Consider the following 72,089-nt stretch of genomic DNA (forward strand, 5'->3'; position numbering starts at 1 on the left):
ATGTAATGACATAATGATTATGACATTTTTTTTTCATAGCAATGTTCTAATGAGAGAAAAATGAATGTGGGACAACATTTAAAATACAGCAAGAATTAAGCAGAGAAATTTGAATAACATCAAAAAAGAAAGATCACAATTAATTTTAAAACACTACTCCAGAAAAATTTCACTATGAGGTTTTCCTAAATATTACTCTATTATTGTCAGACATAAAAATTATAAAGTAATTCATATTGGTTTGAGCACAGCATACTTTTTAATTTCCTCATGAACTTACACATCTAAAAGAGGAGGAAAAATAAAAATAATGCAAACAAATAATTGTGCTTATGGTTAAACAAAAACACAAGCACCATTTTCTATAGTGTTATCAATGATAAGATAAAACTTAATTCCAATTCTGTTGCAGATGTTGATTAGTAGAGAATCTAGATAAAGGAACATGTTGAACTATATAATGTACATAGAATCAATAAAATCCAATATGTGAGAAGATTTAAAGGCCAAATAACAAATTTTTAATCTACATAAATTTTCTAGGAAATACAATAAATAGTACAATTTTTGTGGTTTAAAGAGCAGAAAATATATTATAATTTAAAGACTTAATCTAAGAAAAACTATGTTTAGTTAGGTTTTGATTCTGAATTACTAGATTAACCATTATCAGAAACCACAATAATATCAATGTAAACATCACTCAAATGCATAGTAAAATTTCTCCTTAAAAATAGAATGCATTTTAATAAAATTTTAGTATATCTCTGCTAAAAAATCTGAATTTTGCATTTTGTTTTATATATGTGGTTTTATAAATAAAAATGTGGTATATTTTAATATTATATGAACATTAGTTATAATGTTTCATATGATATTAATAATATTTGTTTATTTTAAACTTTGCTTACTACATAAATAATCATCTCACTGTAAAATTTCAAAAATAGGAACTACGGGCTAGAGAGATAGCACAGCGGGTAGGGAGTTTGTCTTGCATGCCACCGATCCGGGTTCGATTCCCAGCATCCCATATGGTCCCCTGAGCACCGCCAGGAGTAACTCCTGAGTTAAGAGTAACCCTGTGCATCGTCAGGTGTGACCCAAAAAGCAAAAAAACCAAAAATGGAACTACAAAGGCTTAATATTTTAATCTTACAAACTCATTTTTGTTTTGTTTTGTTTCGTAGCTACACAAGGTGATGTTTAGGGCATACTGCTGGCTCTGAGGTCAGGTATTACTCCTGGTGGGTTCAGTGACCATAGCAGGTGCTGGGGATTGAACCTGGGTCAGCCTTGTGTACCGGGTTAGTCCTGTGTAATCACTGTACCTGCTATACTAGGTATAGTATAGCAAACACAACTTTTGATGGTCTTAATTGTATAAATTATGTCATAATAATTATAAGCTTGATACATAACTAAAACTTCATGAAAAAGAAAACTTTTGATAACAGGTTAAGTAATTCTGAAACAGTGTTTCCTAAATCAGCTGTTAAATTAATTGTTCCCAGGCTTCTTGCACCAGATGCCCTGTATAAAGCTGAGAGTTTAATCTGAGTGCAAGGGGTTTTGTTTTGTTTTGTTTTATGTTTTTAAGTTTCCTGGGTAATTCCCATAGGTGGAAAATAATGGAAATCACTAGCTCAAAAAATATTTCTTTGCATTGTACATTTCTGTTATATTTATATTTCAGTTTTCATCATTATGTCCAGTCCACTATACATCTTAGGATATAATGTTTAATACAATTTTAGTAAACATGCATTTATTCTTTATTCATGAAGTATCAGAGTTAATAGCTTTTATTATTTTAAATATACTGATTACATGTTTTTCATTATTCTATTTTTTTCACACTTTTGATGAACACATAGATTTTCTGAACAGCATTTAAAATTTTAACCCATATCATTAGTATTTGTATTGCAACTGAAATTCTTTCAGTGATTTGAAAATCATGTATCCTAGTTTAGTCTCTTTATTTCATTATTTGGTTTGTAGCTAAGCATGCTCGGTGCACCATACATTACCAGGTCTTCCACATGTGGGGCCAGAGAAATAGTACAGGAGATAAAGCACCAATGTTGCAACAGGCCTTCCTAGTGCCCCATACCCCCAGAGCCCACAAGAAGTGATCTCCAAGTGGAGAGCAAGAAGTCCTAAGCACAGGTGGGTATGCCTCCACCCCAACCCCAAGAAAACAGGCTTCCTACAGGCAAAACATGTTCTCATATTTTTAAGCTACTTCCTAATATTTTTTTTAAATTTCACTAGAAACTAGACATAATGATATTTTTATCTACTTTAAATTTAATAAATAAACCTTCCTGTAGCCTGGTAGTCACACCCATGACCTACCATGATCCAGAGACCCACAAGTAAATCTTCAGAAAATAGCAACACATGTAACATGCCACAGAGATGCCTCTGGACCCCAGGGTCATCATCCAGTTGAAAAAAATATTTAATTAACCTCAGCTTTTTCACTGTATTTAAAATTTTAGAATTCCTGGAGTATGTAGCATGTGACATGTCACACTCTATATCACTGATATATCACGACAAGATTTAACAGGGTTAAATACAACAGTCTTCACACATTTTCCTCTAAGAAAATTTTTTTGGATCAATCTTAGCAGAATATTCATAACAAGCAATACAAAATAAATTATTTAGTTCAGGCCTTGGGGTAGGCTTTGGGGGTCGGGGTAGAAACATTTGAAATATAGTGGTGAAAGTTGTAATGGTGGTGGGATTAATATTGGAGTATTAAATTTAATGAATTATTGTCCACAAGTTTGTAAAAATAAAATTCTATTAAAAAGAAAAACAAGAAATGTAATGAATAAAATTGTATGTTGCAGTGTTTTGCAGTTGGAGTAAGAGATTAAGAAGTCAATGTACATGAGTATTTTATAAAGTGTTTATAAGTGGACCATTGAAAATGGGAAAAAAAAGTCACTACTCCAAAATTAAGTGCTGCAAATAAAATACACAAACTTGAATAAGAAAAATTAACACTGGTCATATAAAAATTCATTAATAGTATTTAAATACATCGATTTGCTCGAGAAGGCCCAGTAACGTCTCCATTGGAGACTTTGTTGTTACTGTGTCTGGCATATCAAATACTCTCGGTAGCTTGCCGGGCTCTCTGAGAGGGGCGGAGGAATCAAACTCGGGTTGGCCATGTTGGCTGTGTGCAAGGCAAACGCCCTACTCGCTGTGCTAAATGCATACATTTTAATATAATATTGTTGTGCAATTGTAAATTCTTACACCATATTTTCTACTTAAAATGTAAGTGGGAGGGTTTAGAATGATACTACAGTGTATAGGACACTTGCCTTGCATACAGCAGAGGTGGGTTTGATCCCCAGCACCATATGTCCTCCCTTGAACTCACCAAGAGTGACCTCTGAACGCAGACCCAAGAATAATCCCTGAGCAACACCAGATGTGGCCCAATTACTTTCTCTCCCCCTCCAAAAAAGGGAAATATTTTTTAACAACAGAACATGATACAGAAAATATATTCCCAAGTGAAGTTGGTATAACAAATTTTGTACCTAAAAATTAAGTAAAGGGTCATGTGAAAATATAATTTTTAATATAAGTAAGGGAAAAGGAGAAAAAAACTTAACAAGAGCTTATATAAAGCATGGTGAGAAGTCAAGATAAAAACAATAGTATAACTATCCCCAAATATATGCTTTCAAATGTATTTGGAAGAGATAATCAATAATCTCAGTTTATATAAGAATTCATTAATTATATTGCATTATAATATAATATGATATAGTATTTCATTAGTATTTTAATACCAACTTTTGATATAACAATTTTAATGTTTTCTCACTTCTTACAAATGATAATTCTGAATTTCCCAGTGAATAAAATTAATTTTTGATCTATATCATATATATGTTTATGGCATATGATTTTTATAATGGTGAATAATCTCTGGTTGTAAAGACAAGATTATTAAAGTTTGATTGATTTGTGCTTGAAACCCACATTTATTGCATAAGAATAATTTTCTCATAGCTGGAGCAACAGCACAGCTAGTAGGGCATTTGCCTTGAATGTGGCCAAGCCAGTTTCATTACCTGCATACCATATGGTCCCCGGAGCACCACCTGAAGTAATTACTGAGTACAGGGCAGGTGTAACCTCTGTGCATCACTGGGTGTGACCAAAAAAAAAAAAAGAAGAATTTGTTCAATACAGCTTAGCCTCAAATTCTAGGTTGCTTCACTTATAAACATCTAAGATAAAAATTACCTACAATTTTTAAATCTAAATCAGGTCTGAGATATGTAGGTAAAGGTAAAGGCCCTCCCGTTGATCGTCGATTTGCTCGAGCGGGCCCAGTAACGTCTCCGTTGGAGACTTTGTTGTTACTGTGTCTGGCATATCGAATACTCTCGGTAGCTTACTGGGCTCTCCGAGAGGGGCGGAGGAATCGAACTCGGGTCGGCCATGTTGGCCGCTTGTAAGGCGAACGCCCTACCCGCTGTGCTATCGCTCCAGCTCCTGTGCTATCGCTCCAGCTCCCGTGCTATCGCTCCAGCTCCCAGATGTGTAGTACATCTTTTTATTATTCTTAATATCATAAGCAAATTACTTGGCACCACTTTTATGTACTAGGTGTTTAATAAGTAAGTTTATAAGCACTGTAATTTAAAAAAATTCACTATTTAGGTGTTATTAATACTCATTAGTACTACCACTATCACTGAGTAACTAGCCTCCTATGATGATATGAATATAGTTTTCAAGAAATTATGCGACCAAAAAATAAGAAAAGAGGTCAATGCTATGAGTAATTAAAAAACTGTATTATGAATAGAATATCTAATAATATATTATGCAAAAAATAGGCATAGAAGCGGTAGGGTGTTTGCCTTGCACGCAGCCAACATGGCCGACCCGGATTCATTTCCTCCCCCCCTCTAGGAGAGCCCGGCAAGCTACCGAGAGTATCTCGCCCGCACAGTAGAGCCTGGCAAGCTCCCCGTGACGTATTCGATATGCCAAACACAGTGACAACAAAGTCTCCAATGGAGACGTTACTGGGTCCGCTCGAGCAAGTAAATTATGACCATGATGAGTAATCACTAGACTATATCCTAGGTATTTGAACGTGAAAGGAATTTAATACCCCAGTGGAGTTTCACAACTCTGTAGGCACAATGCTGATTTTCTCCTGCAAATAACCTCTTTTAGAACTCAGGCATAAATGATGCTTCAGACACAGAGCAAGATAGTATCTATATAGAAGACTGTGTTATATTCCACACCATATCTCACCCCATAAGCACCAAGACTAGTTGTGGAGAGCCTGGAGGGGAAGCCTTAGAACAGCAAAAATAATGTAACCTTCATAACATTTGGCATCAGCATTTTTTCAAAGAAAATCACATTCTTTAGACTTAATACCTTGTGTAGAGAATGGTCCCTTATGAAATTCATATAAACATATATTAAGTGTATACATATAAATTTATTTATTTTGAAGTTGCATAACAACCTGATACTCAGTTGTTCCTTTATGTAGAATGCATTTAATGAACTCCTAGTGACTCTTTTTTCTCTATAAGTAATCATACATAGTTTTTTCAAGATTGCAATAATTTCTTTTTTAGTAGAAATCTAATGTGCTTTTGCTAAATCTTATTAGCAACTCTAGCAATTTACTGGACTCAGTAAATCTTAAACTCTATTTCACAATTTTTTTTTTGTAAGCAGAATCATGAGTGGTAGTTTTCTGTCTTTGCAATATTATCCTAGAGTTCTATTTTATCGAGTATTGAAATGAAAATTACTCTAAGATAATTTTCACAAATACTTCATATCTATTTAGTTTCTTTTTCACAAATACATTTCTAGGGAAAGTCTTGCAGATAAAGGCATTTATGAGGAAAGTATATGTGATCATATCTTTTCTTTTTCTTATTTTTCCCCCCGAGAATCATTTGTGGAATACCCACTTGATGGGGAAAAAAGGCTTTCTGTATGCTGTATTATCCAGTATCTTTGGCCAGAATTTTTTAGAGAGAAAAAGAAATTCAGCTCTTATATTTGAATAGAAATTCTAGATCACATTGTAATGAAAGAAATAAAAAGTATGAGCTATTGTGTCACTTTAAATAGCAAGAATGAAATTATGATGAGGATAGTAAAGTTCACAGCAGAGGGTCCACTGTTTTGCATACCACTTTGCATTTCTTATGTATTCCAGGATATTTTTTACATCATAAAAAGTAACAAAAATAAACAATTTAAAGAAAAGACATACCCTAACTGGAGATCTCAGTGAAACTTTCCAATAGTAGATCAAATACTCTTTGGACACTAAATGATCAAATTGTTTTAAAACATGAAGATAATCTGAAAATGCTCTTTCAGTGACATAATATGCAAAGTTCAAACACATGGATTTATACTCGAGAGAACAGCATACAATGATTGAAAAATATAATTTTCTACAAAGACAACTATCTTGACCATTTCAGCGATATCTCTTGGTTAGTTGGATTGAACAATAACAAGTTTGTGTAAATCTATAGAACTAAATTTTATTTTACCTCTAGAAATTGAAGTGACTGTTGTACTAGAGAAAACATTGAGGTTCATTTAAATTAGGAATCTTCACATGACCCCTAGGCCAAAGTTGAGTTCTACGTCGGGTCTTAAGAAAATGAGTATTTAGGAATCAGTAAAGAAAATTTTCAGGCTTTGCTACGAAATTCATGGCAACAAAATTCATTTATTGTGGATTTTCTTTATTGGCCTTAAATTTCTTTTAGGCCAATAAAGAAAATAAATTTTCTTTATTTTCTTTTTCAACCCTTGGTACTCCTTTGGTGATGTGTATCTCACCCATACCCGCTTGGGTTGTGTTCTGTCCTTTTCCAATCTGGATTAGCTTCTGTTCTCTCTTGAGTGCATACTGCTTTCTTTCCTATTACACTACTCTAAATAAATATATTTTGAATAACTAGTTTTATTTAAAAGCAAAAAAACTGTTGACGCTTAATTGATGAGTCTGTCACCATACAAGTTTTGCTGTCTTATAAGCTCACATCTTAGCAGATCTTTTACCTTGCAGAATCTGCCAACTATAATGCCCTGAACACTTTCCTTGGTAAGTGACCAAGGTCTGTAAAAATGTAAACTCTATTTCCCCTTCTTGAGACTGCCTCCTCTCTCTTCTCAACCTCATCTATGCCATCCATATCAACACTTGCATCTCTATGATGAAACCCACTTGACTTTGGTATAGGATCCTTTAAACGTAAGAGAGAAAAATTCAGCTCTTATATTTGAATATAAGATATTTTGGATGCACCGCTGTAAGATTTTGTTGTTGCTCTGTGTTCTGTGATATAGGGCTACAATTTCCTTTTCCCTTCCCCTTCTTCTTTCCCTTCCTCTCCTTACCTTTTTTCTTCTTCCTCCTTCCTTCTTCTTTTATGTGTATACGTGATATGTATTTGTGCGCATGTGTGTGTGTGTGTGTGTGTGTGTGTGTGCATGTGTTCGTGATGTCTATGCTTTTTGTCTCAGAGTAATATTGGACTCACAGAAACTATTGGATAAGAGTTTATTAATTGATTTTTGAGCCTGGAACCTTGTGTGGCTATGCAAATGGCAAGCACCTTACCCACTGTAGTTTCTCTCCAGCCACATCAAACTTAAAATATTTATTTAAAGTTTTGGGTTCGTTGGATGTGGGAAATTGCCCTGCCAAACGAATCCTAGGATTTGGATGGTGTCAATGGCAAAACAAATTCAGTAAGGGAATTGAAAAGTGCATATGTGCTATAAACATGCAGAAAAGCAGAAAACATCCTGCTAGGAACATACAGGATTGGAAAGCTAGTTTAGCAAAAAACATGTAAAATGCAAAAATGCTTCAGAACTGCAAAGCATAAAAAGGCATACAAGAAATGTCCGGCTAGGGATATGTAAGTTTAAGCAGGTTTACAAAAACTGTAAATTATGTGACCAAGCAGACATTCCGCTTGAAAAATAAGAAAGATAAATCCTTTAGGATTATATATTGTGTGTGAGGGAAGTTGATGGCTTGTCTGTGTCATATCCATAGGCCCTAGCAATGTAAATCATTAGTTTGGTAAGAGATAAATACTAATTAACGGAGAATGATGGTGTATGTAACTGTAATAAGGAGAAACAAAAGGATTTATTTAAACACACACAAACACACAAACAGCAACAACAACAACAAAAAACAAACATCAGGTGTCCTCTTTCTCAGGGTTGTTGTAGGCAGCCTATATGCCTGGACAAGCCACTGTGTCAGTTTTATTTTTGCCACAACTCTGCAGGACAGAGCCTGTCTGACGGGCTCTGTGATGGTGATCTGCCACAGTTGGATATTTAGGAAGCAGGAAGCGTTGTTGTTGATTTTCTCAGAAAAAAGGAGTCATAGAGAACAATTTTAACAGACAGAATTAAATGTATGTATTGTTAAACTAAAATAAGGAATTAAAATAAAAATTTTGTGTAAAGCATTCTAGATAAATCTAAAGGACATAAAAATAAATGCAGGTATAAAAAAATAGATATGCCTGAGGACTAATATCTATTTCTTGGCTACTTCCATGGCTCACCCAACGAAGGTCTTTGTTATTCCCAAGAGTGAGATATTGACCTTGTCAGAAAAACTAAGATCATGTTTTACTCATTCATATAGATGTTTCCATGCTGCTGCCCTGGGTATTTTGGGAGTCATATCCTTCATCTGCCAGAGAATTGATGTAACTCTGTCTTCTGGAATTGGTTAGAAATTCCTTCTCTGTTCTATTAGAGAAAGCTATCCATCAAGAAGGTGAAATGTCTCACCATAGATATTTCACTTACTATGCAAGGGGAGATGCCAGGTTACCTGCTAAGTAGTAAGTACAATGGAGGTTGTGTGTGCCATAAGAGAATATTTGGTCTCAATCTTCACCCAAAAACGTGTACTTGGCTTTTTGTCATGAAAAAGAGTTCCCCAAGAAAACAGTGAAGTTAAAAAGTAAAGTTAAAACAGTAAAGTTAAAGTTTTACTTAGGAATATGGAGTGGGGGAGAGAGAGAGAGAGAGAGAGAGAGAGAGAGAGAGAGAGAGAGAGAGAGAGAGAGAGAGAGAGAGAGAGAAACAGAGACAAAGGCAGACGCAGAGACAGAGGCAGAGACAGAAACAGAAACAGACAGACAAAAGCTTAAGGAATAAAAAAGTAACTTGTACATCCCAACTCAAAATATAGACAATTCCAGAATTGGAAATGCACAGTACTGCTTGCTTTCACAAGTCTGATTTTGTAATGCTTTTCAACTACTCCAAATTGAGAAGTTTTCTATAAATATTAGTTCATTGCAAGGACACTGTCAAGGGAAACATATTTTAGGTGATTTACTTTCTGGTTTATTAGGATCTCTCGTTCCTGCTGAAGTTTTTCCTCTCCTGAGAAGGTCCACAATTATCTGCACTAACAACAGTATCATGCAAAGTCTAAACATAATACATCCCTTGTGTATTCAAATCAGGTCCAGTCTCCATCTGCTGGGGCTGCCATACAGTGCTGGACACACACTGCATCTCTTATTTAGATTGTATCTTGGATTCTTTACTTTTTGAAACTAGTTGCTAGAAACCTACTTGCCTCTCTTTTGACTGTTGTGAACTGTGGCCCTGGAAGTTTAAAACATTGTGAGCATGACACTGGTTCTGATGCAGGTAGAAAGACCACATTGGTGTTGGCCAGGTGAACATTTGCAAGACAGGATGCAAAACTGCCTATCCTCCCTGCAGTGCTTGTTTGAGTTTCTTACATATTAAAGTATAATTTTAGGCTAGCTGTCAGATATGGCTATTGAAAAGATTTGGTTCCATTTTGATAGATGATATTGAGTTTAAAGGTAGGAAAATAAAAATGGCCAAATGGGATTCAACTTGTAAGAATTTTGTTAGGGCCAAAGACTAACACATTAGGGATATGATGCCCCAAGAGATGCAGGATTGTTCTTTCCAAGACATGTCCTCAAGGGTTGTGTTTTTTTTTTAATTCAGATTAATCCATGCAGTAAAACCTGGAAATAAACTCTCTACCAACAACTCTATTCAACAACTCTCTACCAAAAAATTAATTTGTGATATATTATAGAAAAGTATAATTATCTTCAGAAATATATTTTCTCACAGAAAAATTATATATACATATATAAAACTATATATAAAGGTAAAAGGTAAAGGCCCTCCCGTTGATCGTCAATTTGCTCGAGCGGGCCCAGTAACGTCTCCATTGGAGACTTTGTTGTTACTGTGTCTGGCATATCGAATACTCTCAGTAGCTTGCCGGGCTCTCCGAGAGGGGCGGAGGAATCGAACTCGGGTCGGCCATGTTGGCCGCTTGTAAGGCGAACGCCCTACCTGCTGTGCTATCGCTCTAGCCAAAACTATATATACATATATAAATATATGCATATTTATATACATATTATAAACTATATATACATATTATAAACTATATATACATATGTAAATATACATATATGTATATATATAGTTTTTCTGTGAGAAAATATATTCTGTGAGAAAATACATATATATATATATTTCACAGGATACTAGTATAGAATGTAGACTATCTAACTAGATTTTTTGTCAACTGTGTCCCCTATTTCTTTCTAAGATGCCCTAGATTCCCATGCCAATAATTGGGTCTGGAAAAAAACTATCATCCCTCCACACACTCCCCCACATTTATTTATTAAAATACCTTTTGAAATATTATCACAGTGTAGGATTATATTAGTTTCAGGTGTGAATTGTGATTGTTCCTACATATGTAACTAAATATTAATCTATTTGATTTGATTTGATTTCTTAACTTGATTGAGAAGATCCCAGATGGGTACAATATATTATCTTGACCTAGAAATATTGTAGGGAGAGAAAATCCACTATTCGCAAAGAAACTCAATACATCAGAAAAGACTGACTGTCAGTAAAGGAGATAAGGAGATCTTTGTTTACAGTATGCTAGAATGACACAGGAAAATTCAGGAAATCCTTTGGCATAAATAGGCCATCAGAGAATAATAGTAATACAGGTTTAATCCCATTGCTGCATGAGGGTGGATTGGTTGAGAATTAGTGTAAGAGGTCAAGAAAGAGACCAATCACAGGCACAAAGGTTGGAAGATGATGAATCCATATCCTCAAAGTGACCATCTTATCTTTATAGTTACAAGAATAATATTTTTAGATCAAAGAATGAGGAAGAAAGGGTGGTCTGTAGAGTTGTTAGAGGAAACTGAAATGAAGAATAAAATCTTACAGGTTATTCTCCTAAGGTATACATCATTTATCTGCAAATTTAATCAAGGTAAGGTTTAGGCTTTGGGAAGATAAATTAAGGTAAAACGTTATTATATTCTGTAGCACTGTCCTTTTGTTGTTCGTCTATTTGTTCAAGCAGGCCCAGGAACGTCCCCATTGTGAAACTTGTTACTGTGTTTGGCATATCGAAAACATCACGGGTAGCTTGCCAGGCTTTCCATGCGGGCAAGATACTCTCATTAGCTTTCCAGACTCTCCAAGAGGGGTGGAGGAATCGAACCCGTGTCACCTGGGTAGGCCATGTACAAAGCAAATGCCCTAATTGCTGTGCTGCTTGCATGTGGCCAACCCAGTTTCGATTCCTCTGCCCCTCTTGGAGAGCTCGTCAAGCTACTGAGAGTATCTTGCCCGCACGGCAAAGCCTGGCAAGCTATCTGTGACATATTCGATATGCCAAAAATAGTAACAACAAGTCTCATAGTTTATTGTGGGATGTTACTGGTATTTGCTCAAGCAAATATATGAACAACGGGAGGACAGTGCTATAGTGCTACAGTTATTATATTGAGGTTTTAGGAAGGGTAAATTGAGGACAAATTGCCTTTACTTTTAAGCTTTGTCAGATAATTATATTTGGTCCGGTCTCTAGAGAAGTATAAAGCCATCCAGAAATAGATCTAATTTAGTAACTGCACTAGCCCTGCCATGCTTTTGTATAATATATCACAAATTAATTTTTTGGTAAAGAGTTGGTAATATAGTAAGAGTTTATTTCCAGGCTTTCCTGCGTGGATTAATCTGAATTTAAAATAAACCACAACCCCTGAGGACATGTTTTGGAAAGAACAATCCTGCATCTCTTGGGGCATCATATCACTAATGTGTTAGTTTTGGCCCTAACAAAATTCTTACAAGTTGAATCCCATTCGATTATTTGCTTTTGGTCACACCAGTTAGTGCTTAGGGCTTGGCTCTATGCTCTTATTTCTTGACTCTGTGACTCTGTGCTCTGGGATCATTCCTGGAGGTGCTTATCAGATCATGATGCTAGGGTCAAACGTAGGTTAGCCACATGCAAAGTAAACACCCTAACCCCTGTAATATCACTTTGGAGCATGATGGAATCTTTGGGTGAGAGTATGGGTAAACATAATGAGAAATATATTTCATATTCAAGTAATTTGAGTCTTCAGTTTATTACATTCCCTAAATATTGATTGTTAAGTTACATTAACATATAGTAACATTAAATATTGCAAAATAAATATAATCTCTGAACAACTATTCATTAAAATTATGCTTTAGATTGATTTTTCTTAACACAAAAAAAAGTGTGGAAGTTGAAGTTCAAAATGGAAGAATTTTTGTTGTTATTGAGTATATTATTTTAGAGGGGGTTCAAACTGGATGCTATTCTGGATGTTATTCAGGTGATCCGTCAATGCTCAGGGATCACCTCTAGCAGGAATCAAGGGACCATATATGGCTCCCAGAAGTGAATCCAAGGAGCTGTGTGCAAGGCAGGATCCCTACCCCCTGTAAACCCTCGCCCAGATAAAGCTTTCTTAAGATTAAAGTGTGGAGACAGAAATAAGAGAAAGATGCATAAATTGAATAGAAAATTAAATATGAAAGTTAGAAACAGAAAGATTGAAATTCATAAAGTATGGAAGTATGACTTCTTTTGACAAAAGGTGTGTAGGAGGTTATAAAATTATTTTCAGAGTCATGTCCCAATTTGGGAGGAAAACTTAGGAAAATGAGATATTTTAGGGAATATATTTAGTTTTCACTCATTCCTTTAGAAATGAGATTACAGGGTGTATTTTTGTAAGAAATAAAATAATATTTGAATATTTATAGGATTATTTTATAAATGATAGAATACTGTCTCACAATCATTTCATCTTTTTTTCCTTCACACCAAAATCTGTCATGATAGTCACTAGAAAAGGAGAAAAAATCAAATAATTCTACTACAGAGAGCATGTATACATGTGTTGTGTATAAAGCTGATTATTCACTACAATATATATATGGACATAAAAAAAACCTTGGAATGTTGACATCTGGAAATGCAAGAAAAATTTACTGACTTTCTAGATATTCTAATATAATAAATATCTTTGATTATTTCAAAATATGATTAAATTTGGACATGGGAGTTTCCCAGTGGACAGTTCCACAATGAAATTGACTGTATTATATTCCATCGATGGTTTGGCCTGACTGATGTCACTGTTGCCCCAAAATTCCAAATGGGATCGAACCACTGTCTTCTTCATGAAAAATTCTACTTCACAAGCCGGGAGAAAGGGCTTCAAAGTTTAAGAAGAGAATTCCAACACACAGTTTCACAGACAAACAACAGCTTAGGAACATCATAGACTCAAAACCGTGGTTACAAGAAAAACTAAATGGGCTACTTTAGGGCAGGAAAGGCCCCTCAAATACACCAAATTTCAACAGAACAATGGGACAAAATCCCATAACAATAATCTCTCTCAATGTCAATGGGCTAAACACACCAAAAAAAGACATAGAGTGGCAGGATGGATTAGAAAATTGAACCCAACATTCTGCTGCCTGCAAGAAACACATCTCAATAGTCAAAGCAAACACAGACTCAGAGTCAAAGGCTGCAAAACAATCCTACAGGCAAACAGCTCCCATAAAAAAGCTGGGGTAGCCATCCTAATATCAGACCACATCGATTTCAGAGTGAGGAAGGTCATAAGAGACAGTGAAGGCCATTTCTTATTGATCAAAGGATCTGTACAACAGGAAGAACTTACAATAATAAATGTATATGCACCTAATGAGAGACCAGCAAAGTACTTAAAACAACTACTCATAGATTTGGAAAAAGACATCAATAGCAACACAATACTAGTGGGAGACTTCAACACCGCTTTGACACCTCTTGATAGATCAACCAGACTCAAGCTTAGCAAGGACATAGTTCATCTGAGGGCAACAATGGAAGAAAGGGACTTAGTAGATATATACAGGACACTTCATCCACAAAAAGCTGAATACACATTCTTCTCAAGCGTACATGGAACATTCTCCAAGATAGAGCACATGCTGAGCCACAAAACATGCCTCCATAAAATTAAGAAGATAGAGATTGTATCAACAATCTTCTCAGACCATAATGCGCTGAAATTAGAAGTAAATCACACACAAAAACAGAAAACAAAATCAAACACCTGGAAATTAAACAGTGCTCTATTGAACAATGAGGGGCTTAGACAGGAAATCAAAGAGGAAATCAAAATATTCCTAGAAACGAATAAAAATGAGAACACGAGTTACCAAAACTTATGGGACACAGCAAAAGCTGTGTTAAGAGGAAAGTTTATAGCTCTACAAGCATTCCTCAGGAAGGAGGAGCGAGCACACATAAGTAACCTAACCTCACAGCTTAAGAGCTTGGAGAAGGACCAAAAAAAGGAGCAGAACCCGAACAGGAGAAAGGAAATAATAAAACTCAGAGCAGAGATTAACGAGATAGAAACCCAAAAAACAATCCGAAAGATCAATGAAACCAAGAGTTGGTTCTTCGAGAAAATTAACAATATTGATAAGCCTCTAGCAAAACTCACAAAGAAAGGGAGAGAGAAAACCCTAATAAACCGAATCAGAAATGAAAATGGGGTCATTACAACAGAAACTACAGAAATTCAAAGGATACTCAGGGAGTACTTTGAGAAACTTTATGCCACAGAACATCAAAACCTCGAGGAAATGGATAAATTCCTAGACTCCTACAGACTCCCAAGGCTGAACCAAGAAGACCTTGAGTACCTGAACAGACCTATCACCATCAAGGAAATTGAAATGGTAATAAAAAGTCTCCCCAAGCACAAAAGTCCCGGCCCAGATGGATTCACTAGTGAATTCTTCCAAATCTTTAAAGAGGACATACTCCCAATCCTCTTTAAGCTTTTCCACGAAACTGAAATATCAAAAACACTTCCGAACAGTTTCTACAAAGCAAATATCACACTGATACCAAAAGCAGACAGAGATACCACAAAGAAAGAGAATTACAGACCGATATCCCTGATGAACACAGATGCAAAGATCCTCAACAAACTACTAGCAAATAGAATCCAACTACTCATCAAAAACATCATACACCATGACCAAGTAGGATTTATCCCAGGGATACAAGGATGGTTCAACATTAGGAAATCAATCAACATAATCCATCATATCAACAAAAGAAAAGATAAAAAGCATATGATTATATCAATAGATGCAGAGAAAGCATTTGACAAGATCCAGCACCCCTTTATGATGAAAACCCTAGCCAAAATGGGTATTGAGGGGACCTTGCTCAACATAATTAAAGCCATCTACCACAAGCCTACAGCAAGCATCAACCTCAATGGGGAAAAACTGAGAGCCTTCCCTCTAAGATCAGGGACGATACAAGGATGCCTACTATCTCCACTGCTGTTCAATATAGTACTGGAAGTACTTGCAATAGCGATTAGGCAAGAAAAAGATATTAAGGGCATTCAGGTAGGAAAGGAAGAAATCAAGCTCTCACTATTCGCAGATGATATGATACTATACTTAGAGAACCCAATAACCTCCACCAAAAAACTCCTAGGAACAATAGACTCATATAGTAAAGTTGCAGGCTATAAAATCAATACCCAAAAGTCCATGGCTTTCCTATATGCAAACAGTGAGAGAGAAGAAAGCAACATGAAAAAAAACAATCCCGTTCACAATTGTGACCCAGAAAATCAAATACCTAGGAATCAGCTTAACTAAGGAAGTAAAGGACCTGTATAAAGAAAACTACAAAACGCTACTTCAGGATATAAAAGAGGACATGCCGAAATGGAAAGATATCCCCTGCTCATGGGTCAGGAGACTTAACATTGTCAAAATGGCAATAATACAGAAAGCATTCTATAAATTCAATGCAATCCCTATAAGGATACCCACGACATTCTTCAAAGAAATGGAGCAAACACTCCTGAAATTTATATGAATCAATAAGCCCCCACGAATAGCAAAAGCAATTCTTGGGAAAAAGAAAATGGGAGGAATCAACCTCCCGAACTTCAAACTGTACTACAAAGCAGTAATAATTAAAACAGCATGGTACTGGAACAAAGGCAGAACTGCAGACCAATGGAACAGGGTTGAATACACTGACATCTCCCCTCAATCATATGATCATCTAATCTTTGAAAAAGGTGCAAGTAATGTGAAGTGGAGTAAGGAAAGCCTCTTTAACAAATTGTGCTGGCATCACTGGACGGCTACATGCAAAAAAATGGGCTCAGAACTCTGCCTAACACCATGTACAAAAGTAAGATCAAAATGGATTAAAGACCTCAACATCAGACCAGAAACCATAAGGTACATTGAAGAAAAAGTTGGCAAAACCCTCCATGACATTGAAGCTAATGGTATCTTCAAAGATGCCACACCACTGACTGAGCAAGTGAAAACAGAGATAGATAAATGGGACTATCTTAACTAAGAAGCTTCTGCACCTCCAAAGAAACAGTGAGCAAAATACAAAGACAGTCTACAGATTGGGAAAGGATATTCGCCAAATACAAAATACTGGTTAAACTCCACAAGAAGAAAACATCCAACCCCATCCAAAAATGGGGCAATGAAATGAACAGAAACTTTCTCAAAGAAGAAATCCGAATGGCAAAAAAGCACATGAGAAAATGCTCTACATCATTAATCATCAGGGAGATGCAGATCAAAACCACAATGAGATACCATCTCACACCTCAGAGACTGGCCCACATTCAAAAGAACAAAAGCAACCGATGCTGGCGCGGATGTGGCAAGAAAGGGACACTCCTTCACTGTTGGTGGGAATGTCGACTGGTTCAGCCCTTCTGGAAAACAGTATGGACGATTCTCAAAAAATTAGAAATTGAGCTCCCATTTGACCCACCAATACCACTCTTTGGAATATATCCCAGAGAAGCAAAAATGCATAGTCGATGTGACATCTGCACTTGTTTGTTCATTGCAGCACTCTTTACAATAGCCAGAAACTGGAAGAAACCTGAATGCCCAAGAACATATGACTGGTTAAAGAAACTTTGGTACATCCACACAATGGAGTACTATGTAGCTGTTAGAAAAGATGAAGTCACGAAATTTACATACAAGTGATACAACATGGAAAGTATCATGCTAAGCGAAATGAGTCAGAAAGAGAGGGATAGACATAGAAAGATTGCATTCATCTGGGGGATATAAAGTAACAAAATATGAGATTAATACCCAAGAATAGCTGAGATCAGCACCAGGAGGATTACTCCATAGCTTATTGGCCAGTCGAGCATTCTAGAGGAAAGGGCAGCTCAGATAGAGAAGGGAACACCAAATAAAGGTTGTTTGGAGGATCCTCCCAGGAGAGGAGATGCATGTCAAAAGTAGACTATGGCCTGAACATGTTTGCCACTCAATGCCTCTTTTGCAGACCACAACACCCAAAAGGAGAGAGAGAACACAGGGGATTGCCCTGCCACAGAGGCAGGGGGGGATGGGGAGATGGGGGTGGGGGGGATATTATCCATGGTGGTGGAAAATGGGCACTGGTGGTGGGATGGGTATCTGATAATTGTATAATCAAACCCAAGCACAAAAAATTGTAAATCTACAACTGTACCTCATGCTGTTTCACTAATAAAAAAAAAGATCCAAAAAAAAAAAAAAAGAGAACTCCTAGAACAACCACCAACTGGGAGTTCTTTGGTACTATTGCGGCAACATGGGAAGATGCAATGGTTGACGACATAGAAGAGGAATACAATCAACTGATTCAGCACCTCCATGATTGCTTGAGGAATGCCAAGAGTGGGAAAGCCACAGACACCTTTTTTAGGAAACTCTCGAGCTCATTTGCCAATTTGGTTTTGCAACAGCCTCAGGCAATCGCAAGCTAATGTTTGAGCTCACAAAGCTGTGCAGAGAAGTGATAAAGGAAGACCTTAAAGAGAAGAGAGAGGAGCAGCAGTGTTGGTCGATGCGGCAAAAGCTAGGGAATGTATTTGCAATGCTCACCCATCCATTGCCAGCTACAAGACCAAGATAACTGCTCTCCGATGTCCTGATGGATCTATCACATCTCCCAGCAGGGCAGCCATGCCCACCTGCCCACATACCAAATTCCCCAGGATGGATATGTCGTTCCCAACATTCTCCCCTCCAAAATCCGGCATGTGATTTCATCAGTAAAGAAGAGTACAGCACCCTTCACAGACAAGGTCAGATCCTAACACCTGAAGAATCTCCCGCCAGTACTTGTCAATACAAAGACTCAGCTCTTCACACAATACCTGTCTGAATGCAAAATTCTGTCTCAATGGAAAACCAGAAGGACTGTTCTGTTGTTCAAGAAGGGAGACATCTAGGACATCAGCAACTATCACCCAATCTACCTGCTGTCCATCATCTACAAGTTGTTCACTCGAGTCATCCTGAATAGAATAGGCAGAACACTAGACAAAGGACAACATTGTGAACCCAGCTTGAGAGTTCCAAAAAGGATTCAGCACGATCGACCATATCTACATGGTAACCAAGCTCATTGAGGTTTCTTGGGAGTTCAAGATGCCCCTCTGTCTACCTTTCATTGATTTAAAGAAGGCCTTTGATTCTGCTGAGACCGAAGTGGTCATCGAAGTCCTAGCCAAACAGGCTGTTTAAACGCAATACATCAGGATCCTCCATGAGCTGTATTATGTATTCACCACCGAGATCTCACCAGTATACAAGAAAGTGAACATTGACGTCAAGAGAGGGGTTCAGCAGGGTGATATCATTTCACTGAAACTTTTCAGTGCCACCCTCGAGAATGTCATGCGACGATTGGAATAGGAAGGAATGGGAGTGAAGATAGACGGCCAGCAACTACACCCCCTCCACTTCGCTTATGACATCATTCTAATAACACTAAACATTAGTCAACCAGAACAAATGAGGGCTGACTTTGACTATGAGTGTGGAAAGATTGGACCACAGCTGAATCTCACCAAGACAAAGTTCATGAAAAATGAACTAGTCCCTGACATTCCATTTGCTGTCATCAGAATGAACATGTCCGAATGAAACAGTTATGTGTACCTGGGTCAAGAAGTCAACATGAAGAATGACTTGGCTCCAGAACTGCACAGGAGGAAGAGAGTTCATGGACCACCTTCAAGACGGTTAAAGAAGTTGTTAAGAGAACAAAGAACCTCCAGCTCTGGCACCTCTCTTTGACTCCACCATTCTTCTTGCACTAACATATGCCTCGGAGATCTGGGCCCTATGAAAACAGGATGAGAATTCTATTTGGGTATACCAAAGATGAATTGAAAGAGCTATGCTTGGTGTGTCATGCTTCACTCAAGCGAGAGAAAGAATTCGGAGTTACAAACTCCATCGACAATCGAAGATAAGGGATGCTGCTTCGTTAGCCAATTTGTTGAAAATCAAATGGCTCACCATAATGTGATTTGGAGATGACCACTAGACTAGAGCCTTTACCGACTTGATTCCATGGAACATCAAAAGAACAACTGGCCACCCACCTACGATATGGTCAGGTTTCTTCGTCAAGACTCTGAACAAATGAATTGATGCTCTTCATGTTCCTGGAGTGAGCAGATGCCATTGAGCTATATTAGCATGCAACAGGGTTGAATAGAGACATCACTGGTGCCCACTAGAGCAAATCAGGGAACAACTGGATGACAAGTGATTACAAGTGAGTAAATTTGATCAAATTTTAAGAAAAATATTATATATTTATTTGCATCTGTGTCTCTATCCCTTTCTCCCAACAACAATTGGGAGATTAACAATATAAACATGTTGTTTGAACATGGTGATTTTAAGTGAAGAGAAAATGATGAATGGTACCATCAATAATAACTCCCTTTCAATTGAGGAATATAGTTTTGTCTCTTTCCTTCTATGAAATTTCTTTTAAATGTGTGAATATATCTTCCAGCTACTTGTATAATAAAACATTACATGTAAATGAAATTCAAAATAAGATTGCCTAAAGGAATGCTCTCATTTTCTTTGACCATGTAACCTCCTGACTTTTCTTTTCGGCTAAGGCATTTCCAAATGACAAGTGATTATGAAAGAAATGGTCACAGAAAAATAAATAACATTTCAAAAAATAATGTAGTTTGAAAGTCAAGAAAGAACATTTACAGATATAAAAATGCTCAAGAATTCTACTCAAATGAAGGCAACATGCTCCTCCCAACCAAATATACTTAATGAGGTTTTGTAAGCTCTCAGAAATATTGACTTAATTCAGGCTTACTGAACTACATAATGATATCTTAATGTTGTATTTCCTATGCTAGCTTTATTAAAGCAGAGCATGCGAATAGATACTCAAAGACACTATTTTATTTTTTCTATTTCGTGTTATGTGAGTTTATACCTTTGTGAATATGGAATACCATAGTAAGATTAGAGTCAAATAATAAAATATTAATGAATATAAGTGTACAAGTCTTTTTCCTAAATAAGAGAAAAATTAAAAATTGATAGATAAGACTATTTTTTATGAATTTTCCTTTGTTTAAAACATTTGATTTGGAGGGCTGGTGCAATAGTACTGCAGGTCTGGCAAACAGCCTACCAGACTTTATCCCAACCCTCCATATGGTTCTCCAAGCCCTCCCAGAAGTGATCCTTGTAGGAAAAACTGAGGACTAATAGGTAGGCCCAATACCCAAATAAATAGAAAGATAAATAAAAGTTGCATTTTTATCTGATGGACCTAATTCTGATTATATTTAAAGGATCATCTCAAAATATTTATTTTCTCAAAATAAAATATTCCCTCCAAGTCTATTTTATCCCCAAACCCTCCAAATATGTCTCCACACCTTCTCAAACTAACCCATTAAGTAGTTATTGCTTTGTCTTATGTGCACAACTCATTGAGATATCTTTCCAATTCTCAGTACTTGTTAACTTGAAGATTCTCTATTTCACAGGTACATTTATTTATCTTTTGTATGACAGAGGCTTACAGATGAAAGGCACATATAGTCCCTGTTATATGCTGTCCAGGCAGAATTGGATTTCTCCCTGGTGGGTTCTGAAAGATTAACATACACAACTCCAAATGTTTGTGAAGTTTGAGCTTGCTGGACAGCTAAAGTATGTGGGTCTAGGTCCCTCCTTGTTATTCATTTCTCTCTCTCTCTCTCTCTCTCTCTCTTTCTTTCTCTCTCTCTCTCTCTCTCCCCATAAGCACAATGCCATAGCTCCTGTCTCTTCACTATCTTCAGTCCAGTGTATGAAGGCCTGGTCCTATTCCCTTACTGTCTGCTTGACTCCAGTGAAAAAGACCTGATTTTTGTCCCATGCATTTTGTCCACTGTTTTTCACAGTCAAATTTTGCTACTGAAAGATACTTACTGGCAAGGTAGGAACTAAAGACTCATGCACTCAAGCTTTCTGCAAAAAAAAATATTCTCCATGAAGGGTTCATTTAAAAGAGTTTGTTGTAACATAAGTTACAAAGTTATTCATGATCTAGTTTCAGGCATATAATTTAAAAACACCAATCCCTTAACCAGAGTTCACCTCCCTCCACCAATGTCCTGTTTCCCTCCTTCTCTCTGTCAGTATCTATGATGGGCCCCTTTTGTGTCCATACAGAAGCTCTCTCCCCCAGAGTGACCCACGCCCTTTCACATTGTCCTAGTCCCTCCCCAGACATCTCCCCCTCTTCCCCAGTGGCAAGCTTTCTACTGAGAGCCATTTCCCCTCTAGTTTCTGTTGCCATTCATTTTTTTTCTCCTCCACTATGCTTCTTTATCTGCCCAAATGAGAGAGATCATTTTGTCTGTCACTCTCCCTCTGACTAATACCAGTGAGCATGATATTATCCACATACATCTAGGGAGAAGAGCAAGATCCGTTAAGGAAAACTCCATTAGGATATAGCTCCCCAGGAATATGCTAAAGCATTATTTTTGTTTTGTTCTCTTTTTTGGAGGGGGGAGGGGGAAGGGTGAGTCATAGCAGGTATGCTCAGGGCTTCCAGCTGGATCTGAGCTCAGGAATCGCAACTAAGAGGGCTTGGGGTAAATCAGAATGGGGTTCCTGGAACAAACCTTCAAATAAGGCAAAACCCAACCTGGCCTCTAGCATTCTGAAGCATTTTCAACTAAAACAAGCTCTTTGAGGGAGAGAAAGAGTTAACAAAGGAGCTTTTTTTTTTCAGAGTCAAGAGGGAGAACAACCTCCAGGAACAGTGCTCAAAGAATTTGGTCCACTGTGCTGCTCTCCTGAGCTAAAATTATCTACAGCTATAGAAGGCATATGAGATCACGATAATTGTTCCATAAAAAACTGTTTTCCTTATCAGTGCACATCTGATAATGGCCCAACAGTGTGAGATAAAGATTAGCGGTGAGTACAATGTATACATTTAGGGTACCATGAGCTTTATAGTCAGATGCGATCTCTGTGTGAGAAATGGAAGAAGGGGATCAAAGTACCTTTCAAGAATTGCCTTTGTAAACTGGTTCTGGCTACAAATCACATGGCAGCATTGGCAGCGATAGAGTTGTTATGGAATAACGATGCTTACTGGGATTCAGGAAGTCCTACAAGGAATCTTCAAGAACAAATAGCTGTTTGGGCTGTTCCTGGCCTCTGTAGTCATTTTTACTATGGCCAATACTGCTGATTTTAGCTTATTTTTTCCCCACAGCATCAACGGAAACATTAAAAGGAAAAAAATTATCAAGGACACCATTTTTATGGAATAAAGTTATATAAGTCCCCAGATTCTTAAAAGTTCTGTCTGGAGAGGAAACTCATGATTAAAAATAGTTGAACTCGTTCAAAGTATCTTGACTCATTCCATCAGTGTAAGGTGTTCGACATCTGACTTGTTTGGTAAAGAAGTAACCAGTTGAGTAGGGGACATTTCAGCAATGACTTTCAGAAAGCTATTAAAAAGAAGAAGCATTTGGGAATTCTTTCCTATCCAGCTTCAGACTGAGGGTGCAAACTAAAAGCCTAAGCCAGAAATGCGTCAAGGGACCTTTCAGCAGAAATAAAAGCCATAATAAGATTATGAATGGAGAAACCTAAGGCACTGTCTTTTCTCCTTGAGAGCACAAGAACAGCAGATTATTATCTGTACAGAAAGTTAAACTAAAAGAGCTCTGTAAAGGTCTGAAAATCAGTTTTTCAGAAACAATACTTGGGAACTGCACTTTTGGATGGACTCACGCACCAATTTAAGATCTTGAGAACAAGAAAATGCTATTCCAGCTTAAAGCGCAGTCACTGAGAGACACAATAACAGGTCAAGACAGAATTATGTTGGTAGCATGCTAGCAGGTAGGTAAGATGGCAGGCACTTGCCCTCAAAGCAATCATCTTGTCTGCATGATCAGAAGAGATTTTGATAACACATTTCTAGGAAGCACACTTCTAGGAAGGCTTGGTTACATGCTGGTGGCTATCCGAGTGCTCAGTACATTTACTCAGGGGCTGATCTCCCAAGGGACAGTTCTGACGTGACTGCAAATAAAGATTTTTGATTAAGCTTCTGTCCTTTAATCCACTGGCAAAAGGTAAGGGAACTTGCTCTACATACTAAAAAATCAATCCCTAAGAAGACAGTAACTTGTGTCAAATCAGAAATTTCTTTTGGTGATGGGCCAGAATAATAGTACAGCAGGCAGGGCCCTTACCTTGCTCACACTTGACCTAGGTTAGATCTTTGACACCCAATGAGGTCCCCTGAGCTCTCCAGGAATGATTGCTGAATACAGAGGCAGGAATAAGCCCTGAGAACTGCTGAGTATGGTCTCCAAACAAACAAAACAAATTTCTTTTTGAAGAACAAAGTTCTTCAGGGAACTTCTATTTCCCTTGTGATCAACTAAAATTGATGTAATATATAATCAGTAATCTATACTGTCAAAATTATGTCACAATTTAGAAGAATGATAGATATATTTTGAAGAGTTGTATTTAACAAATCTGTGGTTATTCCTACTTAAGTCATGTACATTCCTAAATTAGTGTGTTTGTGTGTAAGATGCATGCTGCATATGATTTTTATTTCTTAGATTTCACACTGATGATATTGTTTCCTGATACCTTTCTTGTACTCAGGTGAACTTCAAAAGTTGCAGATGTAGCATAAGGCCATAAGGGAGGAACTGATTCCTTGCCTTCTCCCTGAGCCTTTTCCCAGATGGTCTCCCATGGCCTCTACTCAAGTCTTTTCCCAGTACATATTGTAACCTTTCCTGAGATTATGTGTCTAGAAATTTAAAGGGTGGATATCCATGTCCATGTGTGAAAAATATAGGAATTTCAAAACAATTTTCTTTCTTTTGAGAGATAATATATTCAAAGATCAATGAAATTTCCTGTTAATTCATTTAAGTATAATCAGTAAATGTTCTTTGAAACGTAACAAAATAGTGGAACATTTACATAAGCATAATAATACTATAATGATCATCACACATTTACTGACAATATAACTCATATAAAATATTAAATTCAGGCCTGGGAGCAGGTATTGTGATGCCATACAAAATTCCAAGCACAGAATATAGCCACTGATCTTAATTTTTTCACCAAGATGCAAGAAAATTCTATAAATAATAACAGTGTCTCATATTTTGCACACCGCCATCTCAGATGAAATATTTGTAAGGAATAATTTGCTTTATCCATGAGGAAGGTATGTGGAGAAAAAGGAAAATATTTCTTCTTTAGTGTCTGGGAATGATAGCACAGCAGTAGGGCGATAGCACAGTGGTAGGGTATTTGCCTTATGTGCAGCCAGCCTGGCCGAGCCGGGTTCGATTCCTCCGCCCCTCTCAGAGAGCCCGGCAAGCTACCAAAAGTATCTCGACCCCACGGCAAAGCCTGGCAAGCTACCCGTGGTGTCTTCAATATGCCAAACACAGTAACAACAAGTCTCAAAATGGAAACTTTACTGGGCCTGCTCGTGCAAATAAATGAACAACGGGATGACAGTGCTACAGTGCTACATAGTTCTATGAACAATATACAAGTATAGTGCATGGCAAAATATTACATTAAAGCTTTGGAAAAGGCCCTGTGCTACATGAATTCATCAATCTATGGAAACATCTTGTTAAGATTTTAGATATAGGGCCAGGAATTAGAGCTCTTGCCCTGCATGTGATGATTGGCACATGAAGGGATCCATCACTAGCATCCCATATGATTCCCCAGCACCACCAGGAGTGATTCCTGAGGGTAGAGCCAGGAGTAAGCCCTGAATACCAACGAGTATTCATTTTATTTATACAAAATAAAACAAAACAACAAAAAAATGTAGAAATAGTGGTGTTTCACATATTCTAAAGATACATGTTTAGTTCTTAACAGGATTTTGTTTCCGTAGGGGGTTGAGTGTGAAAGCATATATTTTTACTGTAGCACTATAGCACTGTCCTCCCATTGTTCATCGATTTGCTCAAGCGGGCAGCAGTAACGTCTCCATTGTGAGACTTGTTGTTACTGTTTTTGGCATATCAAATACGCCACGGGGAGCTTGCCAGGCTCTGCCACGCGGGAGGTATACTCTCGGTAGCTTGCTGGGCTCTCTGAGAGGGACGGAGGAACCTGGCTCGACCATCAGCAAATATATGACTAAAACCTCCAAGGTCTGTGTAATATTGTTTTACAAAAATTTATGTTTCATTTCTACGTTAGAATCAAAATATTCTTTAAAGGATAGTAGCTGAGGATACACCATACTGCATTACATTACACACATACAAACACACACAGCTTCCTTTACCATTTGTTCTGTGACTATGTGGAAGAGATACTTGCAAATTTTGTACTTTAATGAATTAAAGAAAAAGGGAGAATGGTGTAATAGAAAAGAGAGAAATTAACAACAACTTTTCAAGAGAACATACATTTATTGATCAACAAAATTAAAATCTGCAAAAGAATATGAATAAAGAGAAGGCAATGAAATAAACAAGCATAAAGCATAAATTCAGAGGTGCTGGGCAAGGGAAAGAAATTTAAGAGCAAAATTGTATAATTATAGGAGAACTGCAAATATCAAAATTGAAAAGTAGTACTGAGCTTTAAGAATCAGATTGCCCTAAATACTTATTAAAAAATTAAAGCCTTGAAAAATATGTAATTATCATTTTTGCCATTTTGTAGAAAAAAGTTATTAAAACTTGTTTCATTATGTGCAGATTTACACTGATACAGTGCTATGGGAATCTTCATATTTAATAATGAGACCTGAATCAAAACTCAATAAAGATGAAACATAAAATCTGTAAAGTTTATGGTATAGTGCTTTAATTGTGAAAGAAGAGACTAGTAAAAGCAACATGATTGATGAAGTCACTTAGTATATTCACTTGTCAACTTAAACAAAAAAAACAAAAGATATTGATAGAAATAAATTTTTTAAATTTATGTTTTTATAGTGTTTTAAGCAGTGACTTTCATAAAGAAATAGAAAGATGTTGCTCACATATTTCCATTTTGAATATTATGATGACCTTTGGGGATCATCCGTTTAAGCAATATCCATACATATCTATTTTCACATCCACATAAAGAATAATCTTTAAGATATTTATTAAACTACAAACTACTGCTTAGAAATCAGAATTTTCTGCAAGCAAATTGCAGGGAAGTTATAACAATTTTTTCATATAATTTCTTGAGCAAGTTTAATAAATCTAGTATAAGTTCAGACGTAGTAATATTTTTTGATTGTCTGCAAAAAATTCACTATTTTTATGAAGTCTAGCAGGAAATAATCAACTTGCAAGAAATCACATTAAATAAAATATATTATTATCAAAAGCATTTATGAAATAGTACTGTTCTTAGAATTTTTATCATCTAGGAAACTTTATGAGATTTTTTTATAATGAAACTGTTTTGAGAGGTGAAGATTTTTGTTTTATTTTGCTTTTTAATATCAAAATCTGCTTATTGACAAAGTTACACTCTAATTGGGAAATCTCATATATTTTTTAAATATAGCACTGTAGAACTGTCCTCCTGTTGTTCGTTGATTTGCTTGAGCAGGTACCAGTAACATCTCCATTGTGAGTCTTGTTGTTATTGTGTTTGGCATATTTAATACATCACGGGGAGCTTGCTAGGCTTTGCCGGGGGCGGGGAACGGGGGGGGCGGGGGGGGGGGGCAGGATACTCTTGATAGCTTGCCAGGCTCTCTGAGAGGGGCGGAGGAATCAAACATGGGTTGGCTGTGTGCAAGGCAAATGCCCTACCTACTGTGCTATTACTTCTGCCTGAACTAAAAATAAGAGAAAAAAAATATTCTGGTTAGGAAATCTGGGGCTGGAGTGATAATACCATAGGATGTTGGCCTTGCATGAGGCTGATCTGGGTTCTATCACCAGCATCCCATATGGTTCCCTGAGCACCGCCAGGAGTGAACCCTGATAGCAGAGCCAGTAGTCAGCCCTGGGCATCGCCAGGTATGGCCCAAAAACAAATTAGAAAAAAAAACACAAAATAAAAAATAAATGAATAGTGCTGGAGCGATACCAAGGCTGGGAGGGCGTTTGCCTTGCAGGCGGCCCACCCAGGTTTGATTCCCAGCATCACATATAGTCCACCATGCACCACCAGGAGTAATTCCTGAGGGCAGATCCTGGACTCAGCCCTGAGCATCGCCTGATATGACCCCAAAAAGAAAAAAAAAAAGAATTCCAAAGTGCCCTGTACGTTCACGCCAGATGCAAAAGGTCAATCAGCAGTGACTTGTGTGCAGTACGACTATGAGTAACAGAGTGAATCCCAACAACTGTTTACTTGGCTGAGACTTCCTAGGCCCTTGGCAGTGTCCTGGTGTCTGGCAGCCAGAAATAGGTCACTGGAATGAAACTCATTTATTAGCGGGACTCCAGTAAAAGTGGTTTTCTACTATAGGGCTTCACCCCAAGTTCTGGTTTCCAAGGACTGTCCCTGAGGTCCAGCACGGGCTGCAAGCACACTCTGACGCAGGCTTGCTCGCCTCCAACCGAGATCTAAACAGGAGGTCCCTAGGGAGGAAAGGACAGTGCAGAGAGACCAGGTACACCAATACCGAGCTGCCCCAACACCCCCCGACCGCCTTCTCCGCCCATGCAGGCTCCAGGCTGGTATAGAGTTCTGGTACCCACAGCTGTTGGCAACAGTGCAAGGAAGAGGGGGAAGAAACTTCTGTGCATGCAGGGATCCTCTTTATCTCCCCAACAGGGATAACAGGGACAAAATCTGGTCAGAAAGGAGCCGGAACAATAGCACAGCGGGGAGGGCGTTTGCCTTGTATGCAGCCAACCTGGGTTAGATCCTCACCATCTCATAGCATCACCCAAGCACCGCCACGAGTTTTAAATATATTTTTAAATATATTTTTAAATATATATAAATACATTTTTAAAATATATTTTTAAATTTTTTTTTAAATGACAGAGTCTCCTGCCTCCGCTCCTGATTATTTTAACCAGGGCCCCTTGGAGGGTGGCCGGTTGAGCTTCCCTCCCCACCAAGAGCAGAGCCCCAGCAACTGAAGACCTCTGGAACCAGCCACAGCCATGCCTAAGGCCACTCTCCACATGTTCAAACGAGACTCATGCATGAAGGAACTGGCAGAGGAACCCAGGCATGCAGGACAGGAGCTGAGATCTTCTACTCGGATCGGGACTGGGCCTCTTCCACCCAGATCCCCCATCATCCAGTAGGTAGGCGTTACACCTACCAACTGCCCCCAGTGCCATGTTATTTCATGAACGGCCAAGACCCAGAGACATTTGAGGCTGCTCAACATCTTATTATCTAGTTCTTACTCTAGGAGAACCCGGCAGGCAATTGAGAGTATCCTGCCCACATGGCAGTCTGACAAACTCCCTGTGTCATATTCGATATGCAAAAACCCAGTATCAGTGATGGGTCTCATTCCTCTGACTCGGAAAGAGACTCGAATGTGGCACTTTCTAAAAGCTCAGGGCGAGGACAAAGGAGACGTTACCGGTGCCTGCTCGAGGAAATCGATGAGCAACAGGATGACAGTGACACAGTGTGATTTTTAAAATATATTCCACATATTAAGAAATGAAAAGAATCTTTAAATATCAGTTTAACATAATGTGAAAATTGGGTTTAATATAGAGAGCAAAATTAAAGTGAAAATATATGCTTCATAAAATATAAAACATGCTTAAGCAAATGAATGTATAGTCATATCTAATTGCTTAATATTTCTTGGCACAATTTTATTTACCTATTTTATTTTTTAAAAAATTTTAAGTGAAATCGTTGCATTATAACATTATAAAGTTGTTGATTTTGCTGTGAAAGATTGCACCTGGAGGTACTCAGGGTTTACTCCAGGCTCTGTGCTCAGGGATTACTCCTGACAGTGCTCAGGGTACCATTAGTAGTTCTGCGATTCTAACAAACTAGAGTCAGTGACAAGTAAGATATATGCCACTGCTCCAGTCCCAGATGTTTATTTTTCATATTCTAAGCCAAAAGGCATCTAACAGTGCTCAGAGGCAATTCAAGGCTCAATGCTCAGGGTTTGCTCTGATGGTACTTTGGAACAATTGTTGTACAGTATTGAACCCCAGCCTCCTGCATGCAAAACACGCAGGTTAGCCCTTTAAGCTCTCTCACCAACTACTATATAGATTTTTTTCATTATGTTTTCAGTACTCTGGCAAGTGATTGATACTCTCTAAGATCCTGAAATGCTCTATTAGTGTGACAACAATAGACAATCACTTAAGAAAAGATGACATGCACTTTAAAAAACTGTACTTAATTTAGATAAGAATACATTAGTAACAGTGCTCATCATTTAAAATAATTTTTTTAATTATGAAAATTATATTTCAAGTAGGAAAAAACCATGAGATGTTGCTAATAGTACTGTGAACAGAGGATGCAAAAGGACAAGGAAGAATCATGGGGCATTGGTACAGCATTATTGATAGATTGGTGGATAGGTGGTAAAGTAGCATCACAAGAATAAAGTTGTAGCATAATAGTCATAAATTACCTCAACTAAAATACTGAAAAATGTGAACAATTACTACTGATCCATATTCTCTTAATCCACATTGCTTTAAGAATGAAATCACTTGATATCCCATTACTCATCAATTTGTTTGAGCTGGCGCCAGTAACATCTCCATTCATCCTTGTTGCGTGCTATCATAGCCCAGTGGCATCTGCTTGTTCTAGGAACATGAAGAGCCTCAAACTGATCATTCAGGGTCTTGATGAAGAAGTCTAACCATCTCGTAGGTGGGCGTCCACATGATCTTTTGACGTCCCGTTGAATCCAGTCGGTAATGGCTCTAGTCCAGCGGTCGTCTCTAAATCTCATTACATGTCCAGCCCATCTGATTTTCCATGTCTTGGCAAATGAAACAGCATCCCTGATTCTTGAGTGTTGACGGAGGTCAAAACTCCGGATTCTTTCTCTCATTAAGAATAAAATAATGATGAAAGTATATTATTATAATTCTGCTTTCAATTGCTTTCAGTTATTTTGTCTTTCACCTATTTTTATGGCATGCCTATTCTGTAGGTCATTTATGGAGGTACAGGGCTGGTGGAACAGACCTGATTATGTAGTGCTCACAGTGCTCAGAACACGTGGTGCTGAAAACCACGAGGATCATTCCATTGGTGCTCTGATGCCATAAGACATTATGCCTAGCAGGCATGTCCTTCAATCCTTTGAATCATATTTCTAGTGCTTACACTTATTTTTGATATAATCAGTCAAACTTCGCTTTGGGTTAGTAGAAAGATTCAAATCACCCAGCTATACAGGATGGGAAGGGGGGAAGGGGAGGTGGGAGGAATACTGGTATCTGTGGTGGTGGAAAATGAGCACTGGTGGAGGGATGGGTACTTGATAATTGTATAATTGAAACCCAAGCACGAAAAAATGTAAGTCTACAACTGTACCTAGGGGTGTTTCACTAATAAAAATTAAAAAACAAACAAACAAACAAAAATAGCAACTGGGTCAGAGAGATAATACAGTGGAAAGAGTGCTTGCTTTAAACACAGTTGACCCAAATTCAATCCCAGACACCCTATATGGCCCTCTGAGCACAGTGCCAAGAATAATCCCTGATGATGGCCCAACCATCCCAACTCCCCCACTTTCCCAAAGAAAAGAAGAAGTGCAGCAAAGAAAGAAATGGATTTTTTATTTTTCTGTTTGTTTTGTTTTGCTTTGGGGCCACAACTGGTGGTTCTGAGAGTTTACACCCAGATTTGAGTTCAGGGATCATGCTGGTGGAGTTTTGGGGGAAGAGGCAATATATGAGGTGCTGGAAAATTGCACCCTGATCAATCACTTGAGCAAGACAATCATTTTAATATCTTATTGGCCCAAAAGAAGTGCGAATTGTTTGTTTGTTTGTTGTTTGTTTGAGGCCACACCTGGCTGCTCAGGGATTATTCCTGGCTCTGCACTCAGAGGTCACTCCTGGTAGGGCTCTGGGGACCATATTGGGAGCCATGGATCAAACTAAACCCAGGTCAGATGTTCAGGTTAAGGCAAGCACTCTATGCTCTGTACTGTTACTTCAACACTGGGGATGAAATTCTAAAGAGAATAAGAAGTAATAAAAAATTATTTCGGAAGGTTTGACCAAGTTAATAAGTGAGCACTTACATTTTTTTAATTAAACTTCCAACTCTCAGGAATTTGAGTAAATGTAAAAATGATCCCCGATCTTATTTTAGTAAATTTATTAATCTAATCATTATGAATGACATTGTCTGGTAGAAGAATCCTAAATCCATACTATTTTACAGAGTTATCCCATTTTAAAAAGAAATTAGATATAATTTCTTTACTCTATAAAGATAGTAGCTATAAAACTCAATATGTTTTTCTGGATTTCTTTTGTCATTCTTCATATTCTTTTTCTCTGATTCCATCAATCTTTATCTTGTTTTTATCATTTCCATTCTTGGTCTTCTCATTTCACTTTTCCAGATAAGTGCTAGCATTTATGATTATCGGTTGCATGATTTTAAAAGAGATGATTTTAACTACAATCCATATTGCATTTTTCTCTTCTTGCCCTAATTAAGCCATACATTATATTTATAGTATGGGCACACTTTCCTTTTATCTGTCTCATGTCTTCACTGTGCAAAATCAAGCAAAATATTTTCTAGTTCATAGCCTAGGTGGGGAGTTGGATTTGGGATACCGGGTAGACCAAATTTGTTTGCTACTTCTCAGATACTCGACTTAAATAAACTAAAATTCTCTAAACTCTAAAATGATATAACTTCTCTACTTATCGTGTAAATTCTTGGTTAATAAGGCTCATTACTTACATTCTTTAAGAATAAAGCTCCAATATTATAAATGTTTTATCAACTATTTGTTTACTCATATAAGATAGCACTAAAACTCATCACCCTCTCATCCTTTATTTTCTGTAGTTTTTTCTCTCATGACATACTTAATATGCTTGTATTTTAGATTATTTTAGTTTATAACTTTCCAAAATCAAATATTTCACTCTTTTGCTATCAGACTTATACCTAGAACCACTAAAGTTGTTTTAGCTTAACAGACAGTTTTAGATGAAAGGTGAAACAATTATATCTAAATTAAAAATCAAAAGAGAAATTAGACTTATATTTGAGGCCATACCATGAGAACACTAAACCAAAATATGGAGAGATAATATTCTGATAATTTCACTTAAGTGAACTAATGTACTGTGTGTGTGTGTGTGTGTGTGTGTGTGTAATTCTATTTAGGATTTATTAAATCCATTAATAAAATACTTTAAGACATTTCATAAACATTTGGTTTATTCATTTAACATTCTTTTGGTTTTTTTTGAGGTCCTAAGGAATTCTATCCAGGACATTGACACATGTAAGGTAAATGCTCTAAAAACAAGCCCCATCCCCAGCCCTATATTTTAAAACTCTTAGAGTTTTCCTTTAGAGGTCAAAGTAAGTCTGAATTGGATTTTTGGATTGAATAGAACAGAGTCAAGGAAAAAACTTGTGCTTTTCCTTTAAAGACAAATGTGAATAAAAGTGCATTGAAAACATAGTTCCAAAAATGGCTATCACTGGAGATAAATATTGAGTACAACTTTCCGTCTAGTAAATAATTTTTAAATATGGAAATAAAAATAAGATCATGACCTATTATAAAATTATTGTTTTTATTCCATGGTAAAAGTGACATATATGTGCCTTATTCTTATTGTCTAATATTATGGCAAACAGTAAAAGTTGTTACATGCAAAAATTAAAATTGTTTATAAAGCAAACATAGGAGCTGTTAAAGTCGTATGGGGGTTAAGATGCTTGGTCCGTCCTTGACACCTCCTGGTCTCCTGAAAATCACTGTATATAGTCTGGGATGCTTCAAGTAGTATTGATCATCTGGGAGAAAATCATTTAAAAAAAGGTCAGTTGGACCTCCTGATCTCTGCTTGAGAATAGTATGAAAAACATGAACAAAATAAAAACAAGCAAATAAAAACGTGACACATCTTAAAATCTATAAAAGGAAAAGGAAAATATCATATGAAGTAAATATGCATCCCTTACCGACTAATTATTTCATTCAAGAAATGACTACCTTTATTTTCCAAAAATATATTTGAAAAACACTGTGTAGTTTGGAATATGGTGAGTTAAATTTTATACATGTTCAGAAGCACACAGCTGTAGTTTCTACAAAATTTTATAATATTAAAAGCCAGTCAATGGTAAATCAAACAATTTTGTTTAAAAAAAGGGAATACTAATCTCTATAAAAATTTAAATAGTATATTTTGCTAATTAAAGGAATATAGACTGATAAAACGTCAAAGAAAGTTCATCTAAAAATTTAAGATCATAAAAGACCCAGAAGTAAGCCTTTATATTTCTGCTTGCAAAATGATATAACAAAATATGATGTCATAGTAAAATATTGGGTAAAATCATAGTATACAAAAAGTGGTGCAGGATTGTATCTTGATTTGAGGATGGGGAGCAGAGAAAAAAGAAACACTTGAATGACTGCTGAAAAGTCACAGGTCACTTAAAGGGCAACAAATTTAGCACCTTGTCATAACCAGAAACCCCAAGACATTTTAGGAACTTCAAAATGGAGTGAATTAACCCCCCAAATGCAGGCATTTCATCTAGATTCTAATGATAAACAACTTTTTTATTATATAAAATTCTGAGTCTATTATATCAAATAGCCTTTGCTTTCAGTTCATCAAGGGCCTGGATGAGTCCAGGGCAGACACCCATATCACCTTACTTTTGACAAGGGGTAACTTTAGGGCCCCGACTTTAATTTGTCTATAGTTTCTAAGAATGCTAGCCTATGAAAAGAAAAATAAACTACCCAAATTTCTCCTAAAATGAGAAAGGTAAATCAATTGTCTTTACTACTCCAGTTTAGAAAGATCCTGCAGTTAAAATATCTGTTGACTTATAATATGACTGTTATAGTCATATATATATATATATATATATATATAGCAGTCATACTATAACAGTCAACTATGACTGTAGCATGACTGTTGTGTGAAGAACAGTTTTCCATAGAAGAAGCCACATTATGGTAACTATACTTTGTTGGTCACTGTAATTATAGTGATCAACCCGTAGTTACTGTAGACCATGATGAAGATAACATTCTGATAGAACAAAAACCCTACAGTGCTGGTTACTAGAGATTAGCAAAATAAAGACACCATGAAGAGTTCAACCTAGACATCCTCAATGAAAAAGTTAATCAAAGAAAAGGAAAATAACTTACATGAGTTTATGCACTCTTACTGTGATTATGGGATATAACTGGCCTGGTTTATTAGAGCTACACTTAAGTTGCTACAGTGTTTCCTTGGGTAAGGAACGAAAAACAAATAAAAAACTGAGTTTCCATTGCATGCCTTTTTGGGAAATAAGATTCCAGTTTTTTAACTTGCTTTTATATTGAAGTTACTGCCTTTACTTATAAAGTGCATCTACTGCCTTTACTTATAAAAGGAATTCTGATTTTTCTAATATCAGACTATGATTTTAACACTAACATTTCAAGTTTTCCCCTTTTGATTTGCATTCTTCAAGAACTGAGAATGTCCTTTGCTAAAGAGCACCCAGGCTGGAAATGTAGCTCTAACTTCAGAAATATCACCATACTGATTTACTTGGACAAAACTTGTGCTGCTTTCATGAATTTGAGGACACTAGAACCAGGAAATCTGTTATTTGAAATTTTTCTCATTGATATTTAGAAATAATTCTCCATAGAAAGATTTTAGAACCCCACAAATATAGTTAACAGCAATATTAGTCATTTCTCCTTTGCCTCTCTAGCATGTTCTCATTTTCTCCATCAAGGCTCTGATTAGAAATGGGAGAATGATTTATGAAATATTTGGAAATATAAAGTGAGGTATTCAATTTCTCAATGAAGTGCAAAATGAATGTAAAGAAGCAAACATTGCTATCACCAAATAAGTCTTGAGTAAAAATTTACTTTCATATGGGGAACTCTAAAGGTAAAAATGGAAATAACATTTGAAGAGAATGGAATGATAGCAAGTGGATAGGGCATTTGCCTTGCATATGGCCAACCCAGATTCCATTCCTCCATCCCTCTTGGAGAGCCAGGCAAATTACTGAGTATCCCCTCCTCACTGAAGAGCCTGGAAAGCTCCCCATGGCGTATTCGATTTTCCAAAAGCAGTTACAATAAGTCTCACAATGGAGACGTTACTGGTACCCACTCGAGCAAATGGATGAATAACGAGAGGACAGTGCTACAGTGCTACATTTGAAGAAAACTTTTCCTATAAGGTCATCTTGTCCCAAATTACACAGCTCTCCTCCATTATACAAATGACTCTAGTTAGTAGAAAATAGCCATATCTATGTCAGCATCTGCTTCTACAAAGTTATAAAAATGAATGGCAGTGAGGACTAAATCTAACATTGAAAGAAATATTTTAAATTAATAGCAAACTTCCCTGCATACAAACTGTGAAATAAGCATATAACACCTGATGCAACAAAATACAGTTTTAAGCGAATTCATGAATTTATTTTTTTAAATAACAGGCAATGTAGTCAATATTAGAAGGTTTCCTGATACTAAGAGTAGCCTATTTACATGCACAAGAGAAAGGATAGGAAGGGTTAGAAAATATGAAGGAATAAATGACCCCCTGGTTTTGGTATACCTATGAAAAGGACTAAGAGCTATTTTTCAAAGCACAACCTATCCCATTTTAAATTCCCATTATGCTCTTATTCAGCAGGAAGCAGCCAGGCTAAATTTGATGCTCCATTTTTCACAGAAATGGAATGAGATATTGACAGTGGGGCGTTATAAGTGAATAGACTTTAAAGACCCTATCCTACACCTCACAAACATATTTGTTATAAACTCTCTCTAATCCTTGATCTTTTCCCTGCTTTCCAATATTTAAAAATAATCACCTGCATTCTGCATTTTATATCAAATGAGGCTCAGCTCCAGAAGGAAAGGAAATAGTAAACAGTCAAGTACTAAGAAGACTCCTGATGCTTCTCAAACCCTAAAATCCTGTTGTCCTCAGAGGAGAGCAAATAATAGGAAAGATTTCTGAGGCTGAATAAGATTCATTCCTCACTCTCACCTACTCCCCCCGCAAGGGTTTTTTTTTAAACTTACTTTTCCAAAGTTCTGCATAGACCACTAGTCCCACTCTGAAGCAAGATGAACTTTGTAGTGTTTCCTCAAAGAAATAATAAAGTGTCCATCTTCTCAGGATTCTCGCACCTCAATATAGTTTTGCTCTGCCCCACTTTTTATTAATTATTTTTATTTTGAATAGTCTTGTTAAGTCAGCGATCACTTAGACTTGGTTTTATTTAGGCAGAGGTGTGCTACATAGGCTGTTTTATTTTAATCTAGAGTATATTAACTAGGAATAAAATTCTGTTTTATTAGCATGTAAAGATATACAATGCCAGTTTAATTTTCTGATGGATGACAGAAATAATCAATAAAATGGATCTTATTATTCATGAGGAAGTGCAGAAATCAATTAAAGTTATCAAGGAAAAGAGTTGAGATTTCAGATTCATTTTATGCACATTATAGTTTGTAAAAAATAAAACAAAATTTCAGCTACAAAAATAAAGGGTACAAATCTTTCAAAAGGTAAAATATATATTGAGAATATATATTATATATATATTTATATATATATAAAATCCTTTGGTTATGCAAAATAGGAAATAATAGTTGTTACTCAAGCATAGTTGAAGTTAGCATTTCTTTTTCCTAGTGATACTCTTAATTCGTTAAAAGAGGAAGATTAAAAAAAGTTGAGTTAACCAGTTTTGAGGGTTTTTATAGTCTTCTATCCTAAAACGCTCTTACAAGAACTATAAGAGCATCTCAATGACAAGTTGTTCCTAAAGTTTTGCTTTCATGCAAGTGAAGTCAAGTTCAATTTTCCTCTAATGTCTTTCTATCTATCCCAATGGCAAACTTATCTGAAAGGATAATCATCAGGATGAAACTATGTTAGCAATTGCAAGTTATTAGACAACGCAGTGGTCTGAGTTCAGTTTTCTATTGTGTTGGTTGTATGTTATTTTCACTAAAGAAAATACTAATACCAATTAGATATTATGTTTGATAAAAACTAAAGTATTATACTTGGACTGAGAAAAGTAGCATAAGATTTAATTTATTAAATCAAAAGTTATCAAATGAATTTTTTCAACTTAAAATAGTATATATGGAGAGAGACAAGCTATTTTACTAGTTTAAATTAAACTATTTTAAATTTAAATTATTTTACTTAATAATAAAATGTGGAAACAATGTTGTGGAAGAAAGAAAACTGGAGATAAAAAGGGAGGCTGGAGAGGGATGCATAGAATGCTTCCCAGTTATCTCTCACTTAGGTTTCTGTGCACTTGGACATACCCTCTTACTCTATGCAAGGAGTCTGACACTGCATCTTTCATTCCAGTTATCTGTGTTTATAAAAATTTGGCTGAATATGAGAAATGAAGAATGATAACAGAGATTTGGAAAGTAAAGATTGACATTTTCTCCTATTAAAGATGTCTAATTTTCTTCCTGATTCCATCACGTGAGTTGACAAACCCTTATTATTCACTTTCAATTCTGAGTGGTGGATCACTGTGGATTCCAAAGGTACCCTATTATATGTCTTTGTGTCTTTCAGAAACAAAATGCTTGTACTTAATATTTTCATTTTCATGCTCATATATAATATATTAGAAATTTAACATCGAAAAAAACCTTTTGTAGGGGGCTGGAGAGATAGCACAGCAGGTAGGGCGTTTGCCTTGCACGCGGCCAACCCGGGTTCGATTCCCAGCATCCCATATGGTTCCATGAGCACCGCCAGGAGTAACTCCTAAGTACAGAGCCAGGAGTAACCCCTGTGCATCGCCAGGTGTGACCCAAAAAGCAAAAAAATAAAACTTTTGTAGTGACAATACAGTGTAGAGCTAGTATGTGATATTAGCATTAGTATATATATATACTATATTTTTGATACTTTTCTTGAAAATTCACTGTATATCTATATAGTAATAAAAAAGAGCAGAGAAAATATAAACATTGTTTTTATACTAAATGAAATCTGAATGGTATTATGGCACATTAAATTCTCCAATAAAAAGAAAATAAGAAAAATAACAAGAAATAATTGGCTTTTCCAACATAAAAAAGTTTTAATTCTCAAAAATTGTGTTTTTCTTTAAATGTTTTATGAACTTTTAATATTTTTCATAGAAGTTTTAAAACAATACTAATAGAGTATTAAAAGAATAGATGAACCTGCTTTTTACTAAGTACTTAAAAATTACTGTTAATTAATGTGTATTTTTTTTAACAAAACTTCATTTGATAAGTACAATGCAGTTGTTGCATATACATAGCTTTTTCCCATTAAGTAAATAACTTGGAGACAGAACTGCTATCTTTAGTTTAACTAACCTTAAACTTGCTGATATACATATGTGTCTTTTATGTTGGTATTTTTCTGTGTCTAATTTATATGAATGGCTTTACAAATAGTATTAATTGTATACAGATAGTGTTAATAACTTCAATTAGTTATGTTTCAGTTTTGACAAATGATTTAAAACTGTACCTTTTATAAAATTAAGAAAATTTGATATGAAATAAGAATTCATATGGATTACACATGTTCCTTTTTTTTTCCCACTTTATTCTCAGGAATGTTTATTGAGGCACTGTCACATCTATCAGCCCTGCAGTGTGACAAGTCCACGCATGGTGAAAGGACATCCAAGGAATGCTTCTTCTTCTTTTCTTCTTCTTTTTTTATATAAATTTATTTATTGAATCACCCTGAGAACAGTTGCAAAGCTTTTGAGTTTAAGTCTCGGTCTTACAATGATCAAACACCCATCCCTTCACCATTGCTCATTTTTTACCACCCAAACTCCCAGAATACCCCCCACACCACCCCTACCCCTACCCCTACCTGTGTTGCAGATAATTTCCACATTACTCTCTCTCTTTACTTTGATAACATTCAATATTTCGACACCAGTTCCACCATTATTATTTGGAATTTTCCCCAACACTCAGACCTGCCAAAAAGGTAACATTAAACAATTTTTTTTCTACTGCAGATTATGAATATCATATGTTGGCTGCGATCACAGCCATGCAATCTTGGAATCCTGAAATTTTAATAATTAAGTCTGGAGAGATTTCTGTCAAAAGCCGCTGGGTTCCGAGATTCGTTTGTGTGTCTCTGGGGTCATGACCGTTAAGGAGCTTAGTAAGTAGTTGGAGGGGCGTCCATTGGCAGCATCTTGGGATCTCATCGAGGTGGGGAGAAGGACTGGCTCCACTCCTATCTTGTGAGACTCTGTGTGTCTCGTCACTGCTGGCAAGTACCTGGATTGTCCAGTGGCTCCGGAAGATGGCAGCCATTGAGCTGCCAGAGGGGATAGGCAGAGGGACAAACCTTTTCTCACCTGGGTGGCCTGGTGCCAGTGGTCTAATGTAAAGTCCAGACTCGTTTCTGCCAAAAGCTGCTGGGTTCCGAGATTCGTTTGTGTGTCTCTGAAATCATGACAGTTAAGGACATATAAGTTCCTTTTATTTTTAATAAGCTATAGGACACATACTAATAAGTGCCTGGGACTGAGTAGTTTTTGAGGAGTTGTTTTTTAATGTGAAACTACCAATACAACATGTGATCAAAGATTAAAAGTTCCCATTACCCATTTTCCATTATATGACTCACCTTCTTAATTCTTCTTAGTTACTTCATTAGTTAGCTCACAGAAAATAACCAACAAATCAAGATCCTCCGTATCTGTACTACTGACTCTTTCTAAAACAAGCTTCTTTCTACATATTCTTTGAACTCTTGAAGTATCCTATATTTCAGTGGTATATAGTGGTGAGAAGCATAACACAGATTTTTTTAAATAAAACATATTCTATTGAAGGGCAGTATAATTGAGTATCAAGTAATTACCCAAGAATGTTAGACATACACTTTAGCTTCATCAGTATAAAAAGGGAAAATATTCTGTGAATCCCTAGATAGTCATTTTTGTTGTGGTCTTCTCCCACTATTTTGAATTAACTGCTAATCATCACCTTGACTTTCTTTATCCCCTTTCCTTGACACATAAATAACTGTAGAATGAAAATAAAATTAACTGGTTTGATGCTAGATTATTTATTTCCTCTTATTATTAAAGATTTATTCATGATGATATACGGTGCCTTTTGTTTTTTCATTGTGATATAGTACTGTGTGTTGTGGATACTGCAGAGAGTATTTATCTATTCAAAGAACGTTGTGTTAGGTCACATTTTTATTATTAACAACAAAGCTGAGTAAATATTTTTGTATTACTCAGAACATACACATGTAAGGGGTTTTCAAGTTTATATAGTGGCAAAATTATGTTATCACACATGAATATATTGATTTTTAAATATTATGTTTCTAGACCATGTGCTACCCACAGGGGTAATCATTCCTGTTTCTCAAACTCTTACATTGGTAGACTGTTTTTCAATATAGTGGATGTAAAGTTTTATTTGTTTTATTTGCACATCCAATGAACATTTAATGAGTCTCTATTAATGCATGAAACAATGAAGTTTGAGTTGAGTAAGTGAACAAACAGACCAAGAACTTTGTTCTAAGGAGTTTTTATAAGTAGCTAAGAGAAAGGCAATAAACCCAAATAAAATGAGCAATTTCTCTAGGAAAAAAAGCAGAGAACAAATGATAGTCAGAATGCTAAAAAATATGGAGTTTGATTTTCAATGGTTAATGAAGAACAGAGGGTAGGTGACACTGTATATTTTAAAAGGTGTAGAATTTAACAATAAGAATATTTTGGAAAAAAATCTTTCCTTGTATGTTTTCTTAATTTTCTAAGAATAGGTCAAATTTTTATATCTATTCAAAGTGTTTAATGCTTGTATATTCAAATACAATTTAATATATAATATATATAATATATAATATAATATATATAAAATATATTGTCAATAAATAAGTATGTTTACTAAATCCACTCATGTTGCTGATAGTCTGAAAAGTTAGTTTTTAAGGAATAAAAATATGTTATTTAGACATTTTCCCCAACATTTTCATTCTTTATTCTTTCCTCTTTTTAAATTGTTTATTTTCTTTTTTGTTTGGTCAAAATTACATTTGACCTGTTCTATGAGGAGTTGTGCAGAAAAATCCATACGTATATGAGAAAAAATAAAGGGAAAAACTTCTCTGTTGCCAATAGGAAAGATGATGAAAGGTCAAAAAAATGACAACAAAGATTTACTGATGTAATCTTAGCAGAGTTTAAATACCCTAATATTTCGGTTTATTTTATGGATAGCTAACCTACTCTCTCTGAATATTCACAACTGGTAGAGTTTGATGTCTCAAATATAAAAAAAAAACCTTAAAATTATTTTACTATTTTTATCATTGTACTTTTTATATAAAAGATTATCATCTCTATTTTTAGGCATATAATTTCACTCAAAATTATACCTGGCAGAGCAGCTCTGTGAGAGTAATATCTTTCAGATTCCTGTATTTAAATCCTCCACTTGATTATCTAATTAATTCTTTGTTTAATTTTAATTGACACATTCTATTTCAGTAGGTTTAGCCATCTGAGTCATAATGTATTTTCTTTTTACATAAAGTTGCTTTGATGTATTAATAGTATATACTTTAGTAGGCTCTAAAACTTTATTAGTAAGTGGTTTCTATATAACATCTTTGTCAAGTTTTGTTATCAGAATTAAGCTGGCCTTATAAACATAGTGGAAAGTGTTTTTTTTATTTTCACTGGTGGATTTTGATGAAGATTTAATATTCTTTTCTTATTAAGTTATAGGAAAACTTGATCATAAAAGTGACTTTCTTTCTTTCTTTCTTTCTTTCTTTCTTTCTTTCTTTCTTTCTTTCTTTCATCACACCAGGCTGTGCTAAAGGCTTACTCCTGGTTCTGTGCTCAGGGATCACTCCTGGCAGTTTGAGGGACTATGTTAGGTGCAGGGAGCAAATCCTTCTCAGATACGTGTAACGCAAACAACATAACTGCTTTTGATTCCTATGTCTTCATGACCCATGTATCAGTTCCATCATGTAAAATTTTAAATTATTTATTTTTAAAGTGAATCTAAAAGACAGATTTTCTATTTCCTCTCTCAGTTTTAAGATGTGTTACAAAGAGATTTTCAATTTATTGTAATGAATTTTAAGTTTATTAACATTTTCTCTATTCTGTTTGGATTTCCTTTTAATTTATTTCTCTTTTCATTTGATTCTTTTGAAAGAATCTATTTTACTAATAATAAATTTTTGTTTTACCAATTTGTTACTGAAAATATGGCCTATATTTCAATTACTTTATAATTGATCTTGATTCATTTATATTTATATCTGTCACTGTCACTGTTCATTGATTTGCTCGAGCGGGCCCAGTAACATTGTGAGACTTGTTACTGTGTTTGGCATATCAAATACGTCACCGGGAGATTACCTGTCTTTGCTGTGCGGGTGAGATACTCTTGATAGCTTGCCGGGCTCTCCTAGAGGGGCAGAGGAATCGAACTCAGGTTGGCCATGTTGGATGCGAGCAAGGCAAATGCCATACCCACTGTGCTATTGCTCCAGCCCATGTTATATCTATGTATTATAATGTATATGTACTAACTTATAATGTTTGTGGTTTATGATTATTATTTATTTCTATTATTAAGATAAAATTATTTATAAGATCAATAGAAGAAGTACAGGTTAACTTCCCAGGGCCAGAAAGATATTGCAACCAGGAGCACTTGCCTTGCATGCAACCACCATGGGTACCACTTGTGGCATCCTGGAGCACCGATTGGGGTCACTCCTGAGCATGGCTCAGGGATAACCTTGACTCTGATGTGGTCCAAAGCAACCACTCTAATTAGTAATTAAGTCTCAATTTATATTTGTTTTTATTACTTTTCAAACTTCTTAAATATCTATTTAAATGTTACTTATTGATTTGAGCGTTTATTCTTTCCTTTAAAAAAGTTCCCTTCTCTGTGTTAATATCCTTGCTTTGGAGTCCAGAGTTTGTGCAGTGTCCTGTGGATCACACACTTCTTAAGAGTGAGCATTATAATGGAAACTCTGGGGACCACACTCAGTGATATGTGGAGTTTCCAAAGGTTGAACTAAAGCTCTCGTATATACAAGTCAGGCATTCTAAAACTGAGATATATTCTTGTGTACTATTTCTTTCTTTCTAATTTACACATTTGATCTATTTGTGCTATAGGTATAGCATAAGACTTAATAACTTGTTTATTTTTGTTTATCTTCAATGTTAAGTATTATCAAATTTTATTGTATTTTTGATTTGATACTTTTTCTTTAATGTGCAATTTGTTTGCAAATATTTGAAAATAATGTATCTCTTTGCTATTCCTGTTGATTATGCCATATTAGGGCCATGTAATTCATTATGTGTTGCTTCTGAATGTGTTGTCTTAATTTGTCATGGCTTGGTAATTCATGTTTTAGGTAAAACATTATTGATGTATTTGGAAATATTATTTATTTGCTATGTTGAGTACAATGTTTTATTTATTTAACCTAAGAAGTGTTTATTTATTCCACCTACCAAATGTATCCTTGAGTACTTCCATGAGTAATCCCTAAGAAAAGAGTCAGGGGTAAACCCTGAGCACTGATGGGCATGAAACAAAACCCCCACAATGAACAAAACTATTATTTCGAAACAGGGCTGGGGCGATAGCACAGCAGTAGGGTGTTCGCCTTACAAGCGGCCAACATGGCCGACCTGGGTTCGATTCCTCTGCCCCTCTCGGAGAGCCCGGCAAGCTACCGAGAGCATTCGATATGCCAAACACAGTAACAACAAAAGTCTCCAATGGAGACGTTACTGGGCCCGCTAGAGCAAATCGACGATCAACGGGAGGGCCTTTACCTTTACCTTTACCAAATGTATTCATTTGGCCTAATTCTCCTATTAGATCAAATTGATAAAGTCTCTTATCCAATTATTTTGTTTTATCTTAATTTTTGCTTTAACAAGGTAGTGATAAATATGTTCATATAAACACAAAGTCAAATTTGGTATCTTTTAAAACATTTACTTCTCTTAACATTGGATTTATATACATTTGAAATCATGACATATGGTGCATACAAATCTTTAATGAACATAGTGAGAGAAAGAGAGTTTGGAAAAAATACATATATTTGGTTGAAGAAAATTGGTAGCTGATGGAAAGTTGTATAGATAAATGTAGCAATTTTTCTTTCCTGGATAGAAAATGTGAACTATTTCAAGGTGTCATTTTTACTTATTTATTTTATTTTATTTTATTTTATTTTATTTTTGGTTTTGGGTCACTCCTAGGGCTGCTCAGGACTCATTCTAAATTCTGAGATATATTCTGGTGGGGTTCAGAACACATATGGGGTTCAGGAGATCAAACTCTGGTGGCCTGGGTGCAACGCAAGAACCTTACCCATTGTACATCTGTCCTCAACTATGGCAGGATTTTGACTAGAAGAGTGACATGAAGTGACTTATTGACTGTAACTCTGAATGGAAAGTAAAATAATGAAACAAAGGAAAATTCAGTGTTATTATTTAAAAACACATTTGATTTATTTAAGTGAGAGATAGTGATTGCCCATTACTAGCAACCCTCAAGGTCCCCTGAGCATTGCCAGAAATTATTCCTGAGTGCAGAGCCAGGAGTAACCCCTGAGCATCGCTGGGTGTGATCCCCCAAATCAATAATGAAATAAAATTAAAGAAAATGAAAAAAAGTTCACTGGCTTTAAAGAAAAAATACACACGGTGAACCATGAGCAAGATGAGGGCATTAAGCTCTTTACTATCTCCAGACCATCTAAGTAATATTTAAGTAAGAAGCAAAAATAAGAAATAGTCCAGAATGGCTTTTTTAATATATTATAAATTTATTCTTTTGAAAACTAAATGAGGCATCCATAAATGTAAAGAAACTATTTATTATTCTGTTTTGTGTACCTATTCAGTAATACTTTGATAGATGTATGTCATAGAATAATAATAGGCTTATATTTAGTTTCATTTGTGTCTTTTGGAAACTTTATTATGTTTATACACTCACTCATCATGTCTTTTATTTCCCTCAAGCCATCACACTTGGATAGTTTAAATTTACCCTCATATATTTAGCATAATGCCAGATGACTACAGATGACACCTTCCTTTAATTTGAAGAAGACACATTTCATTTCATGCTGTGGTTTAACAGTACATCTCTCCTTTTTTGTCAATTCTGGAGAGTCGTATAAAGGATTCTAATTTTGATAAACTTCCTTGGGCTAAATCGCTCCATTTTGCTGAAGATAAAAGTCTTCTCTGGGTCAGCAATTAAGTATACATTTCTTTGTGTCCAATCCTAAATAAAGCTTTGGCTTTTCTACAAATTATTAATATACTTTCAAAGACAAAATCATAATAAAAGACTTTTAACATTGACACTAACTAGAGAACCTTTATAATGGGAAAAAGGCCTTCTGTGTAATGATATTATCAAGATTTTACTCACCATTGTTGTTTTTGTTGTCTAGTAAGTCTTTATCCAAAGGAAGAAAAAGAAAACTAAATTAGAGAAAATAAATGAAAGTAAAATTCTTTAGAAATGTACCTTGTTGTATTTAAATTACACTATTTCTGCTTTACTGTATAAATCTAGTAAACTGCCTTTATTGAGAAAAGAAAAGTTCCTATCACATAAATATAAACATTAGAGTAAATTGTATGTTGTTTTTACTTTCAAAGCGTGAGCACAACTCTTCATTGACAGGACATATTAAAATCTGAACGCCTGTTTGTTCATTCCTTATCTTTTACTTTAAATTTTGAAACAAAACAGTGAAGTAAAAAGTATTTTATTAGAGTTTAAAGCTTAAATTTGCAATTGAAATATCAATCATTCAATTGTGGCATGCAAATTCATTCTGTGATGTGAACTTTAATTATAAAATGGAATGTCAGGAAAATAATAAGGGATCATAAAACATAAAATATTCTTTTTTGTAAGACTATTTTGTCTTATGAAATCACTTTAGGTGTTGACCAGGGTCACCAGGATCACTCTCAAAGGTGACGGAAGCAAGGAACAATCGTGATAGAAATTGACGCCAGTTCTCACACTCACAAGACATGTTCTGCATATGAGCCACATTTCTTGCCCCCAGACCTCCTTATTTAGGGTAAAAAAATGCTCAACTCTACAGAAAAACTGCAAATGAAGGAATAAAAATAATTACAAAAGAAAAAATAGTGATGCCACAAATATTGAGCAGAGTTTGAGCTCTAGAAAGGTTTTCCTCAATTTTATATATGTAGATTACTGAGAGACCGGCAAGCTACCGAGAGTATCTCGCCCACACAGCAAAGCCTGGCAAGCTCCCTGTGATGTATTTGATATGCCAAACACAGTAACAATTGTCACAATGGAGACGTTACTGGGTTCGCTCTAGCAAATAATAATAAGGTGCATCAAGTATGGTATGGTTTTTCCAATATTCTTTAATGAGTCAAAACTTTTTACAGATAATAGAATATAATGGGGCAAAATTTTAACATGACAATGTTTCAACACTTTAAAAATCAAATATCAATGCATTCCTCAGGAAGGCTGGGATAATGTTACACACATAAAAAATAGTTTTGTTTATCTCTATTTAAAGTAGCATTATAGATGTATGCCTACTTGCTAATAACATTTCTAATTTCTTAATGTTCATTCTCATCAGTGTACCACTCCCACACCACCCTGTAAGGGGCAGCAGTACTTAGAAGCCAACAGGGCCAGACTTAGAATTCTCTGGTTTGGCCATGCTTGGGGACCACCAAGATTGCAGCAGATAGGGCTACAAAGAGGGTGTGTGTTGCAGAATCCATTCAGGGCCTTGCACATGACTGCACATGACAATATTTTTACTCTGGTATATTCACTTTGTAGACTTCCTACTGAACTAGACATCATCAAAACAGTACCTCTATCCTTTTTGCCCAGAGTTTCTGGTAACAACCATATCTCCACAGTTTAGAAGTTATTTTGTGTGTTTTGTTATTAGTTTGGGCTGCAGTGATAGCACAGCAGGTAGGGCATTTGCCTTGCATACAGCCAACATGGCCAACCCAAGTTCAATTCCTCCGTCCCTCTCAGAGAGCCCAGAAAGCTACCGAGAGTATCTCGCTCGCACAGCAAAGCCTGGCAAGCTACCCATGATGTATTCAATATGCCAAACACAGTAACAACAAAGTCTCATGAGGGAGACTTTACTGGGCCTGCTCTAGAAAATCAATGAACAACTGGAGGACAGTGACAGTGATACAGTGTTATTAGTTTACTCATTTTTATTTATATTTCACAGATGAGAGGAGCCGTCCATTTATTGTCTTAAACTTTGTTATCTCACTTAACACCGTCATCTTGAGATATATTTACATGGTCACAAAAGACTAGATTTAGAATTAAAAAAAAACTCAGTGATCTTATTTTGGATATACATGCATACATATCTGCTTATATAGTATATATGATACACAAACATGTAATGTATTATTTTCTCACGTATGGCTGGACATTTTAGTTGTCCCCATATCTTAGCTGCTATGAATAATGCTGCCATAGAAAGACACAAATATGTATTTTTTAAATTAGTGTTTTATATGTATTTAATTAAATTCCTAGAAGTGACATTTCTAGAACATATGGTATACCTAATTATAGTTTTTAAGAAAATTTCTTTTATTTTTAATAGAAACTATTTTCTATGGCTATTGTCATAGGGGGCTGAAGCAACAGCACAGGGGGTAGGGTGTTTGTCTTGTGAACAGCCGGCCCGGCCTAGCCGGGTTCGATTCCTCTGCCCCTCTCAGAGAGACCGGCAAGCTACCGAGAGTATCTCGCCCACACAGCAAAGCCTGGCAAGCTCCCTGTGATGTATTTGATATGCCAAACACAGTAACAATTGTCACAATGGAGACGTTACTGGGTCCGCTCTAGCAAATCGATGAACAACGGGAGGACAGTGACAGTGATAGTTGTCATAGGATGTAAGTGAAATTCTTAACTGATTTTATTTTTACTGGACAGGGACTCTATGGGATACCTAGGGTTTAGGTCCAGAATCTAAGTATTATTTCTTCCTCTAACTGGAAACTTGATGCAGAAGGGTACAATTCCAGATTCTTAAACCTCCAAACCCTTTTATTAGAGGCTAACATGACCACACACGGTGATGATTTTTTCATGTACAACTGGTTAGATGAAGGTAAAAGCTTCATCTAAAAGGTAAAAGGGAGATGATTTACTTGACAATAAGATTGGCGGCAAGATGTACAAAAATGTCATTGAATGATGGCAAAAATGTGAAAGATACAAAGTATATTCTCTTTTGTAGTCATCTGAGATTCAAGACTAGATAACAGTTGTTTTTGCTATTGTTTCACTAGGAGCTATTTTCTCAGCTTGTCTTCAAACTGCAACCAAAAAGAACAGGCAGTGAATTGTTCCTACAGCCTTTGAAAATAATAAATGAAAAGTTACATAACAAAGTGTGCAAACATTATGTAACAAACTTTCATGTTAACTTAAAACTTTAACTCATTCGAAGTTCATATAAAATTCTGGAATAAATAAAATAGAATAGGTAAAAAATTCATAAGAGAGAAATCTCTCAACAGACATTTTAGTTATTATCTTATTTATTTCTTGGCTCTATTACTGCCAACCTTTCGTTCAAGGAAGTTTGTATATTTTAGAATACATATTTTCAGTAGATAGGATATTTGCTTCTGTTTTCTTTGATATTTAATTATATAATACCCAATTCCAGTATTTACCATTTTCATTAAATTGCAAAATATAAAAATGCAACTAAAACTTGTCCCTGAGAAAGCAAAGTAACTACCAAAAGAAAAAAAATAAAGCAAAATATAGGTCAAAGATATCATCTCATCCAGTGGATAAAGCCCTTATCTTGCATATGACCACCCCATATACAATTTCTCCAAGCACCACACAGAATTAACCCTGAGCACAGAGTCACGAATAAGTCTGAGCACAGCCAGGTATGGACCAAAATACCAAACAAAGCCAAATTTCAATAGGATCATCAGTGGTACTATTTGTTTACTGCTTAAGCTGAATACCATGACTCTTATATGTTCATTTTTATATTTTGTTCTAAAATTATCTTTTTCCACATAACTTTTATCTACCTATGACACCAATTAATGCAAGAGGAATAACTCTTCAGCTACCATCCCTTGTTTATTATCAAATGAAATGCTATATAAAATGATTATAAATACTCTATCTAAAAATATTATTTCTCAACTTCTATCTCATCTATTAAATGGTTCTTTATAATTTGCTAATAAATCATAAGTTGTTTTATAGTTTCATGTTTAACTTTAGGTGCTGTGATTCATAATACTGTTAATGATAAGGGGCTATGCATGGATTCAATATGATGTTTAAACACCATCTCCTCAAACAAAAAAAAAATTGCCTATTTTTGTAAGTTGGCTAGTATTTTCTTATGTTCAAGCAGTGTTTAATTCTGTATAAAAGGGTAAATTGCCTATTTGTGTCTTGTTTCTTTTTGAAGTCCAGAACTACTATTAACTTCCCTTTTACCCTCAGTTTGTTTCTGCATCGCATAGATTATGATGACTTGTTTTTTTAAATTTTCTTTTATTTCCATCCATAATTTAATTTCCTCATCAAGTTGCTGAGAAGCACACTGTTTGTTCTCCATATTTGAGCTGTTACCATCTTGTTTTTTCCTGTTGAATTTTCTAATTGTATAGCATTGTAGCAGAAAAAAAGGATTTTTGCTGTGACGCCATTTTTTATAAGTTACCTGAAAACTTTTGGGTATCTTAGCATATGGGCTATGCTTGAAAAAGTTTTAGTATGTTTGACAAAAATAACTTTCACTCTTTGGTTGTAAAATGATCTTTAACCTTCTATTATATTTCTTCTACTGCACTTAATGTCATCATCTCCCTCTTTGCGCTCTACTTAGTTGATTTGTGAGACTTACACAATCTTAAATGTAAATTATATCTTGAAAAATCTAGAAAAAGTAATATTTGGGGGCCCCACCCAAATTCGGGTCACACACACTGAATCTCAAAGGTTACTCTCTGCTCTTTGTTTAGGGATTATTTCAAAGGAAGATTTTCTACAATTGTAGATACATCAAAATCATGAATCAACCTAATCATTTGAATCTGTTCACGCACAGCCAGTGTTCCCTTTGACAATTGTCCTGTTGGTTTTTTTTTTCAGTTAGTGTTAAAAAGCAAATTTCCAAAGTTACATTAGCATATAAAATTTTGTTTTTCCAAAGCAATTTTTTTCTCTTGACAGCTGCTGTGGTTTTTCATGTGGAACAGCATCTACTTTTTTCTAATGGAAGGCAAGTGTATTTTAGAAACAAAATAATAAAAGTGAGAGGAAAATGTGTATTCCCTCCAGGCACCTGACTCTCAGATTAACAGAGAACAGGAATGTGAAATGCAAACTGACATAGTGGATGGTGGCTAATTTCTAGGACCTTGAGCTCTGGGTATGAGATTAGCAGCTCACTGACATAAAACATCTTCAATGTTACATCTTTATTTGTTTAGCAGCTTCCCCCCCCCAAAGCTCATGAAGGTATGTCTCTGTTAGTTTCAGCAGAACCAGAAACAGGGAACTCTGTGACCAGGATAGCCACCACACTGGCTGTGTGCAACTAGGAATGCTCATCTAAACTATTAGTTGAACTGAATCATTTTCTTTGCATAGCTGGATCATAGCATCTGCCTTCTACTTCCTTGTCAATCCACACCATGTTCTTAACCTTAAAGCCCACTGATGCATTTTATATAGAGATATATGTGTGTGTGTGTGTATGTTTGTGTGGTTTGTGTGTATATATATATATATACATATATATATATATTACTTCCATCCTATGTTATTTCTTCTGACTGTCTACACTGCATCTGCGTGATTTAAAAATACCAATCAGAATTTTTAATTGTCTGTCTCTCTTCCCTAGTTACACTATAACATCTATGACTTTGCTTTTTAATTTGTTAATTAGATTTTCTCAGGTGGAGAATAAGTGAAGCAGAAGATAAACTTCAATTAATTGCTTTATGCTCTTCCATGTATCTTCACCTAGAGTAGAAAAGAGGTTTACCCCCTAACCTCTTCATTTCTCTATTCTTTGACCCACTGGCCTTAATAAAGTTGATTAAGAATGCAATCAACTAATAACATAGTTCTCTATTACAAGGGATTAGGTACAGTACTTACACAGCTTAAATATATGACCTCACAAGATCAATATTACAATAACTATTACTCTTAATTTCGGATGCACACGACAGTGAATAATGATGGAACAGTGAGTTAACCAAATGCATCTAAAATGTTCTCTGATAACAGCACCTGGAGAAAGCCTAAGGACTATTGCACTTGCATGTTCCTTCCCCAAGTGTGGTTCAAGAGATATTTTGCCCTAAAGTTATGTATTAGATCAGGTTATATCAGTGAGGTACATCCCAGCCTGCACCTTCTGAGAGAAAATTGCAGCCCAATCTTAATATCTGACTAAAATGGAAAAGAACTAAAATAATATTAGAAAAATATTTATTTTTACTTTTAAATCATTGATCGATCATTTTTGAATTTTTTGTGGTGTTCAAAGGTCAGTCCTGGTGGCTTATACAATGCTTGGGACTGAATTGTGGTTGGGCGTGTAAAATTCAAGAGTCTTGTGCTATTTTTTTACTATCTCTCCAACTCCCCGTAGACTTCACTTTATTAATATTTCTATATTGTGAATCTTCATCCACCAGCTATAGAATCATATGATACCTAGTCACCAGAGTTGTGACCTTAGACAAAAGTATTAATCCAGGTAAAGCATTATTCCTAATGCTTCATAATACCATATTAATAATAATAACATCTGCTTGTTGGAGAACAGGAGGTAAAAGTCTGTTTTCTGCTTAATCAGAGTCGCAATTAAAGTAAGTGAAAAACATTCTAAGTCAAAATAATTTAACTTCTCTGGAGAGATTTTCAATTACAAATGTCTTTATTACTAGAGAAATTACTTGAAGAAACATTATCTCCTTGCAGAATTTAATGTTCTATTTTACATATTTCAGGTGTATTTGTGTTTTCCTTATATTAATATTCAAAACATACTCATCTTGCTGCCGCTGCTGCTGTTGCATCTTTATTTATTTACCTACTTTTGGTTTGGGGGCCACATGCAGTGGTGCGACTGAGTCTGCTCTTTGATATCACATCTGGCAGGGCTTGGAACCACATGCAGTGACAAGGATCAAATCTGGACCTATAGCATGCAAGGCAGTGCCTTACCCATTGTATTATTGCTGGAGTAGTCATCTTTAAAGAAAAATGTCTTTCTCTTAAAATGATTGGTCTCTATATGTTAACCAATATAAGGTCAGCTTTGGACTGCATTATTGATAATTCATCAAACCAACTGATTTCATGAATCCTTGCCTTGACCATGAACTGAACATGATAATTTGAAGAACTAATCCAGAATTTAAAGTGGAGATAGATCTGAAACTTAAACTTCACCAGTGCTGTATAGCATATTCTGAACTCAGGTTAAGGTTATCCTATGTGCTTCTAAGTCTGTATCTATAAAATGGAATATCTTTAACTTCTTATTTTGACATGTTTGAATACTCTGTCTTAATGAATTTTCTTCAGTTTAGGTTGAGGTTACTACTGCTTGGGAAACAACTTCACATTTTGGAGGGGAAAATTTTTCAGCATAAGTTACTGGGTGAAAATCATGCATGCACTATAGAATAAAACATCTTGCTCAGACTGCAGTTTAATGATAAATACCAGCATCACATTTCAATCTGTATATTTGTTAAATGCTAAATTGAAAATGTTCAGTTCTTTCACCATAATATAGAAGTCAAAGCCATCTGACTTAAACCATAATCAGTACATGTTTATCGTTTTCCTTAAATATTTACTCCTCACATATTTTTCAAAGTCAAAGCCCAGCTTCTTCTAAATTAAATTTATCTTCCCAAACCACAGCCTCCTTGTCCTTCCTTCCCATTTATATGCACATACATACACAAGTATATCAGACAGGTCTTTCCCCTTAAAATTTTAACTTAGAGGAAAAAATCAGAATATATACTCACTACACTTAGCTTCCCCAAAGGGGTATAGGGGACATGGATAGTAAGCTAAATGTTTCAGATCATTTTTTTATGATATATGATAAATCTGGCTTTATATATACATATATACATATACATATATATGCACATATACCATGCATCCACATAAATACACACATATATACATAAAAATGCACATATATACATATATATGCACATATACCATGCACCAACATAAGTACATCTATAATATGTGTATATCACATCTAAGGCGGGAGCACTGTAGCACTGTAGCACTGTCCTCCCGTTGTTCATCAATTTGCTCGAGTGGGCCCAGTAATGTCTCCATTATGAGACTTGTTGTTACTGTGTTTGGCCTATCAAATACATCACAGGGAGCTTGCCAGGCTTTGCCTTATGGTCGAGATACTCTTGGTAGCTTGCCGGGCTCTTCGAGAGGAATGGAGGAATCGAACTCGGGTTGGCCGTGTCGGCCTCATGCAAGGCAAACGCCCTACCCGCTATGCTATCGCTCCAGCCTTGATATAAAAACTAAGGAGCATAATGGAGGATTCAGAAATAAAAAAACACACATAATTTAACAAATATAAGTTGTAGAAATAGTTCAGGGGTCTGAAGAATGTACTTTGCATGTAGAAGCTCAGGGTTCAATTTCCGGCACTGTATGGTCCCGTGAACACCAACAGAATGATGAGAGAGCTGAAAACATCACTTAGCTTGGTTGGGTATGACTCAAATACATAGAGAGATAGACAGATGGATGGATAGATGGATGGATGGATATATAGAGATAGATAGATAGATAGATAGATAGATAGATAGATAGATAGATAGATAGATAGATAGAGAACCTAAGATCTTAAAAAGGAGCAATGAAATTTATGTCAAAGAAATAATGCTGGAGTAACTGGAAAGCCGTGCACAAAGCAGTGAGTCTTGACCTCTAAAATTTAATACAGAAGTTAAATCAAAATTGATTTAAACAAAGCTTTGATTTGGAACTGAAGCCATAAGCAATATAGAAAATACATGTGTAATGTGTCTTTATAGCAATCTTAGAGATTTGTTTGGGAGTTTAAGTTCAATGGCAAAGGAAATACAAGCATGAGTAAATGGAACTGTATCAGAATAAAACCATCTATAGATTGATACAAATGTTCACAAAATAAAAGATCCATATTGTAAGATAGTGCAATGGTTAGGGTACATAAGATCCACCTAGGTTCAGTCTAGGTGCAGTGTCACTATTACCCTGAGCATCGCTGGGCGCAGCCATGGTGGCCCCCAGCACTATCAAGGGTGGCTTGGATATCCCTGATACTGCAGGGCCCAAAAGGCATTACATCATTTTTCTCTTGCACTGAACCTACTATTCATTAACTATGAATCACTGGTGCAGCTCCTGGAAAACCTGAGCACCACTAGGGAGACTCCCAATCAGCCAAAAGGAAAAGCTCCACTGAGAGGCAGAAGATTTGTACCTCATAAGCTGAACATGCAGTTAATACAGGGTTAATACTGGAGTGATCAAAAAACTCATAAAACTCAATAATTTTCAAAAGCAAGCTGTCCTATAAAATAATTAGCAGAGGCTATGAATAGATACTTCTCCAGAGTATGCATACAGATGAATGGCCAAACGTACCTAAAAATATATTCATCATCTTTTATTATTATGGAAATGTAAGTCAAAACAACTATTGATATCAGCTCATACCTGTGAGAATAACTATAAGCCAATAGTGGAGAGGGTGTACAGAGAAGGGACTACTTATACACTATTGATGTGTATGTAAATTGGTGCAGCTTTCGATGTGAATTGAAATGTAGTGAGAATCCCCAAAATTTAAAATAAAAAGAAATTTCATATACCCAGATATCTCACTGCTGGATATATCTACCTACCACAAAATGCAAAAATAATAACTCAAAGTGATATATAAAATCTCTTCTTTATTACATAATTATCTAAAATTCCCAGGAGTTCGAAATACTCTAGAGAGCCAGTTACTGAAAAAGAGCATGTGGTATTATACATGTAATTTAATCCTTAGCTATTAAAAAGGAAAAAGCAAAAAAGTATTAAAGCCTGCCATTTACAGTGCCATGGAAAAAGGCCCTAGAGACCCTTATGATTAATGAAATTAACCAAAAAGAAAAAAAAATCTGACTCCATTTATGTGTAGAGGAAATACTCAGAGAAGTAAACATAGTAATCAGGAAAAAAAAAACATATTTCCAGGAAACAACACTTACTTCATTTCTCAAAGATTCAAAAAACTAATGAGAGCTACAATCCAGAAACATTTTTAACCGCACTGTTACAAAAAATTATGTGTTTAATCTATTATCCAATACTGGTACTTATATCTACTCGATAGCATCTAAAATAAGTTTCTCTTCCCGTTCTGATACTATCTTGATTCATCCACCCCAATGAAGTGTTATTTCTCCTTCCATTTATTATTTCCCCTTTTTGCCAGGAAGTTGTTCCTCTAAAGTAGATATCCTGGTCACTTCCCTAATAACAATCATCTTTCACTGGATTTTATCTTGGGAGACCACCACTGTCCTCAAACTAAAAATATTGTTTAACTCCCTCCCCAACCCATGTGTTTTGTTTACATCTTAAACCTTTTGTTTTCAGATCCCACAACAAAGTCCTTACCTAATACATTCTGCTACCATTAAGAGTTTTCATTTCTGTCTGATTGATATGTAAAATAGTCTTTCTACACTCTGAATATTCTATACTATATACTTACCTGTGATTGTTCACCCTTCTTATCTACTAACACAAATGTAATGCTTTGTACAACGTAAAAAAGTATCTGCTAAATTTTTATATAAACTCTTTGACTTTGGGATCTTTTTTTGGTTCAGCTTTATATACTAGATACCTAACACAGAAATTAGGAATATTTTAAGAAATGCTCAAATAATTTTATTAATTGTTACTTTTCTCAAAAATTTTATACACTGACATAAATTAAAATACTAATCATCTCTGAATTCCTAACACAATGAAGTAACGTGTTAATTTTTTTTCAGCGTAGGTTGTATATTTTTGTTTGCTCATTTGTTTGTTTTTGAAGAGCTGGTTATCAAAAACCTCAGACCCTTATAAATAAGGCATGTGCTTTAAATATAAATGTACACATTTGCATGCATTTATATTCTTAAAAAATTAATGAATGAAATCATTTCAATTAAATCATAACACATTATTTACAACAGTGAGTCACAAATCAAACTCACTGATCTGGAAAACTAATAAAGTGTGATTATCGGTTGCGTTAAAATTACCTGAACTTGTTACAACTGCAACTTTCAGACGTATACTTGACGATATAAATCAGAATCTCTAGAGTGACATCTAAGAATATATCTTTGATTAAGGGTACTCAGAAAATAGAGAAAAACTTATGTAATAGTTCACTAGGATGGTAAAGGTAAAGGTAAAGGCCCTCCCGTTAATCGTCGATTTGCTTGAGCGGGCCCAGTAACGTCTCCATTGGAGACTTTGTTGTTACTGTGTTTGGCATATCGAATACTCTCGGTAGCTTGCCAGGCTCTCCGAGAGGGGCGGAGGAATCGAACTCGGGTCGGTCATGTTGGCTGCTTGTAAGGCAAACACCCTACCGCTGTGCTATCGCCAAAAAGTGTTGATTTTATTTGTGTGGAATAAAGTACAATTATTTGTATTTCTACGAAGGGTTCAAGGACTTGTGGCTGGTGCTAGTTTGTGAACTATGGTTTTTAAAAGTCTTCTCCTAAAGCACAAGTTGGCTAATAGCAATATTGCAAAGCTGACTATTTCTCTGCTTTTGTAAAAAAGAAAAAGTAAAAGACATATCCCACAATATAATATTTATTGCTGTTTAGGTGCTGCTAAGGCATAACTATATGACTGTAAATGAGTCAAGCTGATCCATAGAGCCTAAACTTTTCACTCTCGGACCTTTAACAGAAAGTTTTTTAATTAGTGTCAAAGGGTAGCACTGTAGCACTGTCCTCCCATTATTCATTATTGTTCATTGATTTGCTCAAGTGGGCCCAGTAAAGTCTCCATTGTGAGACTTGTTGTTACTGTGTTTGGCATATCAAATACACCACGAGGAACTTGCCAGGCTTTGCTGTGAGGGCAGGATACTCTCAATAGCTTGCCAGGCTCTCTGAGAGGGGCGGAGGAATCAAACTCAGGTCAACCAAATCAGCCTCCTGCAAGGCAAATGCCTTACCCTCTGTGCTATTGCTCCAGCATGTCAAAGGGTATAGCATTTTCCCCCCATTTTGTTAATATTAAGGTGAGCTTAATAAAGGCAAGAGACTCTTTAATTGAAAATGCAAATGTAAATAATTGATCATAGTAACAAGTATACTTTTATAATCTTAACCTGTTAGCATAAACTATTCAATCAATTGGCCATTATATATAAGATTAATTGGGATACAAATAACAAGAATATTAAATCTTGGCCAATATTAGTACATTGTATTAATTCCAATAAAATGTCTCCCTTTTTAATATTTCATAAAAGAAACAGTTTCAGATTACATTAATCCAGCAAGCAAATAATATTTTCAAAACCATATAATAATTATATATGGTTATTTTTCTATCTCTAACATATTAAATTTTGTCACTGCCTTACATCCTGATAATCTCAAAATGACTGCAATATCTCCAGGCATTTGAGCTTCATGTAACTATTTGGAGAACAAAGGAGGCTCTGTTTTTTTCTTAACTGTATACTACTTTCATCAAAGAAGACATGTTTTCTCCAAAATATCTATTACTAATATTTTCTATACCACATTTCTAAGATCTAAGGTGATCACTAGGAAAATGAATAGCGGTAAGGCATTCGCCTTACAAGCGGCCAACATGACCGACCCGAGTTCGATTCCTCCGCCCCTCTCGGAGAGCCCAGCAAGCTACCAAGAGTATTCGATATGCCAGACACAGTAACAACAAAGTCTCCAATGGAGACGTTACTGGGCCCGCTTGAGCAAATCGACGATTAACGGGAGGGCCTTTACCTTTACCTTACCTTTATAAGAACTGTGATGGAGTGATAGCATAGATGGTAGGGCATTTGCCTTGCACGTGGCCAACCCGGCTTTGATTCCTCTGTCCCTCTCGAGAGCCCGGCAAGCTACCAAGAGTATTCCTCCTGCATGGCAGAGCCTGGCAAGCTCCCCGTGGCATATCCGATATGCCAAAAACAGTAACACCAAGTATCACAATGGAGATGTTACTGGTGCCTACTTGAGAAAATAGATGAACAATAGGAGGACACTGCTACAGGACAGTGCCACATTATTTTAAGTGACTCCACAGAGAAATAACTAAAACATCCTTTACGTTATCCTTTCCATTGAAATGTCCCTCTTTAGTTTGTTTCCCTTCAATCAGTGAGCATTAGGAACTCTTTCTGAGGAATGCTCTTGGGTTAATTAAATCATCTTTACTCAGTCTAGAGCACCTATCAATCTATATCACTTCCTGGAAATGGAGCTTATAAAAATACCATGGATTTGAAAGTAAGAAAGTCACAGAAACAGTTCATCAGATGTAATTTATACTTCAAAGTTATGACCTGGGTGAAGTTGTCCTTTTAGAACTTGCTCTGGGATCACTATGCATGATTTACTCCCTTTTCCTTCCTTCCTTCTTTATTCCTTTACAAGCTGACCTAAATTGAGAGCTTGCCTCAGGGTCTGCTTCTAGGGAACCTAATTTAGAACAATAGAAAGAGCTGAAAAGGCTGGGCTGGCCAAGAGGAGTTTCAACTGCATTCCCTAAAAAAACTTATCAAGTCAGTAAAGATTGATGTCAGATTGTACTAATCTTGAACAATATATACTCAAATGGGTCATCTTAACTACAAACAATCACTGCCAGAGTAATGGCACATTTTATTTGTTTTTTATTATGGCCTCTAAACAGAATTGCAAACTTTGACAGTTAAATATTTAGTCAGTTACAACACTTGAGCAATTCAGACCAACTTTCCTGTGCAGAATGTGGCTAAGATATGTCTTTTTACATTTACAAAACTTAACTATAGTCATCCAATGTTATCTGCAAAAAAAGTAATTATTTATTTTTGTTTGTTTCTCTAGGGTCACACCCAGCTCTGCTCAGGGTTTACTTCTGTCTAATTCTGTGGGATCAGAACCCTGGTGGGTTTTAGGAATTGTGCAGAGAGAGGTCAGTATATGCAACACAAGTGCTTAAAATCTTATTCTGCTACTCTGGGCCAGTAGTACTTAATTTAAGACTCTCATGATTGCTAACATCCGAAATTGCTAATTTCCTTAAAATAGACCTTAATATCTGTGAGTATACTCATAGAACACATGCAGTTGACTGAAACAAGAAATGTGGAACTTACAAATCTGAAGAGTTAACAGTGCATGTTAAAAATAATCTTGTGAACTTAGTCCTGTACAAGTTCTTCTCCAGCGGGGTAGCTTCCTTCTCTTCTATTTTTTCAATAAGCTATCCTATCTTTTCAATAACAACAAAAGAAAAAAGAGAAAAAATCTTGTTATCAGCAGAACCAAATCACTTATTGTTCAGTGATCAACTGTATTTCATTTTTACTAGAATTTATTTAGTTTTGATCTCATTTTATTGTTGCTTTTCTAGATTTTATTTATAGCAAGAACTTTGCCACAGAGTCATTTGTTATAATTGTATTGACTACAAGTGAAAATTGTTAATATAATAATTATTATGTGGTTTACAATGCTATAGATTTTTGAAACAATCAATAACCATATCTTCATATCATATTTTTGTTCAAAGCCATTTTGCCATAACAGGGTTATTGCACTCCAAGTTTCATCACTGTCACTGTCCTTCCATTGTTCATCAATTTGCTCGAGCAGGCCCCAAAACATTGTGAGATATGTTACTATGTTTGGCATATTCAATAAGTCACAGGTAGCTTGCCAGGCTTTGCCTTGCAGGAGAGATACTCTCAGTAGCTTGCCAGCTCTCCAAGAGGGATAGAAAACTCGAACTCGGGTCGGCCATGTTGGCTGCGTACAAGGCAAATGCCCTACCCACTGTGCTATGGCTCCAGCCATTCATCACTATGTTCTGTTACTAAGGGACTATAATTTTTTGTTTAAATAATTTTTAAAATTTTTATTTAATCTCTTGCAAATATTATAATGGTTCTGATTTCCAAGTTCCTGCCTTTGTATTATTTACTATACCTCTTCTCACATAAACCTACTAGATTTTCAAAGGCATGAGAAACAGAAGTATTCAAATATTATGTCCATCAAAAGACTAGAATGTTCACCACTCAAGACCATACTCATTGACATAGATAATCTAATCAGTATATTTTTTTATGGTTCAGTGATATCATATTGCATGCAGAATTTAATTATGTGGCTTATAACAATTTTTCGTAACTCAGCCTATGACATTGAGATTTACATATTTTATTTCTCATAATGTTTATATAATCCATGACCCTACCTCATAGCTTAGTTAAAATCTGGCTTGTACTTCAAGATTTAAATTCTTATTACTATATATGATCTATATGTTAAGATTTCATATCTGTGTATCTTGTATACAACTTATTTTTATCTATCAGTAGCAGCACAGTTTATTGTGGCAACAGACATTTCTTAAAACTGTGAAGTTTAATATTTTACCCATTTCAGAAGCAATCCAGTTACTACACACCATCATACATTGTATGCTTATTTCTTGCATACTGACTAAAGACACAGAAACACTGAGTCAGATCTAAAGTTAGGTTGTTCATAGAAATATAGGAGTTCGAGTACATATGTTATAATAAGCTAGTTTTCCATGTCTATTTACAGGACAACCAGAAAAATATCAAGTAAAATATGCTCATGAATTGGGATTGTTTTGAGCTGACAGAATCCAAATATTTTATTACAGACAATAATTATGTTTAATTTTATGATAGAGAATAATTATGTGCTCTCAACAGAAAGAAATTATTTTTATTGTATTGAAAAGTATCTCTGTATTTTACTGTATATGAAAATATTAATTTTACTTCAAAGACAAAAGTAAATACGCCTTTACCTCTAGATAGAAATATTCCAAGTTCAGCAATATTCAAACATCTTGAAAAATCATCTATAATAAAAGTACACAGTGACACTGCTCAGAAGGCAGACAAAAATTGGAGATATCCGTAGGTAAAATCTTGCCATGAATACTACCACTCAGTTATAAAATAGCTTAACTTCTAGTATATATTTTCCTCTCTATGTGTGTGTGTGTGTTGTGTGTTTGTGTTGCTAAACATACTCTGATTAATCATACAGTCTGTTAGAAAACCCATTTATTTTCTTTCTTTCATTTAGTTAAGACTATCAACAAAACTATAAAGAGAAGAATGAGGTCATCCTGCTATATTGACCTCAGTCATATTCCTTAGGATTACAAATCCACACAGTTGAACAAATCTCTGAAGTTTTGGTGACTATATTGCAAAACTAGGTGAATTTCCCATTAAATTTCTGTTTTAACCTTTCACTAGGGCTAAGATATTTAATTAGTCACAACAATACATGGGACTAAATGTATAGGCTCTGCTGGGATCTCAAGGAGAATATCTAGGGCGATTCATATTCCTGAAGGAAAAAAAATGACCAATAAGTTAAGGCTCACCCAAATGACTTCTGGCCAAGTTAGTGTTAGGAACATTTATCTAAATTCAGGGTCAAATTTCACAGCACTTTTTCTAATTGAATTATTTCCAGATATATATGATTGCTTTTTTAATTAACTTGCCTGCTCTGCTTCAAGTAGTTTGTCCAATCAGTCAAGCTTTATTTTGGAAAGCTATTCACATTATTTTTAAGTGTAAATTAATTTTTCTAAATGTTTTCCTAACTTTGATGAAGTCTTATTATCATTGGTAGGGTGAATTACTAACTCTGTATGTACAAGAGAGAGGTAAGTTTGTGTATGGCTCAAACATAGATGATATAAAGTTGACGGAGTACAATTTGTCCCTATAAAGGAATGCTTGTTTAAATTAATTTTTTACTTCCAAGTAAAATTATAAGTAGCAGGACACAGAGAGTGACAATGCTTCCACTTACACTCTTGGACAATTTGACTTTAATTTCACAATTTGTTTACTTTATCTCTTACTTTAGATGGTTGGAGTCTACACCCAACCACACTCTGGGCTAACTACAGACTCTGAAGAAATCATTCCTGGCAGTATATAAGGGATCTTACGCAATGTGAGATTGAACCTTCATATAAAGTAAGTAGCCTAAACCTTGTGCTATCTCTCCAGCTAATGCAAATGATTTTTTAACTGCATTCAGTCCTTAATTTTATAGTAATAGTGTGAGGTCAGTTAGTTGTGTTTGTCTTGTTTTTGAAACCAGCCGAGTGTTATTCATCTATTCCAGGAAATAAGTGCAATAACTATGGACATGAGCATGAGGAGTACACCTGAAATAATTTGGTGTCGATTCTCAGTCAATAGTTTCTAATCAAAAAAAGAAAACCCTAGATTCAATTGAAGTTAAGGTCTTTGCGAATATTAGCAAGAACCATACCAAGTGGTCTTTTTCATAAAGAAGAATTCTAGAAAGATACTCAAAGTACTCCTTTTAGAGTCAAAGATTTCCCTTCCCCACACTTTTATATCACCAAAAATTAATGATGCAATCATATTTTTCTAAAATCTAATGTTACATTTAGCTCATTGATTTGAAAGAATCAGGTATAAGAAAGGCTAGTAAGAGAAGTTTAGTAGACACTGTATATATCCAATATTGGCAATTGGGAATGATTTTGGTGAGCTGTATACTCAATCAACCTCCTTACACAAAGTATAATCTCTGACCTTATTGATCTAAGAGTGTTTTTACCTACATGGCAGACATAATTAAATTTGAATCCCCTAAGCCTTCTCTTTTGAACAAGTTGTTATTCAGATGTGTTGTCATAGAAAAAAAAGAGTCAGTATACCACAATGAAACAACTTCATTCTGAATAAAAAATAAATAAATAAATAAATAAATAATAAATAAAAAACCTCTTTGTAGACAAAAGAGATAGTACAAGATTAACCCTTGGCCACCCAATTTTGATCCCAAACAAAATATATAAACCCTTAATCATTTCCAAGACTTATCCCTGAGCAAAGCTGCATATAGCTCTAAGATAAAAATAACAACAATATCTTCATAACCATCAAGTCACTTCATTCTCATTCATCTTGTTACTCAGTCTGCTGAGTGATTTTTGTGATGAAAGTTACATCATTCTCAGATAGTAAATGATACACAAATTTAAGAATAAGATGCACATTAATTTTAAATATCACAATTGCAAGGCAGATGTACCTCCCAATAACTAGAGGCTCCTACTTCATGTAAAAAAAGACTGGCTCACAAAATATAGTGATATTGATAAGCAATAAGAATGAATTTATGAAAAGACTCTTAAGGAAACAAATATTTGAAGACTAGAAATTTCTACAAATAATTGTATATGGGAAGACTATTGGGGGTAAACACATCTTGTTAAGATATTATATCATATATTAACTCAAATGAGTGAATTGTGGGAGGGGGGAAGCTAAACTCAAGTGAATATGACTTACTGGAAAATAAACCTGGGAATTATTGCCATAAAAACTTGTGCTTGGTGGTTTTCTTTTTTGGTTTTGTTTTGTTGTAGAAAGACAGACCAGCTGATCGGTACTCAGGGCTTGTTCAAGACTGTGTTCAGAAATTACTCCTTGTTCAGTTCAGGAAATCATATATGGTGCCAGGAATTGAAATCATATATGGTGCCTGGTCAACCCTGTGCAAAGCAAATGCATTACCACTATACATTCTCCTTAGCCCTCTGCTTGGTGTTAAAGATTATTTTCTTTTGAGAAATACCCAATCTTTCAGTAAATCAGTTCAAGATTTTGAAACTGACTCAAATCTTGGAACTTAGCAGAAAGAGATGATGTTTCAACAAGTAAGTTGCTCTTCACATCATAGTCAGATATGCTTCATTTCTTTTGATATCAGACATTGAAGAATGGTTTTAAAGATTACCTGTCATGGTTTCCCTAAAGATGTTATGTTGTATTACTAATTTCCATAATTCTTTCACTGTCTGACCTTCTAATCTAATATTTTGTTTACTTTAAGAACTGTGTACATCATGATTTTTAAACATATAAATGCTACCACTTAGTTTCAATGATTCTGAGGTTTTATATCAACTGATGCTATGTCACCATCGTGGGTCTTTCTTACTTATTGCTAAATATCATTGGAAGAACTCTCAGATATTAGATTTCAATCTACTGTACATATATTTTAGCCCACCCACTCACACTAAACCTTGTGAATTTGTTCTCTTTCCCAACATTGAAGTTCTAGCATTTCTAATATATTTTGTGTGGATTATCTCTTTCATTAATATTCCGAATATCATTCCAGCAAGATATTAGTCATACAGCCCAATGTCTTTGTTAAGAAATAAAAAATATACTCAGACTGATAGCATACTAACAGACTATTCATTTAATGTTAGATTTAGTCACTCTCTGTACAGTCTCCTTAGGTCATTGGCCCATAAATATCCTCTTGGTTTCTGACTACACATTAATTAAGTCTCAAATTTCTTTGTAGTATGATACCTTTCAACAATTGTAGAAAGATTAGGGTACTGGAGAGATTGAAGAGAAGTTAAGGTATTTGCTTTGAATCACATGGCCAGCCCTGTTTCTGTTCCGAGAGTTGTGATTCCCATATATATACATATTACCATAATATACAGGGCTGGAGCAATAGCACAGCAGTAGGGCGTTTGCCTTGCACACAGCCAACTTGGCCGACCCGAGTTTGATTCCTCTGCCCCTCTTGGAGAGCCCGGCAAGCTACCGAGAGTATCTCGCCCGCACGACAAAGCCTGGCAAGGTACCCGTGATGTATTCAATATGCCAAACACAGTAACAATAAGTTTCATGATGGAGACGTTACGGCCCACTCAAGCAAATCGATGAACAACAGGAGGACTGTGACTGTGACTGTGATATGTGTGATTCCCATAATATATGTGATTCCCATAATATATATCACATTTGTTAGTGGCATCTTTCTGAATGCATATACTGAGACATAATGCATATAGTGATTAGTGGTAATGAGAAATTGGAATACTGTTAATGTAGCCAAAATTGTCTTATAATAAACAGGGAGGACTTTATGTATTTTCTTCAAGGAAGATAAGAAGTAAGCTTTCATAATGCAGATCTTATTTGCAGATATTAAGGATCAATAAATATGGGGACTACATTGTCATTCATGTTTTTCAATCAACGTCTTATCTTTGATGTGGCACTATGGACAGAGAATTAATTTTTTAAATTGTTTGCTATCCTGTAGATGTTGGAGATGCCAATATATTTTCAGGCCAAGTTATTTTAAATCATGATTTAATTGCTCTTAAGTAGTCCATTGTACTCCCCCTCCAATGTATTCATGATATCAGAAAGAATTATCCCTTGCCATAGTCTTTATAATTATTATTTCCCCTGAGTCTTTCAAATGCTTGAGATCCGAAATATTTCATCAATCAATACTCTCTCCCCAAACAACAGAGTCTCATCCTGGTTTATTATCATGAAACTTTTGAGGATTGCACTATTACTACGTGTCAGAGACTCGCTATTCCATCTACCACCATAACAAGGTTCTCATTGCCAGCTGGCTCACACATACTTTCCTGCTAAAATTTGCAATCCAGCTTCTGCTGTTTTGGACCATAATTTGCACCAACTGACATAGATTAGGTTCCTGAGGAAATAGACTCTGAGACAGTTATTTGAATTGAAGCAGCTTACTGAAATGAATACAATGAAATGGCACCTGTCTGAGAATGGGAGAAGGAGGTTTGGGAAGAGATCTCTGGCACAGATTTTTCGATAGGGTTGCCAAATTTTGCAAATTACAATTTAAAAAAATCCTGGTTAAATTTAAATTTCTGATAAACAATAAAAATGTTATAATTGGAATATATTTTAATGAACTTTAGTGTAAGTATGTCACAAGTATTTTATGGGTAAATTTTATAACAAATAATTAGGCTTGCTAATGTAGCAATTAAATTTAACTGCTTGAAACGTGCTTTTTCTGGCCAATCTAACATTCATAGATTTCGGGTCCTCTTTTTCCTCCCAAATGAAAAACTTTAGATACAAATTTGCCCTGTGGAATATGGGCAAACTTAAATGAGACAGTGTTCGTTGGACAAAGGCGATTCATGGAAATAATGTGACATCATGACATCCATCACTGTAGGGGAAATAGGTTCTGCACTTGCAAAGAAAACAGGCAATTCTACCATTTCATTACTATGGGAGTGGGAAAGTGGGGAGGGATAGAGGAGAAGATGAAAAAAAGAGAGAGAAGAGGAAAATAAAAGGAAATGATGAAGAAAGTGTAGGCCACTTGTTAGCATATCAGCGTTATACAGTACATAGTCATAATATCACTTGTCATCCCGTTGATCTTAGATTTGCTTGAGCAGGTGGCAGTAATGTCTCCATTTGTTCCTGTGGCGTTCTAGTGTAGCCCAATGGCATCTACTCGCTCCAGGAACATGAATAGCCTCAAATCGTTTGTTCAGGGTTTTGACGAAGAAATGTGACCAACTTGTAGGTGGGCAGACACTTGTCCTTTTGATGACACGTGGAATCCAGTCGGTAACAGCTCTAGTGCAGCAGTTGTCTCTAAATTGCATTACGTGTCCAGCCCATCTGATTTTTGATGCCTTGGGAAACGAGACAGCATCCCTGATTCTTGATCATCGACGGAGGTCGGAACTCCAAATTCCTTCTCTCACTTGAGTGAAATGTGATATTCCAAGCATAGCTCTTTTGACTCCTCTTTGAAATATCCGAATAGCGTTTTCATCCTGTTTCGTAGGGCCCAGGTCTCTGAGGCACATGCTAGTATAGAAAGAATGGCAGAGTCGACTTATAAGTAATAGAACAATGAATGCAAATAATAAAATAAAATAAAACAAAATTCAGGCTTTATTCTGAATACTTGCACACACCAAACCATTACATCTTCTTCAGCTTACCATATTTTTCAACTTAGAAATATGAACTTCAGTAAAAGTCACTTACTTATTTTTTTTGTAAGTCATATAGATTCTTAGATCAACCATCACTGTCACTGTCCTCCCATTGTTCATTGATTTGCTCGAGCGGGCCCAGTAATGTCTCCACTGTGAGACTTGTTGTTACTGTCTTTGGCATATCAAATACGTCATGGGTAGCTTGCAAGACTCTCCGAGAGGGACAGAAGAATCAAACTCAGGTTGGCAGTATTGGCTGTTTGCCTTCATGTGCAAGGCAAACACCTTACCTGCTGTGCTATCGTTCTAGCCTACATCAACCATAGAGCTAGATATATTAGCTTCAAAACTCATGTAATCTACATATTTTTTTCCCTTGAAAGCACTTATCACTCATTTGAAAGTATAATTTTGAAGGCTATTTCTTGTGTTGTCATTATAGAAAGTCTACTTAAGCAATCAAAATTAAGATGTTATTATAAATTGCATTATATCAATTATACTTATGTTGTCAATGGAAAGGCAAAATTACTCCAAAAATGAGAGACAGAAGAAAGGGTAAAGGTAAAGAAGGACAATATATTTTATGATAGTATAGCTAGTTTTCAGCTTACTTATGATCAGAAATTAGGTTATTAAAATACAATAAAAAGATAATAAATGCAGGATAATATTCAGGATATCTGAAACTAGAGTAGATCAAATATTTATAAATAATTTACAAATATATTCACATATGATTCAGTCATCATGGTAATAGCACAGCACAGTGACTATGGTTGATGATATTATATATTTTGAAACTAAGAGTACAAACCTTCAAATTTTTGAATAAGAAAAAATATAACTGTGTATGGTATTGTACCAGGTTCATTGTGATCATTAGCATATACAATGTGTTGTATATCACTAGGCTTATTGTGATCATAAACATATAACTGTATGTGGTGTTATCTGTTACTAGCTTTTACATGATACTAAATTATCATGTAAAAATATCACCTGAAACTAATGAAATATTATATGCTAATTATATCTCAATAAAAGCAAAAAGGAGTTTCAAATATATTGTATTTTCTTTCACTTCAATAACCTAGAAAAATGGAGAAATTTAGTCCAATAATTAACTAAAAGTATATGTCAAAGAGGGACAGGTGATCACATATTATCTTTCCTTTGCAACTTAGACCAAAAGGTTTATTAAATAATTACAATGTAAAAAATCATGTTTCATGATTTTAATCCTGGCATCACATAGAAACCAAGAGTAGCTGACTGTGCCCTGGTGGTCCCAAGAGTGACAGAGTCTTAGTGGCATTGTGTCCTTAGGTTGGACTCTTTCTTCAAGCCACAGAATTGTTTACCTGAGAATCTCTGGAGTGAGCACCAGGATCCACGAATACTTCCTGGGATGAACTGTCACTGTCCTCCTGTTGTTCATTGATTTGCTTGAGCGGGCAGCAGTAACATCTCACAACAAATTGTGAGACTTGTTGTTACTGTGTTTGGCATATCAAATAAGTCACGGATAGCTTGCCATGCTTTGCTGTGTGGGTGAGATACTCTCCGTAGCTTGTTGGGCTCTCCAAGAGTGGTGGAGGAATCAAACTCAGGTTGGCCATGTTGGGCAAATGCCCTACCCTCTGCACTATTGCTCCAGCCCCCTATGACAACACCCATAGAAAATAGTTTCTATGCAAAATGATAGAAATATTCTTAAAAACTATAATTAGGTATACCATATATTCTAGAAATGCCACTTCTAGGAATTTAATTTAATATGTACAAAACACTAATTTAAAAAATATGTATCTGTGCCTTTCTATGGCAGCATTATTCATAGCAGCTAAGATACCGGGACAACTAAAATCAAACTTGGGTTGGCTATGTTGGTTGTGTGTAACACAAACACCCTACCCACTGTGCTGTCGCTCCAGCCCCTGGGATGAACACTTCCTTCCAAAGTGAGAAACAAATCATTGTAATATTACTTGAACTTTATCTAATAGATAAAATATCAATAAAATAAAATACAGATTCGTTTCCAAATTATTCTCAATAACAAATTAAAAACTAACTTGTGATTATCAACGCATTCTATTGATATGGAAGAAAAAAGAATTCGCTTTTTGTTGGATAACATTGGTTTGTCCTTGCTCCTTCCGCAGGTTCTTTGAGCTACTCCCACAACAGTGTCCCTGAGGCAAAATTGATTCCATCAGGCACTAATAATCCTATATTGCTTTTCTCTTTCTTTTATATCATTTGCATGGTTTATTTGGCAATGGCTTTTTTTTTATAGACACGGGAAGACAGTTCATGCTATGCTTTGTAACATGGGAGTTCATTTACTCTAAAATAATATTTACTCCTGGGCATCCATATTTAATTGACTTAAGCCTCAGTTAACCTTAGTTCCTAGCACTCCAAAATCAAGTTTCCAATTGAGGGATTGGATGGACCCAGGGCAAACTGTAAACTACTCTGTCATCTAGCAGAGACAAGCTAAGCATAAGAAGAGCATGGTCATGGAATAAACTCTCTCATGACCCCAAAAGAAGTAACTGAAAAATGCTCTGCTGGGGTTAGGAAATAGTAACCTGGCCTGAAGAATATATAGCGAGATCTTCCCAGGAAGAGGCAGTCTTTAGGCTTAATAAATCTCTTACTTTGTTCATACAAAATGACTAGAAATATTATAAGAAGTAAATTTACTATGGTTGTTGAAATGGATAACTAGCTGAGGAAAAGAGAAAGCAATACATGCTAAATGGAATATCATCCTTGAGTGGATGTCCTAGTAATCCAGAGTGCTGAACCCACAGATGAGATTTTGTCCATGAATTAATTTCCTGAGAGAGTGACTTTACATCTGTTTGTTGTTATGATAATTTTCAACCCCACCTTTGTGTATTACAACCCTTCATGATTTCTGTATGCTCTAAGGGGTAAGATGGGATAAGTCATTGAAGGCAAGGATGAGCATTGAGACGGAAACTTTGGAACTTTGAGGTCTTTGAGGACTAGAGGGTATGTGAGAATTAGAAGGAGGACTATTTGATGACAATGACTGGAAGTAGAGGACTATGAACTATGGTGAGATGAGGAAGGAGAGAGAAAGAAATAGAGGACTTTGAGGTCTATGAGGAATGTAGGATGATGGAACTATGATGACTGGGACTGCGATCAAAATTACAACTACAATTGCTTTGTAAGGGGAGAGATTAGAGGGAGGAGAGAGTGATAAACTGTCTACCAACCAGCCTGGGGTCTGGGTCCTGTTTCTCTGCCCCCCACTCGGCTCCCCACCACTGTCCTTTATTCGTCCATTGCCATGGGCAAGCCAGGGGAATAGTCTGTCACTGAACACTCAATTCCTATGTGAACACTCAATTCCACAGCGCCTATTTTTTTGGAAACTCACACAAATCACAAACAAATCACAAATCATCCTGTTATTCGTCGATTGCCTCGAGCAGGTCCCAGTAACGTCTCCTTCATCCTAGCCCTGAGATAGGAGAATGAGATCCATCATTGTTACTGGTATTTGGCATATTTGGTACGCCACGGGGAGTTTGCCAGACTCTGCCGTGTGGGTAGGCTGCATTCGGTAACCTGCCAGTTTGTCAAAAGTAGGAATGAGATAATAAGATGTCATAATAAGATGTCCGTTCCGGTTCCGGGAGCTGGTTTTTATGGTCTCTGAGTCTTGGCCGTTGAT

This window comes from Sorex fumeus, unplaced genomic scaffold, assembly GCF_029834395.1.
Source record: "Sorex fumeus unplaced genomic scaffold, SorFum_2.1 ptg000039l, whole genome shotgun sequence".
In the NCBI taxonomy this organism is placed as follows: Eukaryota; Metazoa; Chordata; class Mammalia; order Eulipotyphla; family Soricidae; genus Sorex; species Sorex fumeus.